This window comes from Cornus florida, unplaced genomic scaffold, assembly GCF_030987335.1.
Source record: "Cornus florida cultivar Cherokee Brave unplaced genomic scaffold, ASM3098733v1 CherokeeBrave_3.0.0_Hap2_Chr11, whole genome shotgun sequence".
Taxonomy (NCBI): Eukaryota; Viridiplantae; Streptophyta; class Magnoliopsida; order Cornales; family Cornaceae; genus Cornus; species Cornus florida.
In genome coordinates this window covers 134,138,884-134,210,718 of record NW_026775581.1, presented here as the reverse complement: position 1 = coordinate 134,210,718, position 71,835 = coordinate 134,138,884, and the positions used below count along the sequence as shown (strand labels likewise).

At 36.3% G+C, this 71,835-nt stretch overlaps 5 protein-coding genes, 1 long non-coding RNA gene and 1 other non-coding gene across 15 annotated transcripts in view; 3 read left to right on the top strand and 4 right to left on the bottom strand.

Moving 5' to 3' along the window:
- LOC132284396 (nuclear transport factor 2-like) overlaps positions 1-2,140 on the bottom strand; it is a 7,127-nt gene extending 4,987 nt beyond the window's left edge. The window contains exons 1-2 of one of the 3 annotated variants that reach the window (XM_059786508.1): positions 1,927-2,140; positions 447-624 (exon numbers count right to left, since the gene is read on the bottom strand). In XM_059786508.1, the coding sequence (XP_059642491.1) occupies positions 447-623 (177 nt within the window). In that variant the 5' untranslated portion in view covers position 624; positions 1,927-2,140. Of the gene's footprint in view, positions 1-446; positions 625-1,303; positions 1,783-1,926 lie in introns of those variants that run through there. The other 2 variants (XM_059786506.1, XM_059786507.1) reach the window with 2 other exon arrangements.
- A 20,590-nt stretch (positions 2,141-22,730) lies between these two features.
- LOC132283412 (transcription factor TCP5-like) lies at positions 22,731-25,127 on the top strand. The gene is made up of 2 exons (XM_059785355.1): positions 22,731-22,979; positions 23,528-25,127. Exon 2 carries the CDS (start codon positions 23,671-23,673, stop codon positions 24,763-24,765), a length of 1,095 nt encoding a protein of 364 aa, XP_059641338.1. The 5' UTR covers positions 22,731-22,979; positions 23,528-23,670; the 3' UTR covers positions 24,766-25,127.
- A 3,652-nt stretch (positions 25,128-28,779) lies between these two features.
- On the bottom strand, positions 28,780-28,851 carry TRNAT-CGU (transfer RNA threonine (anticodon CGU)). The gene has a single exon. It is a non-coding gene; the product is annotated as a tRNA-Thr (tRNA).
- A 309-nt stretch (positions 28,852-29,160) lies between these two features.
- On the top strand, positions 29,161-37,160 carry LOC132282297 (transcription initiation factor TFIID subunit 8-like). Of its 2 annotated transcripts, XR_009471744.1 has the most exons (2): positions 29,161-30,875; positions 37,041-37,160. XR_009471744.1 is itself a non-coding variant. In XM_059783915.1 (1 exon), exon 1 carries the CDS (start codon positions 29,603-29,605, stop codon positions 30,623-30,625), a length of 1,023 nt encoding a protein of 340 aa, XP_059639898.1. In that variant the 5' UTR covers positions 29,161-29,602; the 3' UTR covers positions 30,626-30,950. The 2 variants fall into 2 exon arrangements, 1 of the variants encoding a protein (XP_059639898.1); XM_059783915.1 differs by lacking the exon at positions 37,041-37,160 and having other exon boundaries at positions 29,161-30,950.
- Positions 35,399-41,255, bottom strand: LOC132282295 (protein LONGIFOLIA 1-like). Its single transcript, XM_059783914.1, has 5 exons — positions 40,386-41,255; positions 39,394-39,446; positions 37,292-39,313; positions 37,066-37,216; positions 35,399-36,422 (listed from the first exon to the last, which is right to left on the bottom strand). The coding sequence occupies exons 1-5, from the start codon at positions 40,537-40,539 to the stop codon at positions 35,650-35,652; spliced, it is 3,153 nt and encodes a 1,050-aa protein (XP_059639897.1). The 5' UTR covers positions 40,540-41,255; the 3' UTR covers positions 35,399-35,649.
- On the top strand, positions 39,199-45,666 carry LOC132282298 (uncharacterized). Its single transcript, XR_009471745.1, has 3 exons — positions 39,199-39,325; positions 43,480-43,654; positions 43,732-45,666. It is a non-coding gene; the product is annotated as an uncharacterized LOC132282298 (long non-coding RNA).
- Positions 45,667-49,146: 3,480 nt separating this feature from the next.
- On the bottom strand, positions 49,147-63,039 carry LOC132287079 (uncharacterized). Of its 6 annotated transcripts, XM_059789565.1 has the most exons (8): positions 62,901-63,035; positions 52,159-53,639; positions 51,949-52,030; positions 51,742-51,808; positions 50,579-50,764; positions 50,399-50,459; positions 49,775-49,995; positions 49,147-49,630 (listed from the first exon to the last, which is right to left on the bottom strand). In XM_059789565.1, exons 2-7 carry the CDS (start codon positions 53,618-53,620, stop codon positions 49,823-49,825), a joined length of 2,031 nt encoding a protein of 676 aa, XP_059645548.1. In that variant the 5' UTR covers positions 53,621-53,639; positions 62,901-63,035; the 3' UTR covers positions 49,147-49,630; positions 49,775-49,822. The 6 variants fall into 6 exon arrangements, 5 of the variants coding, with proteins under 5 accessions (XP_059645548.1, XP_059645546.1, XP_059645550.1 ...); XM_059789563.1 differs by having other exon boundaries at positions 49,147-49,995; XM_059789567.1 differs by having other exon boundaries at positions 49,147-49,995; positions 52,159-53,580; positions 62,901-63,030.
- Positions 63,040-71,835: the final 8,796 nt, after the last annotated feature.

Genomic DNA, 71,835 nt, shown 5'->3' with positions numbered 1-71,835 from the left:
CCCACATCTTAACAATAACATTTATAATTTGGGGTTGGCATAATGAAAACTCTGGAACAAGTCAAGGCCAGTTGCATATAGCATATGGTAGTATATAATTTGTGGCTAATTAGTGCCACAAATTTTGGCATGAGCAAAGGACGCAGTACTGTTGAAGCACTTCAATAGCTTTTCAGACAATAATGAATCATCACCATCAAAGGGAACAGCAATAACCCTTAAAGAATTTTAAAAAATAATAATATTATTAATCTTTTGCCTGAGCAGAATGGCAAACCAAATAGTTGGGAAAAGGCTTTGTTGAGTTTAATAGTAAGTTTTTGCCACTTAGATATAATATTATTTGCTCTGATAATGATAAATAACTGGTGGTATTCATCTAAAGATCCCATAAAGGAGAAACCATCAGCAATTGAAAACATTATCTATCGGATTCCCCAACTTACTTTCATGGTTGTAACTGATGTCATTACACCACTGGAATCTGGCCGGCTTAGCACGCTTGCATCTTGATAAAATCTGTAAACCAAATCTGGGGAGCGGTGAAGAATATGGTAATACTGCTCGACAAAAGCATTTCCAACCACCTGGGCAGTAGGAGCACTTGCCGTTTGCATTGCCATTCTACAGAAAATACAAACAAAACCATATTGAATCAAAATTATCTCTTATTTGTTTTAGCAAAGCATACATAAAATATAAATAAAGAATCAAAAACATTTAACAAGTAATTCTAACATAAACAAAACAAGAAACATTAAAGCCAACGAAGTACATTACTATAAGCAGATAAGATGGAGAAATAAGAATAAATTAGTCCTACTTTGAAATATTCTATCTAAATAGAAACACACTTAACAAACTTGAGATCAGATTAACACTAAAAGGACAAACAAATTTGAGATAAGATTAACACTAAAAGGACAATCAATGTGACCCATTAACAACCATAATTTAGTTGATAGGAAATCGAAGTTTGAAGAAGGTGACCTCGTCTACAACAAACTTACATAAATACAATGGATGATGTTTGAAACCCAATCACCTAAAACCCTAACTCTTGAACCGAAAACCTAAACCCAAGGCAAAACGATACCAATCCAAAGGCATTCCTGATTAGCTTCGTGGAAAAATTGCTTTTAGAAGCGAAAAGGATGATGTGTATTACTAACAAACAGGATTTTAGTCAACAGGTAACTGAATGCAAAATCCCCCTATTCATAAACCAAAACCCTAAATATCAATACATAATGGTCAAAATCCATAAGAATATAACATGGGAAATAAAAGCCAGAGAACTAACCCAATCAGAAATGATATTCCAAACCATTGGCTCAGCAGAACAAAAACACAGTTTCAAACAGCAAAGCAAAAATAAACAAAATCAGAGAAAACGGAAAAGAGAAAAAGGGATTGAAACACAAGACACCATACTCTCATAGAAACCCTAAAAGCATCTCTCTTTCATAATACAAATACCAAATCATCAAATTGAAATAAAGTGAGTTTTTTGAGCTAAACCACAACAACATCTCGAAACCTATCACACAAAGCCAGCATTAGATCCCTCGAGCAAACCCCGGATCTACATATTACAGAATTCAAAAATAAAACTAAAAAGTGAAACAAAAATGAATAAATTCGAAAGATACATTAGTGAATCAAGCAATTATTGAGGGCGAATCTACAATAAATATAAAAATAAATAAAAAATCTGAACTGCTACATTAAAAATTCCTATAATGGCTGATCATGAAGAATAAAGATTAAAATATATACATATACATATACAGGTATATATATATATATATAAAGAAAAGCTTAACATAAATACGACAATGAATGAATGGAACAAATAAGCATGATTTTGATAATCTAGGCATGTGCACTTTCTTAAAGTTGGAAACGGATAATACATTTAAGTACCTGCTTTACGGGAATGTTCGAGTGCGACCGAAGAGAGGAAGAGAGAGAAGGACGATAAGAAGCTGGAATCAGTGTTTTCGAAGAAGTACAAAGAGAGGAGTTTTTAGAGAGAGAAAGGAAGGAACTGTAATCGCACGGAAAAGGGCGGATACGAAAGCTACCTGCGACTTTTATGATCCAATTGGGGAAAGGAAAGCTTAGAGGGTAGACTTAAAAAGGGTTAAGTACCCAAACATTGGGGGTATTATCTGCTTTTATATATATATATATAAATCATATCGTCAATAACTGTTGAAAATTAAATGAATTGTGAAAAAAGAAAAAATCTGAGCTATCAAATCTTTTACAAATAACCCCTTTTATTATACTAGTTGGTTTTCATTTTTTTTTTTTTTTTTTAATTTCTATTTCCTTACCGTGGGTATTTATGTAATTTTATGGTCTCTTAATGCATATTGACTGATTGAGGTTGTTTGTCGCAAAAAAAAAAAAAAAAAAACTGAGGAGGCCCAGGACGACATGGGCCGAATCTGACTTGCAAGCACGACATCCGGTCCGTACAGCTGGGTCGGCCCATAAAAAGACACTGCCATATAGGCCGAACGCGAATAAGCCCATCAAAGGTGACCAGAACTTATGGAGGAACAGGCCCAGATCCAGCAATCCGTCAATATTTGTAAATATCTTGTAAATATCTATAAATAAGGGAAGGAATGGAAAGAATAGGAGGATCTTTTGGTTGAAGCGTAAGAATTCTAGAGAGAGAAAGAGGGTATGAATTTCTTGCATCTTCAATTGGCGCCGTCTGTGGGAATCGCATGGAAGTTTGGTTGATCAATGAGGAATATCGAGTGGATTCAGACCAATTCGGTTGATCGAGACTCGATCTTTGGGATTTGGATCCAGATCTGAGCGATTGTGACCTACTTTGGAGGAATTACAATTCTTGAAGCTTTGGCAGAAGTGGCTTCAGATCTACGCAACAACGAGTTGTTCGATTGTGGCAGGATCTGACAGATTTAGAGTTCAGACAATTCAGATCTCGTAAACGGTGAGCATAATTCGGAGAATTCGAAACCAGATCTGAAAAATTCCCACTCACGAAGCTCGGATCTACTCGCGAACTTGAGATTAATGCCTTTACTCCGTTCAGGAATAATGATAGGTGAAAGCTCCAATCCGATGGAGGCTGTCCAGCAAACAAAGCTTGAGGAGTTGATGAACTTGATTGAAGCTCTCAAAAAAGAGAATGCAGAATTGAAAGCTGGAATGCAACATCAGCAAATACCTGCGGTTTCGCATCCACTTCCGGTCGGTGAAGGAGGTGTTCAATCTAATATCGCGCGTCAAGGCGAGCAGGACGAGAACAATCAGTCAGCTCACCACCGTGATAAAAGGATGATGGACAATTTGCCGCCAAATGTTCGTCGAGTTGAGGATCACGAAGGATCGACTCACGTTGATCCGCGACATGAGCAGATTAGACGGAATGAAGCCATAACCTTCGATCCGCATCGGGAAAGGTTCGACCGAGAGGAAGTGATAGAGGTTGATCGCCGTCGAGTAGCGTCGCCTTGGCAAAGAGAGTTCATAGAGGAACGGTCGTTCGATCCGTCTTACCGGCCCTCCATGGCTACTATCACTCATCGCGGTTCGGAGGGCAGAACCGTAACTCACAGAGCTACCGCTGGACTCCAGAGAGAGAATGAAGCTCTCCGATCCGCAGCTCGGACGGTTGATTCACCATTCACCGACGAGATCTTGAATGCCCCGCATCCAAGGAAGTTTGCTATGCCAGTCTTTATTCTGTTTGACGGAACAACCGATCCGATCGATCATGTGTACCATATCCAGTTGAAAATGGCCCTGAATACGGAAAACGACTCTTTAATGTGCAAATGTTTCCCTACAAGCCTAGCCGGACCGGCGCTTAGCTGGTTCAAAAACTTGCCTAGGAGCTCCATTGGTAGCTTCAGAAACCTGTGCGATCGGTTCATAAGCCAGTACTATGGGAACAAGCGCCCGCCGAAGGACATCTCGAGCCTATTCACGATGAGGCAGCACAAGGATGAACGTCTCCAGGCTTTTCTTACCAGGTTTAATCTCACTAAGAGTATGGTGATCGAATGCCACCCTTCTACAGCAGTTCAAGCCTTCAAGTTAGCCATGACACATGGAACTCCGTTTCACACCAGTCTGGTAGTGAACACGCCGACTACTATGGATGAACTCAATGAAAGAGCCGATGGCTTTGTGCGCCTAGAAGAAGAGGAGGCAGCTAATGCTCGGACAGCGTCGCTCGTGTCGACCGAGGAAAAGTCCAAGGCAAAGATCAGGCAGAAGCAGGCTCAGCCGCAACGTCAGACCTCTTGGAAGGCAGAAAAAAGGTCCAGGGAGGAAGAGCTGATTACTCCGCTGAAGGTCACTCTGGCGAGGCTGTATCAGGAGAACAAAGATAAGTTTCATCCACCACTGCCAATTAGGCAACCCCTCGAACAGAGGGATCAAACTAAACATTGTGCTTTCCATTCCGATTTCGGTCATCAGACTAACGAATGCAGGAACCTGAGGAGGCAAGTGGAGATGTTGATAGCTAGAGGGGAGTTCGCGAGTTATGTTCAAGGCTCGGCGATAGAGCAGAATCGACCGGTGGAACAAATAAAAAAGAGTCATAAACAAAGCTCCCACAATTCACAACCAGTTCGTATAATCAATGCTATCCATGGTCGACCCGAGCCCAGTGAAGAGTCAGATGAGCTACTCCAGGCGCGCCTGCGGCAGGCGCAGATGAAGAAAAGGGTCAGCAGTGTGAATACTCTACACCAGCAGAGCCCGTCGATGCAGATAAAGTTCGACTGGACAGACCTGCAGCGTGTTCAACTGCCCCATGAAGACCCGTTGGTAGTCAGTTTGACAGTGGCGGACTGCTTGGTGCGCAGAGTTCTGATCGATCCTGGGAGCAGTGCGAATGTCATGCCGAGGGACACATTTGATAGGCTCGAGATTAAACCAGAGAGGCTCAAGCCCACTGGAAATCCCTTGTTAGGGTTCGATGGGAAGAGGGTGGAGCCCGTCGGGATGGTGGAAGTAGAAGTTCAAGCTGCAGAACGAGCTCTTATGGAAACTTTTGTGGTTGTAGAAATTCACCCCTCGTATAATCTCCTGATGGGAAGAGGATGGATTCACAGAGTCCAAGGTGTACCCTCAACTCTGCATCAGGTCATGAGGTGCCTCGGACCCGATGGAGATAAAGTGATAGACATTCGGGGGGATCAAGTTGCAGCCAAAGAGTGTTATTCCGTCACACTAAAGTATGCTGGGAAAGGGAAGGCGCCCGTCCGTTCGGCAAGCCCCAGATAGCAATTACAGGAACCTCCGCCCGAGCAGAACAGGGTGGAGGAGTCAGTCGACTTGACCGAGGAGCCCCTTCTGGATGTGCAGATCGATCAGTCCAGGCCAGAACGAACTACCAGAGTAGGTATAAGACTGACCAGAGAAGAGCAGCAAGAGCTAGTGGATTTCTTGTCCCACAATGCCGACGTATTTGCATGGAGTCACCTAGACATGCCTGGAATTAGTCCCTCCGTATCCTGTCATTCCCTGAATGTCAATCCCAATTTCAAACCAGTGAAACAGAAGCAGCGAAGATTTGCTCCAGAACGTAATCAAATCATAGCGGAAGAAGTCGATAGGCTGCTTGATGCGGGATTTATCAGAGAAGTGCACTACCCTGATTGGTTGTCCAACGTCGTTGTCGTGCAGAAGAAGAATGGGAAATGGCGAGTATGCATTGATTTCACCAATTTGAACAAAGCCTGTCCGAAGGACAGCTTCCCGCTGCCTAAGATTGATCAAATGGTGGATGCCACCACCGGGTATGAGCGTTTAACCTTTCTGGACGCTTATTCAGGTTATAATCAGATCCCTATGGACCCCGCAGATGAAGAAAAAACTTCTTTTGTGTCACCGAGCGAGGAACATACTGCTACAAAGTTATGCCTTTCGGACTAAAGAATGCGGGAGCAACTTATCAAATACTTGTTAGCAAAATTTTTAAGAATCAAATGGGAAAGATTGTGGAAGCCTATATTGATGATATGGTGGTAAAGAGTAGGAAGAAGGATGATCATCTGAAGCATCTGCAAGATGTATTTGATGTACTGAAGCGATATGGGATGAGGCTCAATCCAACCAAGTGCTCGTTCGGTATGAGTTCCGGACAGTTTCTGGGACACGTGGTCAACCGCAGAGGCATCGAAGTTAGCCCCGCTCAAGCAGAGGCTTTGATTAAGAATGCCGAGCCAAAGACGATCAGAGAGGTGCAAGCCCTCACAGGACGAATAGCTGCATTAAGTCGATTTATTTCAAAATTGTCAGATCACTGCAAGCCGTTCTTTGACACGATTCGGAGCCATGGAAGGCAGGTCTGGGGGGATGAGCAACGACAAGCATTGACTCATTTGAAGGAATATATGCAGAATCCACCAGTCCTGTCAGCCCCAGATCCGGAAGAAAAGTTATTTCTATATCTTGGAGTATCTGGTGTCGCGACAAGTGCCGTTCTGATTCGTTGCAAGGAAGGGGTGCAATACCCGGTATTTTATGTAAGCAAAACAATGACAGAGGCAGAACAAAGATACTCAAAGGCCGAACGGGTGGTACTTGCACTTGTAAATGCAAAAAGAAAGTTGAGGCATTATTTCGAATCCCACCCCATAGCTGTTCTAACAACTTTTCCAATCAGAACGCTTATGCACAAGCCAGAGCTCTCGGGCAGAATGACAAAGTGGGCCATAGAGTTGAGTTCATTTGACATAACGTATGAGCCGAGAACAGCTGTTAAAGGGCAAGCGGTGGCCGATTTCCTGCTAGAATGTGATGCCGAGGATACGGAAGAAGACCTTAGATGCGGCTCTTGGAAACTTTTTGTGGATGGCTCCTCTAACCAGATGGGGGCTGGAATTGGGATCAAACTGCAAACCCCAGAGGGTACTTCCTTGAGTCAAGCACTCAGACTTGAGTTCCGAGCCACCAATAATGAAGCGGAATACGAGGCGTTGCTAAATGGATTAAAGTTGGCCAGAGAGCTACAGATCAAAAGTTTGACTGTGTATAGTGACTCGCAGCTGATTGTTCGGCAGGTAAATGGTGAGTACGCGACCAAGGATGACACGATGGGGGCATATCGTTCTGCCGTTCTGCATAAAGCCAAGGACTTTGCAAAGATTGAATTCATACAGTTACCGAGGGAACAGAATGCAGATGCAGACCGGTTAGCATGTAGTGCTTCGAGTTCCGGTGAAACATTGGCGAGGGTGATTCCAGTAGGAATACTGACCCAGCCATCTATTTTCGAAGAACCCTTGGACTCTGACCCTTGGCAAGTCAACGTCATACCGTATGAACCGAGTTGGATTGACCCCATCATTACCTATATTCGAGATGGCGTTTTGCCTATGCAGAGGGATGAAGCTAGGAGACTCAAAAAGAATGCTGCAAAGTACGCCATCGTGCGTAACCAGCTGTACAGAAGGTCCTACTCTGGCCCATACTTGAAGTGTGTCACCCCCGCGGAGTCGCAGCAGGTATTGCGAGCTATTCATGAGGGTGTGTGTGGCAATCATTCTGGGGGGCGATCGTTAGCGCATAAAGCAATGACACAAGGGTATTTCTGGCCAAACATGTCAAGAGATGCGGAGGAGTTCTCTCGAAGGTGCGATAAATGCCAACGATATGGACCATTGATCCACCAACCACCTGAGGAATTGCACGTAATGGCCTCGCCATGGCCTTTCGCGCAATGGGGGATGGATGTGGTCGGATGTGGTCGGTCCTCTGCCAACTGCAAGAGCTCAGAACAAGTATGTGTTACTGGCCACAGATTACTTCACTAAATGGGTGGAAGCAGAACCATATCCTAGCGTGACTCAGACTCATGTGAGACGATTTATTTGGAACAATATTATCTGCCGTTTCGGCGTTCCCAGATCAATAGTCATGGACAATGGCACAAACCTCGACAGCAGGCAAGTAAGAGAGCTGCTGGAGGAGTATGGAATCAACCAGAAGTTGGCTGCAGTAAGTCATCCTCAGGCCAACGGACAAGCAGAAATCACAAACAGAACCATTTTCGCCTGCATTAAGAAGAAGCTGGAAGACCATAAAGGGAAGTGGTTGGATGAACTCCCGAACGTTCTATGGGCTTACAGAACCACCCCAAGGCGGCCGATTGGGGAGAGCCCGTTTGCAATGGCATATGGTACCGAGGCAGTTATACCGGTTGAGCATTTGGTCCCCACTATCAGAAGCTTAGCATGGAGTCGAGATCAGAACGACAAGATGTTAAGATTGAACCTCGATATGATAGACGAAAGGAGGGACACAGCGGCTATAAGGTTAACATCGTATCAGCAAGTATTGGCGAATAGTCACAACAAAAGAGTAAAACACAGGGATTTTGCCCCTGGCGATCTGGTTCTGAAAAGAAAGGTGGGGATGGTCAAAAAAATGATGCCACCCTGGGAAGGCCCATACAGAATTGCAGAAGTCATAGGCAAGGGGGCATATACGTTGGAAACCATGGCGGGAAGGTTGGTCAGCAAGCCCTGGAACGCCACGTCTCTGAAGAGGTACTACCAATAAAAGCTAAGTTTCGGCTTTAATTGGATGTTGTTTGTTGTCAATCAAATACGTATGAATGTGCAAGTTACTGAAATTTACAAAAAAATAACTTTCTTTTCCAACGGCCTACTAAAAAATGAAAAGCCAAGTGGCAAGTGGCATTCTAGCCGAGCGCCAGGCACTTAAGCAAGATAAGTGGCAGCTGACACCATAAGCCGAACGCCAGACACTTGCTAAAAATTTTAAGCCAAGTGGCAAGTGGCATTCTAGCCGAGCGCCAGGCACTTAAGCAAGATAAGTGGCAGCTGGCACCATGAGCCGAACGCCAGACACTTGCTAAAAATTTAAAGCCAAGTGGCAAGTGGCATTCTAGCCGAGCGCCAGGCACTTAAGCAAGATAAGTGGCAGCTGGCACCATAAGCCGAACGCCAGACACTTGCTGAAAATTTTAAGCCAAGTGGCATTCTAGCCGAGCGCCAGGCACTTAAGCAAGATAAGTGGCAGCTGGCACCATGAGCCGAACGCCAGACACTTGCTAAAAATTTAAAGCCAAGTGGCAAGTGGCATTCTAGCCGAGCGCCAGGCACTTGCCATAAACAAACACACGGCAAAGCTAATATAAAAGAAAAGAGAGAAAAGATATATATGTATTGAAAATAGGTTGAACAGAGTACAACACAAAGGGAAAAAGAGTTCTGTCATTTCATTGATATTAAGCATTGAGTTTACAAAAAGTGAGATGTCCATCGTTACAAAAAGATATGGAATCGAAGAGTCCGAAGGAGCCCTAGCTAGACGCCTCAGTACCAACAGCATCCTGGTTGTGCCGACCCGCCTCCTCGGCCCCATCAGCCGTCTCACCTTCACGAGGTGGGGAATCAAGATGAATGACTGAATCGTTCGGCTGGGGCTCAGCGTCAGCAGTGGCTATGGAAGGTACCACAGTTGACGATTGAGGAGCGGTCAGAGGCAAAGCGGTAGGAGGAGCTGTGATGATCCTTGAGGAAGCAATGTCCTGGCACTCATCGAATATGCGCTCCGCTTCGGTGGGTTCTGGGTCGACATAGACCCCCAGAGGTTCGATCCCTAAATCCTTGTCGACCTCATCTGGAGTGGAACTGGTCTGTCCCTCATCCGGAACTCGGTCGGCGAAACCTTCCCGGAATCCTTGAGCATATCTAAGAGCACCGACCCTTGAGAACCGAGCGTGAAGAGCCAGCATCCCACCACTCACTCTGCTGATCGCATCGATCAGAGCGGTACGCTCGTCCAGAGCTCTCTTCTCAAAAGCCATCCGAGCAGACTGCTCATCAGCTAGAAGGCGCTGGAGTTCTGCCTTTTCGTCTCTGATTGAGTCACGCTCAGTCTGCCAGACGCTCTTTTCAAGCTGGAGGGCATCCTTCTCATCCTGAAGAGAGTCATTCTCCTTCTTCAGGACATCTCTCTCTTGTTCAGTTTTTTCAAGCCGAGCCAGTACCTCGGTATTCTTCATGGCGAGAAGGTCGTTTTCTTTATTAGCCACCTCCAGGCTATCAGAAAACTTACGAGCCCTGGCGTTCCCCATCTCCACCTGCTTCTGCATAGCCATCATTCCGAACAATGTCTGCATAGGTGTACATTAAGAACGGTTAAGCCAATAGTCAGGTCGGGCGAAGGCAAGACCAAATAATATGAGAGAATTCATGAGTTGGAAAATAAAAGTCACCTCCATAGCAGATTGGGGAAAGCGGCTGAACACATCTTTCTGGGATAGGCCCTTTGCCGCCTCAAGGTCTTTCGGAGTCCACATGCTCCTATAGTACGCCATGGCGGTCTGGCCATCCTTCAGCATGGTCTCGTTCGGTTTCACGAACGTCCCATCCGTTCGGGTGTACCGAGGGGCCCATGGCTGTAAGGTGGGGATAGAAGGGGGGCCTGAAGCAGAAGCGGAGCCACCAGCTGCAGTAGGCCCAGAGGGAGCAGGAGCTCTGATCGCACGATGCAAGAGAGCACCCGGCCCGGAGACCCGGGTCCTTCTTATGAGAGGTTCCTCCTCAGGATCGACTTCACTGTCAGGATGAGGCCTTTTGCCTCGTTCTTTATCCCGAACGCCCCCCGCGGCAGCAGGAGCTGTGGTAGTTTGGGGAGACGCGCTCGGGTTGGCAGCAGGGGTACTGACAACGGAGTTAATAGCCACTGTGCTCGGGATAGTGTCAGATATGGTGGCTGAGGAAGAGGCTGATGCTGGAGAGGAGGTCGCCCCAGCAGCAGGAGTGGCTGGGGGAGTATTTTTCTTCCTGCCAAAAGAAGGAATCTGAAGCCTGCTCATGTTGTAGCCGAGTGATGAGAGCGCTAAGAGGTTGTCTGAAGTGAGGAGATCTGAGCAGGAAGGAATATCGTTCAGAACATATTTCTTCAAGTAATTACTCCTATCCCTGCAAACACTGTAGCTCAAGTCATCACAAGGTATTCCTAAGGAACGGCATAAGAAAGTACAAAAACGGGGAACGCATGTTTCGCAGGGGCAATCATGTTTATGAGATTTGAATTTCTTATAGGAGGAAACAGAACAGACACCAAAGGCGCTCGGGATTGGGTAACCCTCTGCAGCCGGCGAAGACCAAGCCCCACTAATGCCCACGATGCTATCCCTCCAACCCTTTTCAGATTTTATTGTGTCCGTACATATGGACATCTTCTCGAACGGGTAGAGGTGGTAGAAGGGTTCGTTAGTACGGATCTTACTGACCTTATAACACAGAAGAAGGTCTATGAGGTCAAGGTCCAGATTTCTGTCACGCATCAACAGGAGCATAACGGATATGATTCTAAAGAAATTGGGGTTTACCTGCAGGGGGGATATCCCCAATCTATTGAAGACATAACTAAAGAAAGGGTGCAGAGGGAACCTAACGACATTCAATTGAAGGTTCGTGAATAAGACTTCGCCGGGCGGGAGGCCGGCACCGGTCATAATGTTAACGTCCTGAGGGCAAACCCTAACTTCGATGTTGTCAGGAAGTCTAAGTCTCATACGAAGAACATCCAGATCTACAACCATGGTGGAAGTGCTTGAAGGATCTAAAAAGGGGGTAAATAGAAGCCTGCCGAAAGTAAAAAGGAACAAAACTAACCTCAGAGGACTGTAAGATCACTGGAAGAATGACTCTTGAAGGATTTCACCAGAAAAAGCTTAGCACTGTTCTAGAAAGAGAGAGATTTGACTGATGATGGAGACGGTAAAAGGACGTGAAGTGGTATTCTAGAGCCTTATAAAGGCGAGGGGGGCCCGAGGGCCGAAGCGTCGGGAAGGCGAGAAATTCATCGAGCCCCGGAACATTGATTCTGGATCTGACCGTCCGTTCCCCCACGTGGTTTTCTCGAGCCGTCAACGTCATGATGAGACGCCATCAATAATTACCCCCTTATTAAATAAGGGGCAATTATGGGGGCAGTTGAGGAGGCCCAGGACGACATGGGCCGGATCTGACTTGCAAGCACGACATCCGGTCCGTACAGCTGGGTCGGCCCATAAAAAGACACTGCCATATGGGCCGAACGCGAATAAGCCCATCAAAGGTGACCAGGACTTATGGAGGAACAGGCCCAGATCCAGCAATCCGTCAATATTTGTAAATATCTTGTAAATATCTATAAATAAGGGAAGGAATGGAAAGAATAGGAGGATCTTTTGGTTGAAGTGTAAGAATTCTAGAGAGAGAAAGAGGGTATGAATTTCTTGCATCTTCACAAACAAAAGTGTAGAATAAGGTATTTTGAGGTATTTTGATAATGTAAGGAGTTTAGTGCAATTTGACCTATAACAAATAATTTATTATATTTTTGTTAAGAATTGTATACTTACCAAAACGTTGCCTTTAGAAACATCCAAATTCATGATTTTTTTTTTTTTTGATACCTAGAACTTCCTTGAGTATGGTTGTTTGGACCCACCCCCAAGATAACAAATTAGGAATACTGCAATCGACCCCACAATTACAGTACCAGATTAGTCGGGCGAAATTCATGATGTTACATCTAGGAACATCTTGAGTTTCAAATTAGAAAAAATATAATATCAAAGTTGAACTAAATATTTTTCAAATCCTAAATCTAAGCAGCCTATTAATCACTCACAAACGTAAGGATTTTTATATTCATTCATTTGATTGGATTGGAAATGAATAACAAAATAACCTATAAGCCTAATTTAAGTAATATTACATTGACAATCTGATAAGTAGAGATCAGAGATTAGAGTCCTTATTAGTGGTTAAAACTTGACTGTTACCATATATATTTTATGAATTTTTTAGTTGAAAGTTTGGTGATTAGATTGCAGAAAATCATATAAATACCACTAAACTCCTATATGTTATATACTTTTTTACTCCATTCATGTTGATATTGCTAAATGTGCAACTCCTATATGTTATATACTTTTTTACTCCATTCATTTATGTTGATATTGCTAAATGTGCAACGTTTTATTATTAGATAGATATTTTTTTTTGCTTTGCACACCCTCCTTATGATTTTCAAAATAATTTTATATACTTAGAAGCATCCATCCATTACTATTATTATTTTTAAGTGCCACGAGCTTCTTTAAATTTTACCCATTTCAATTTTAAGGTGTTGATTTGATGCTCCTAAATATATAATAAGTAACCAAAAGTTTTGTGAAGGAGGAGTATCTCTTCTACTTCAAAGTGAAAACACACATATCATAAGTACTTTTTATTTTATTTTATTTTATTTTATTTTATGTTATATTTGGTTTATAATGAAATGTAATTTAAAATACAACTAGTTTCTAAAGTTATGGATTATTCCAATTGATATTCTAAAGTTATATTTTGTGAATCTAATTTGTGAACACACATATCATAAGTACTTTTTATTTTATTTTATTTTATGTTATATTTGGTTTATAATGAAATGTAATTTAAAATACAACTAATTTCTAAAGTTATGGATTATTCCAATTGATATTCTAAAGTTATATTTTGTGAATCTAATTTGTGAACATTATTGTTTTTTGTGATAGATTTGCATGACTATTCATTATTTGATTTTTATTTTTATTTTTTTTCATTAGATAAATAAATAGTCACACAATCACAAATGTCTGGTATGAGATTAAAATAAATATGTTCGTGAACTAATGTCTCAAACAAAATTTAGGTATCACATAACCAAATTTGGAGAGTGTGCATGGTAAACCCATGAGAAGTTGTCGCCTTGAATATCAAGGATTAATAATGATGTATTATCAAATATTGAGTAAGGATATTTTTCAAATTTTAATAAAAATTATAAATAATTTTGTAAATAAAAAAAATTTCAATGTGGTGGCTGTTCCTATTGAACCCTTACCTGAATAGATCTGTCCCTAGAATTGTGATAATGAAATATGTATTTCCTTTTAACTCCCAGATTAAAAAATAATAATAATAAATTGCTAAGAAAACAACAAAAGATCCTTACCTGGTTTTTCTCTTTTTTTTTTTTTTTTTGTTTGCATTTGGTCGAAAAATAAATTATGATTTTAGATGAAAACCCCTCTCCTTATTGTCCTTTCCTTTGTCATCTGTTTCATAACAAACAAAAAAAATTGTCTTTTGTTCCTCCCAGGATTTCTTCCTTCCACTCTTCTTGTAATCAAGTAAACAATTTATGATAATTAAAATGAGTTGGGATTTTGTGTTCCACCTACATAAAAGCAAGTAGTTTAAGAATTGCTCATTTGTTGACTTGCTTCATAAACGTTCATCCTCTTGGGCTTGGAAGGGCATCCAATCAGTGAAGTATATTATTCTTAAATGCATTGAATGGCGAATTGCTGATGGTGCTAAGGTCAATTGGTGGAAAAACCCATGGCTCCCTGATATATCCAACCCATGCATTACTTCTCCTCCTCCTCCTCTGAATTCACAGGTTGTTATGGTGGCTAACCTTATTAACCATGCTACATTTAGTTGGAAAACATATACTATGAAGCGCCTCTTTAATTCAAGGGATAGTGAACTTATCCTTCATATTTCGCTCAGAATCACTCAAGGTTCTGACTCTCTTATGTGGAATGCTTCCTTATCTGGCAACTTCACCGTCAAAAGTGCTTATAGAGTGGCATATGCCTTAAAGCACAATTCTCCCTTGTCTGAAAAGTTTTTTTGGTCCATTCCAACAAAGAGGAAAGTCCAACTCTTTTTATGACAGTGGGCTCATGAAAGAATCACAGTTCTCTTAAACCTCAAAGTTAGAGGTATTGTCAAGAATGATATCTGTAAGCGCTGTGGCCTTGAGCCTGAATCTACATTCCATCTTCTTTGTAGATGCCCCTCATCTCATATGGTTTGGCGTATTAGTCCTTTGCAGCTGTGTTTTGATCCTATTTGCATTCCTTGGGCCACTAAATGGAATCTCCTTCTTGATTCCTTGGGCCACTTCCATGAATTCTTTAATATCTCCACCTTGGACACTTGCCTCCATGCTCATCTCTCTCCCCTCCTCCTCCTCACTGGGTCCCTCCCGTTGAAGGAAAACTAAAGCTTAACGTTGATGCTGCATTCTCCTTCCCTTCCAAATCAGCAGGCCGCGGTCTTATCCTTTGAGACCACAAAGGAAGAGCGATCAAAGTTGCTTCAGTTTTCTCATCTTTTATTCCCAACCCTGAAGTGGCTGAATTCCATGTTCTCAGAGAAGGTCTTTCTCTCGTTATCCACTGGGGCTATTTTGAAGTCATCATTGAAGGGGACTGCCTTAATTTGTTTCAGCTCTCTCCCTCTAACCACTTGTCCAGAGTTCTTATGGAAGACATTGTCATTCTCCTTAGAGATCTCTCTCTTTCCTGGACCCAAGGATTTGTAACTCCATTGCCCACTCTATCTGCAAATGGGCTCTCAGTTCCTGCCGAACTGATGTTCACTGGCCTGTGTGGCCTTGTTCGCTTATTTCAGCCTGAAGCCTCTTCCTTTTCTGTTCCTCAGTTTCCCTTCTTGTTGCTTTGTGAAAAAAACAAAAAAAGAGAAAAAGAAAAAGCCGAATAGTACCTCAAATAAAATTACAAGTTCTCGCATTATCAATTTTGAATATTTATCATCAGCCCAAGTCCAACACAACCTAATCGTGTCTAATACAGCCCAAATCACCCAACAAATGGGCCTTACCTTCGGGTTCAAAAAAAAAATTGTTCGTATGAACCTCATCGGTACAAGAGAGTAAGACACTTGGGTTTAGTTATTGGGCCTCAATGAGAAATAGGTGTCTGTGTCAGAACTAAAACGATACTGGATACGAATAAATGGGCCTCAAAAGGGAGTAAATCAAATTGGTACCCCACTATGGAGCATACACCAAGTCTAAATTTTTTCCTTCCTCCTCCTCTTTTCTTTTTTCTTTTTTTTTAAATTTTTTTTATACATATATATGTATAAACATTACAAGCCCAGTTACTGGCCAAATCAACAATCCTGTGATGAACATGGAAATCATATCCTCAATTCCTCTGGTCAGGTGGCTCGGCTGGTGGCTCAAGATAGATGATGGAAGTTCCTATTCTTCAATTAATCTCCGAGTAGATGAGGAGTCTGGAATGGATGAAGATATCAGTTTCAACCTGATTGTTTCCAAAAGCAAGATGTAAGATGGAGTTTTGAGATAGAATTTTCTTCTTGAAGATCCTGCTCGCTCCAAATATTGTAAACCAGGGATACCAAAGATCTCAGTTATCCATATTCTTAACTTTAAAAAAAAAAAACAGAAGACTTAAATTTGAATAATGATTGTAATTAGCAACATAAAAATTATGGGCATTTGAGGACTTGTTAGGTGAGTTATAGGTGGGTAAAAGGATGTTCCTCACCCAATAATACACAGACACTAGTGCACCTTGATGACGATGATGATGAAGGAATCGACAATGATGGGATTGATCACGTTCCTGAAGGGCCTAAATCAATAACGGAAGAGAAAAAGACTTCTGATTTCAAGCAAAATCTAGTACTCTCTGTGTCCTCCCACAGGTCACATGAATATTATTTCCACTTTTGGTTTACTGTTCTCAATATGTACACACACAGGATATAGAGAGAGAGACAGAGAGAGTAATCAGCTGTAAGCTATATTGCATATTGTTTTTTTGGGTAATTAAGTTCCGCCCGAGGTTACGATTTGCCCTCCATGAGGTTAATCTAGCCATTTTACTAAATCATATAAGGAATATACTTCCTAGTTACAAATTTGAAACATGAAAATAACCTCTCCGCTTATGAAAGTAAAATTGCGTAACCTCGCTTCCACAATCCTTAATAAATGAGATTTATGAGAATTCCCACCCTACTGTAGCCAATAACAAAGACACACGCATGCTTTGCATCTAATGATTAATTTACTTTAGAGCACATGCACTAGCTACCTGCCTGTGTACATTGGATCATGCACGCGGTCCTTTTTTTTTTATATGTTACAATCCTTTTAGTGGTGTGCATGCGAATACCTCGTGCTGGTAATGTCATGTCTTTCATATTTCCATTTTCTTTCATGGTTTTGTAAAAAGTCCAACACTTTGCTCTCACATTATGTCTGTACCAAATTAAGTAATTTTGTTACTGGTGCATGAATTATATATCAAAATGCTTTGATAGAACACTGTAATTAACTAATTATTACTGTAAATAGAAATGTACATGCTTCAGAATTACTAAGATTAAATTGATTGATATCCACCAAAGGGACTCTTTATTAATTGGCTCCATCTTAAAGCTTACTATCACCATCATTCACTCCATTATAATTAGCTTCTCTGCCATGCATCATTATAACCAATTTCATGACAAACAGATAGAGAGTAAATATATGTGTTTGTGTGTGTTTATATATTTCTGAAATATATAAATATTTGAATATATATAGAAATATATATATATATAGAGAGAGAGAGAGATTATAGGATTACAGTAGCTATCCATAGGGAACAAAATACTTGTATATATGAAGGAAAGAATCATATATGGAATATGGATTCCATTTTTATTTTTTAATTTTTTTTAGGTTAAATTATTTCAACAAAACCCTAATTGAGAAGTATTCAATATATATATATATATATATATATATATATATATATATATATATATATTTTGAAAAATTAGTTGAACAAAACCCTAATTGAGAAGTATTGCATTTTTTTTTTTTTTATTAGTTCAACAAAAACCCTAATTGAGAAAGTATTCCAAATATATTTTTTTAATACATTATTTGAAAAAAAAAAAAAAAAAAAAAAAAAATATCCTAATTGAGAAGTATCTAGCTAAGAGGTTGTTATATTTATTGAATTGTCTCTTCTGTTGTGTAGTTATTTCGTTTGCTAGCCATGAAAAGGACACGAAAACCCTATCTAGAAAAAAAGAAAAAGGTGAAAGGGAGTAGAGTGTTAAAGCAAAGATAAATGCGTCCAGTGAATAATGCAAAGAGATGGCAGTGGAAGTGAACTGCTCGATCATCCAAACTTAAAGACAAATGAAACAATTAATATATATGAAAGAGCCTTCTTTCGATCCGTATTTTTTTTAATTTAATTTTTTTTTTTTCCTGCTATTTTCCATAAAGCTGCATGTGGAGAGAGAGAGAAGAGAGAAGAGAGAGAGAACAGATCCCAATGAATTCTGATTTTTTGAGAGAGTACGTACTCTAGCTCTTCTAATTCCTGGGGAGTCTCAATGAAGGATTAATGTGCAACATTAATTTCTTGACAACTTCTGTTTCATATTATTGTACTCTACTCTCTTTCAAGTTTTAGAAACCATAATATGATTAAAGTTTCATAAGTTATTATATGTGTGTGTATATATATATATATAGTGAATTTATTGGACATTTGTACTTTATAATATCTTGGAGCTTCTATAATAGGCCTCATTGTCTAGAAATTATATTAAATACAATACAGTAAATATTTCAATTTTAAGGAAGATGTTCTTTAACGAAGGCTGCATTCTATTCTTTTCCTCATGTGAGTTAATTTAGGTCTAGTAGGCTGAAGCTTTGGCAGCCAATCAAGCCCTTAAAATGGGCTATTGAATGGGGATTAACTCAACTGATACTATTTTATGTTGTGGGTGATTTTGTGCCTCGTAACTCGATGTGATTTGGGAAGATAGCCAATTCTTGTTGCAGCAGAAGACATTTTTTTCCTTTCAGTGGGTGAATCTATAAAGAACAATTTGTGATTAACTTATCAAAAATAAAATAAAAAAAATTGTAATTATAAATTCACTCTTATGGTAAAATAGGAAGATGTCCTTAAGCTTTACTTCCCTTCAATCCTGCCTCTCTGAACTACATGATTTTGAGAAAAGAAAATGACATTGTCTAGCTTGTGAAACGGAGAAATTATTTATAAAATTGTAATCGAATAAGAAAAAGATCTATGAAAGCCTCATGATTTGAAGTAGTCTCATTGATTTTAATTTTCTTTATTTGGCCTCTCGAATGACGATTAATTATTCAATATTTTTTTCTTAAACCCACATCTAAATCCATTAAATGTTGTACCATGACCTTAATGTTTTTGATTGGATGAACATTAATACGTTATAATAAATGCAATTGATTGGATGAATAATAATACATTATACTAAATGCAATTTATACTAAAAATGTGCATTTATATCGTAATTTGGAAGAGCATATGTCTTTCCATTTTACCAATATTTAGACACCTCTATGCTGCACTAACCATTTTTTTTTCCCACTCTTTTCTTTTTTTCTTTCTTTTCAGTTTTATCTTTTCCCCAAAGTCCCAATTAAATGTAATAAATTCAGTTTTATATTCCAACTTTGAGATGTCACTCGTAAAGGAATTTTTTCTATACAACCTTGAGTCCTCATTAACATAAAATATAAGACAAACATGTGCATAATCATAATTTAACACTGCTAATTGATAAATCAATTCTTTAATAAATAAAGATAGGGAGATCGATGAATTAAGCCCGAATAAGTATCAAATCTGACGTGTTTTTGTCTACCTTATCTACTTAAACAGTTTTCAAAAATAATTGTTTAACAATAAGAATGACCAACCACGTCAAATTCGATACTAATTCAGTGATTCCTTTTCGATTCCCCTATCATTACTCTTCTTTAATTGAGTATTTCAAATTGAAAATGTCAACTGAATAAACTCGGTGAGAACCTTTTAAAAATGAATTTTTAACAAAACTGGACAAATATTACATTTTTAAAAAATAAAAATAAATTAGCGATCAAAACTCAATTCTTAAAACTTTGAGCATTTGGTCAACATGAACATTACCCAATCCCGTCTGAGATTGTACTGTATTAATACTTTCCCATCTTCTAGAACATTGAGGTTCAAGTTTTCATGAGTGTATATATTATGAGTTCTTATAAGTAGTTTCTCATAGAAATATATATATATATATATATTTATTTATTTATTTTAAGAGAACTATAAAAGATAATTTTTTCAGAACATTGTAATTGAAGGAGTTTATAGATAATTTTTAAATTTTCTAATTTTTTGAAAAAAATAAAACTATTTTTACATAATCAAATCGAACCGAACTGATGAGATAATAGAATTGCTGGAGGACTTGTATGGTTCACCGTCTTAAAACGTGACTTTTTAATTTGTTTGCTCCATTCAACTCGATTTATCTGATGTATGAAAGTCTCACTCACGTTTGCAGCCTAGAATAATATTTTCTTGCGATTCCATGAGATAGATAGAGCTTTCGGTTTAGCTGAAGAAAGCAAACTACAACCACATGATAAAGTTAGGCGCATGCATATATAGAAAGAGTGCATGGGTCGGTGCAAGTGTGCGGCTGTAGTATTCAAAGAATGACGGCGACTAAACGTGGCCGGTCTGACCAAAGACTCATGTCAGCCTCTTTTGGTCCCCAATCTAACACCATTAATTACCCAATAATATTAATATTAAATAACAACATCAATAATTCAAATATTTACCAACTACTTGTTTTACAAATTAATGTCTGTCATACCATACCAATCAATCATTTTTCTAATAATATACTATTTTATTAAAGAAACTGTTAAGTGGTTAAAAAAAAAACTTCTAAACTTTTGTCTCTCTCGCACTTTTTTGTTTTTTTATTGGGAGGTTACAATCCCTAACACCCTTTGATTTGCAATAAAAAAATAAATTAGAATTCACAACCTGCAAAATAAAATAAATTATAACCAAAATTGGGTTACAACGCGATTTGGGCAAAAATAAAATTTTGATTATATACACACTTTCACATAAACCCTAGTCAGATGACTTGGGGTACAACCGCTTAATTGCTAGGGGTGAGTAAGCAGAGCGCACCTGGCTTAAATAGCAAAACGCTAACCAGCTATTATTATTAATAGTACCCTTTTATTTCTTGTACAATTTATATCTGTGGTCTATCAGAGCAGTGTCAGTGAACCCTGTGCGCCCTTTCTTGTTGAGATTCCCGCCACTGTTTGTTTGCAGAGAAAAGTTAGGTTTCTGGAACTCCCATAAGATGAAAAGAGAAGAAAAACAAAAAATTTCCCCATCAAAGTACTGCCATGCACCCTTCTCTCAGTTATGTATATTTTGTCTCCATTTACATTTTCTTGAATAAAGGAATATATGAGGATGGTAAAAACAATAATCAGAAAAGTAGATGAACTATAAATATACTATAGTCCTTTGCTTCCTTTAAACAACAAGTTGAAGTTTTTTTCCGGGGTTCTTGTTGAGTAACTTTCTAGAAATTTTACTCCAAGGATACTTATTAGTGTTCAGATACAAAAACTTTTCCCAAAACTAATTATTTAGTTTTGAAGTCAAAACCTACAATTCCCTTTTTAAATTCAAAGATAGACAAGGATGGTTAATTTCTTGTCTCAATCTTTCTGATGCTCAAAATGAGTGCTGGTTTTTAGGGCAATCTAGTGAGTCATTAATATATATATATATCAATAGTAATTTAATTCACTTTGTCATTGCCTTGTTAGCTAGATTGGTGCTAGATATTTGGAGCTGATGAGATCCACCTCTTCTCAATTGGAGAAGGCCTAATCATTAGAGAAGGTGAAAAAGCATATTTGAAATCCTTTTCAAAGTTGAGAAAGAAACTTCCACACGTCTATATATTTACACACACACACACACACATATATATATATATTTTTCTTTTCATATGTTTTTGATGCATGACTGAACATAGCATCTTGATTTTGTGGAGTATGATCAGCTGTTAGGTTCAACACTTCAACTTGCCCCATGCAAATCTCTCTGCAAAGAAAGTTGTGTGGTCCTCTCTCTCTCTTCAGTGGGTGTTTTAAAGAAGATATCCTGGTCCCTCACCCATGAGGTAGCCTTTCAATGTCCCAAGTACCTGTCACACACACATCAAGATGACAATGCTCTTAGAGCACACACCACAACTTTTCAAGCCCTTGAATGGACCTATATATCCCACTGGATGATAATTTCTCTATAGTTATCTACTAAATATATTTCTCCTCCAATTGAATATTAAATGCCCTTACTGTTTTTGTATTTGGTGATAATTTCTCTATAGCTTGTATAATTAACTAAATATGGATTCAATTTAACTTATATCATATCAAATTGTTCAATAATATTCATGCAGCTTACAAAAAATATCACAAATGAATTGATGAAAATTACTAATTAACCAAGGTTGTTAGCTAGTTCTATATGCCATGTTAAGTTGATATTACAGGAAAAAATTTGTGGTAACAGATGAATTGATGTAAACTTCAGCTGTTGAATCTGTATGAAAGGTTTTAATCACACAATTAAAACATTTCCCCTTAATTGATACTTCAGGCATGCAATTGCATGCCTACCCATGTGATTGAAATTCAGTCACAAAACCTTTTGTAATTGTCGATAAAGCATTAGGCGCAGCTTTTCAAAATGTGCAGAATGGTCCCCAGCTGAAATTATGTAGCTAGTTTGTTTTTGTTGAACATTATTATCTTACCAAAACATTTGCTTCCTACAAACTAACACATCATAAACATTGTGACTGGCAGAATAAGATTAGCACAACTAATTCATCATACAATGATAGTTCAACATGCGTGACAAGAAAATGATAAGATTTGGCCTAGCTAGCATATACATTTGACAGATGCCAAGATACGCCACGTGGACGCGTATTCACCATTGCTTTCTCTTTAATTTTTCCATGGAGCATGGTCGGTTGAATTCCGGCATCTTCTCTTTCTCAATCTGTAGAATTTCTTCAATAAATTTATTCTCAGTACTGGAAAGTGGATTTCCCCCTTGGAACCTAAATACAGCTTGAGAGAGTCGAATATATAGCGAATTCAGGAAGGCACAATCAACAGCAGTTGCCACTCTTTCCAACTAAATCAAGGACCAAAATTCGATACACCACAAGAAGTGTCATGTAAGTTTTCCTGATTATCCTAGCTAGCCCTAAAAATTTGCATAGGTTTATCTAGAGTTTTTTTCCGCCAATAATATGATACATCTTTTGCTATATGTAACTAGATCAAGCTAAGTTGATAGAATTGGTATTCATTTGTTAATCTGGACTATTTCATTGACTAGCATCAAAGAGTTGTATGATATTAGTTTTCTGTTCACTGCACTAGTTATCCAAAAGAAAATTGTTATACAGTTTAGAATCGTGGATACTACTTTGAGGTTATCAAGCGATTATCAATCTATCTAGAATACTATATATCCTATGATTTGTGTAATCGTAATTGTTGGATCTTCTTTCTATTTGTGTATGTGAAACTCATCATTTTGTGTCCAGTGTTGCAGAGAATTATAATTTTTTTTATTGGGGGGAAGGGTTGCTGACCAACCTTCTATATTTGTTTTGGACAATTATAAAGTTGACTATTTATGATTTGCAGTGGCAGAAATTTTTTGATTGTATGTTTTCTCTCCTTTTTATATTTTCCTTTCCCCTTCATCATGAAGCAGAAAGTCATAAGGAACTACCTGAAGAAGCTTTATGCACGCGCAGTAAGCCAATTTCAGGATTGAAAAGTTTTCGGAGTTAAGCTACTACCAAGGAAATTGAATTGGTTCACAGTTGGTTTTGCACCAATAATGAGAGGCATAAGATGATTACAAATTCAAGAGAATCAGGCTTTACAACAAAACAGGAAGGAAACACTAGTAATGAGAAGATCTCAAAGGTTTCATCTAGTTCAACACCATGGTCAAGGTTGAAGGATCCACGAATTGTGCGTGTGTCACGCGCTTTTGGTGGCAAAGACAGGCACAGCAAAGTTTGCACTGTGAGAGGATTGAGAGACAGGCGCGTAAGGCTTTCAGTACCCACTGCTATTCAATTGTATGATCTTCAAGATAGGCTTGGGCTTAATCAGCCTAGCAAGGTGATTGATTGGCTGCTGAACGCGGCTAAGCATGAAATCGATGAGCTCCCTCCTCTCCAAATGCCACCAGGAAACTTCAGCCAAATTCCTCAATCAATGCTAACCTCTCATGGTGCTGGTGCTTCACAATCCAACAAAGATGGACTTAAAATGAACAGCATCAACTGGGATGATCCACTGGGACTACCCAAGTCAAATTTTTGGAGTTCAGATGCTACTGTGAGGGACAAGTCTAAGGAGGTTGCAATAGAAACAGCAGATGATCAGAAAGAAGTTTGGAATAGAAGAAATGAGGAAGAAAAACAAGGTACTATTGAAGGTCATGCTTCATGTGTTTCATCTAATGACCTTTTCCCAAGACCTAACCATTCTTCATTGCCTGGCCTGCCTAATCATTCCATGCCATATAATTCGTTCTATCGTTGGGATCCATCGAATTTTTCCTTATCTAATATAGGAAGTCATGGATTTACAGTACCTCGAACCGAAGATCTTCAAAACCTTAATGTTTTGCCATTGGCATCAACATTGTCTCTTCCATCTGGATCTCAAGTTTTTGTGTGTCCACCTGGAACAACACAATCTTATTTCCCTTCACATGTTAGTACTTCAGCCGAGTTCGATCCAAAACAAATCAACCATTTCCAGATGTTAAGCTCAAGTTCACAAAATCCCATGTCAAGTTCTCTTACACCACCTCTTTACTCTATAAGCCAATCCGTGAGACCCTTCCAATTGAGCATGAATTCTAAGCTTTTCTCTTCTCAAAACAATAGCGAAAGTCAGTCAAACAAAGACATTGAATTTCCTACAAAATGATCTGAAAGCATTCTGTATCTTTCGAAGGCTTAGATCATAAGTTCTTATATATGATGAAAGGGGAAAATAATATTCCATTTCTGCCATATCTGGAGTGGAAGACCTTTGATTGTTATAATGATCAGAGTGTTCATGTTTCATTTCATAAGACTTCATCAAGAGGAATATTGGTGTCAAATTCAGAACTTTTGCTGTCTGATGAATAGCTGATACTGTAAGATTACAACATATATAGGTTGTTCTTATGTTCACAAGTATTTATTATGAATTTATAATAACTCAATGATAGTATTTGAACAGGAAGATGCTTAAAGCTATGATTTACTATTTGTTACATATATATATATATATTTCAGTGTGCATCTTGCATTCATTTGTCCCACGCTTTTGTTTGTCAATTATATATATATTTAAAAAACAAGAATGATCATTCGTTAATAAATCAACGAGCTCCCCAATGATGGGAACGAGTTCATTTCATGGGCAGCATCTAACTGGAACTACCAGCCTAAATTCAACACACACAAACACTATGTTCAAGTTATATCTTGTTGGGCGTGTTATACTGTGTTTGGAAGGAGTAGATCATGACTATGCAGGAAGTTTTCTGTTTACTGGAGAAAGTTAGTCAGTCCATCTGGGAGACTAACCTTTTGTTTCAACTCTTTTCCGCGAAGACTAGAGACTCGAGGTGGGTGAGATCCTTAGTCGCAACATGGCAGCTTAGTTCTGTTGGTTCTCTGTTGCAGATGAGTGTGAGTTCTTGGCGACAACCATCTTTCTGTGTCGTAGCTTTTGTAGCATCTGGTCTCGATCTGTGGCTTTTGGTTTGTGTAGTACTCGTCTTGACTCCATATTGCCTGCCTTATACATTCTTATTCTTTAATAAATTGCCTGCCTTGTACACAACATTATTAGAACTGTTAAACTGGACCACCCAACTATGTGGAATGGTACTGCTTAGTTTGGTATTTTTGAGTAAGTTCTGTACTTGTTAAGTTGCCCTAATGCTATGGATTTTATTCATTCTGAATTCTAGCTCCACAGTAAACCCTAGTTTTTGGTGAATCCTGCTTAATTTCTCAACATACATATATAGCAAATTATGATTTTCATTTGATTAATATGTGAATAGGTATATATATACAAAATCATAGAATCGAACTGAACTAAACCAATCCGATCGTTTACGATTCAATTTGGGTTTCAATAGTTCTAATAGTTTCGATTCTGCAATAAGATTTCTATAATTGTCGGGATAAGTTTAGTTCTAGTTCATCTTAAAACTGGATCTAACCAAATCGTGCACCCGTAGACCATTAATGTGAGTAAGATGTTTTTATCTACATATATGTTTGTTTCTTTTTTCTTTTTTTTATTTATTTTATGAGTTGTAAATTATAGAAATGCGGCTCCGTTTATTTGGATGTAAATTTTTTTTAAAAAAATACATTTTTATTTGTTTGGTGTTTAGTTATAAAAAGTTTTTACATGGACTCGACCTTAACCTTTGTCAAACATTGAGAAATAAAAAATATATATATATAAAATAAAAAATAAATATATTTTAGCTGAAAAAAAAATAATAAAAAATAATAATAATTTGAGGAAGATAATTATGTGGAAACAAATGTAGCCGTAATGTTAGTATAATGTACTCCATATTCTTGCAACCTCTTGAAATAATCCAAAGCTCTCTCTCTCTGAGTCAGCAGTAGTACTGTTGTTCAAAACCTTGGAAAGAAACCCATTGTGGATAGAATAGTCAACATTCATTAATTTGCCTTTCAGAAACTATACACACAATTAGGATATATAGAAGGAATCACATATAGAAAAGAGGTGGAAGATGCAGAGAAGAAAATGAAGGATGAAGAGAGAAATTGCTTTATTGAGTAAGACAGATGAAGAATTGTAGCAGTGTCGACTTTTCACAAGATCCAACAACGTACCTAACATATATTGGAAGGAACAGCAGCAGGCTAGCTAGCTAGTTTAGAGTAAACCTTCCAAAGTGGCATCAAATGAAAAGTTTATTATTGTGGTCCTCATCAACTACTGATCAAAAAAGGAGAAGAAGAAATACTATATATATATATATATATATATATATATAATTAGGGTTTTGGAGGCAGCTAGCTATGACCCTTTTTCTTTGTGTAAGAAAAGGGACCACGGAGGCTCTATATATATGAGGTCCCCCATTCGTTGTTCGGTTTTCTATACCATAATCAGTTGGCCTAATTACCAAGTTACTTCTACATTTGGCTCTTTGATTCTTTTCCTTGCAATCCTAGGGTTTGAATTAAGTTTCTTGAGGTACACACTCAAATATTTTTTTATTGACTAGGAAACCCATCGGTGCTTAGGCTTCTTGACAAGGAGACTGTGATTGCAACTTATGAGATTGAAACGTACAACAAATTCAGTATTTGGGAATGACAAATCCCCGTTTGCTGAGGTGGTGTTTGAGAGTTGAATATAAAACATTAATGTCCAATGTAATCCAGAAAAAAAAAAAAAAAAAAAAAAAAAAAAAAAAAAAAAAAAAAAGAAAAAAGAAAAAACCAACAACAACAATTGAGTAGAAGAGTGAGAAAGTGATGGAGGGAAAGCATTAATTTTCTGATATAAATTTTATGTTTAACTACCAGGGGAAAAAATAAGGAAATAATGTCCAAACTATATATAAAGTTCATCAGATTATTCTGTCATTTTTCTTTCTTTATTTCATGTAGTGAAGATCATTCTCTAATTAATGATTCTAATATATTCATGTTTTATTCTCTTGGTAAAGAATATAAAGACAACAATATAAATGTACGGATAACAACCAGAGAATATTGTTATAATGATACGGAGAAAACCATTATATATGTTGGCATGCTTCAGTCTCACTTTGCCTCTCTTTTTGTGGGTAAAATTGATATGGAAAAAGAAATTAGTTCGAATTAAGTACAAATCGGAGTATAATATTATTACAAAATTAGCATCATGCAATACTGGTTGTGTATAATGTATATTCCCTTTTTCCTTTAATTAATCTAAACTTACAGGAAAAAGAAAATCCATTCAGTATTATATAAATGACATTCAAACTAATTTGTAGAACGGATTCATCATAATTCATGAAATGACATAATCACATGTAAAATTCAAGATTTAACCCAATCACGTATTGTTTCAAATTTTACAGTTGTTATGAGGATGCTTTATTATAAATAAAAATGAAATTTAAATTAAAAAAAAAAAAAAAAAAACCACCAGAACTGGGAAAACCAAGGTGAAATGGTGGTTGGACTAAGCCTTAACTTGGGGTTTTGTTTCATCATTACGCTAGATCTGGGAAGTAATTAATTAAAGAAAGGCCTCTTCTTGGCCTGGATTAAAGAATTTAGGAATGTTTTTTGTTAATTGAGTCTAGTCTTACATGAAAACCCTTTATAAATAAATAAATAAATAATCGAACACTTCCCATAAATAAATTTAAAAAAAAAAAACCGAATGTGCTTGAGCTTTCAGAGTCAATCACAACTCATTTTTGACTAAAAAATAAAATAAAATTCACAACTCATTTAATAATCTCAGGTGAATATATGTACATACATTACAGACCTTGATAAATTAGGCGACACCAATATACATTCGGAGAAGAAAACTTAATACAAGCATAAGCCATGCAAGTAGGGAGGTGAATTAGTGTCGTAAAAAATGAAATCAACAAAGCATCCACAGGAATTATTACCAACCCACATATGCCAATAAAAATATATATGTCATGGAGCGTGTAAGTACTGATCCCTATAAATAGAGTTAACTGTTTTTGTGTGAGACGTGACGTTTGTTGGTCTTAGCGGGCTGGCGGGATTCTTTTTGTCCATGATTTTGTAAAAGGTTGCCACCCAATGTGGCCCACAGAGTAAAGCCCCGGCCCACACTCAACCCGAAATTTGTAGACGGCCCTGGCCCACATCATACGAAATGATGTAAGCTAAAAAAAAAACAAAGAGAGAGAGCTCCCGGCGAGGATCGAACTCGCGACCTTTCGCTTACGAAGCGAACGCACTACCACTATGCTACGGAAGCCGTTGCATTTGCAAATTTCCAGAATAAAATAATTGAAGCAAATCAAACCAAGTTCTCTCTCTACAGTCAATGTGATTATTTTTGTTTTGTCAAGAATTTAATAACAACTAGTTATGGTGATTAGTGTAAAACAACGTGCAAAGATGTTGTAGGAAGAACCCAAACATTGGGAACCTATAATTTAGGGAATTTAATTATGATCACTGTTGAGGTCAAATTGTCGTTAATTGTCTACGGACATAATTTATTTATAAAAATAAAAAAAAAATTATTTTGTTTGTTGTGTGATTAGCATTTTGATTTTTCCAACAATCATCTTCCCTAAGCTTGGCACTTGGCACTTGGCACTTGGCACTCTATAATTAACAGACGTGAACCCATCTTGAACTCAGCTTCCCTCTCTCTCTCTCTCTCTTTCTGTCTCTGGCTTATCCTCCTCCCGATCCAGGGGTTTTACTAGGGCTTAACGTTAATTCACCAATCCTATCGAACCCTTATCTTTCACTAGCACAGCTAATGCTATCCAATTTCTGATTAGGGTTTCCTTTTCCACATAATCCATTCAATCTTGAATCAAAATTCGGCTGAACTCCAGATTCAATCGCAGAAACCCTATAAATAAATCAGTCTAGGTTTTGCTGGATTCTTTCTGTACTGAAGTGTTGTTAATTCTAACGATGATCAGTCGCTGAAAGATGCGAATGGTCTTTTTGGGGATTTTGCTTATTTGAAGTGACATGAAGTGTCGAGTATGAGCGATGGAGGTGCGGAGAGTGGAAGAGACTACCAACACAACACTATCAAGAAGAATTCAGGAGGAACTGACGATTTTGCCCAATCGATTGCAAAAATTGCTGTAGCGCAGGTTTGCGGGAGTGTAGGGTTTCAGAGTTTTCAGCACTCAGCTCTCAACACGCTCGCTGACGTCGCCGTCCGATATATTTCCCACTTAGGGAAGACTGCAATTCTCTATGCGAATTTGGCCGGTAGGAATGAGTGTAACGTGTTCGACATAATTCAGGGATTGGAAGATTTGGGATCGCAACAGGGATTTTTGGGTGCTTCAGATATTAATAGCTGCCTTGCAGTTTCTGGCATTGTTCAGGAGATTATTCGGTATGTTGGTGAAGCTGAGGAAATCCCATTTGCGCATTCGATTCCACGTTTTCCGATTGTTAAAGACTCGAAGCCAATGTCAAGCTATATGCAAATCGGAGAAACGCCACCGGCCGAGCACGTACCGGCATGGTTACCTGCCTTTCCTGATCGCATGACTTACGTAAACTCGCCCTTGCAGCATGAGAGAGAAGCAGATACTCAGTCGGATAAGATTGCGGAGGCTAAAGAGCAGAAGGTAGAACGGCCGTTGATGAATTTGCAGCAGGAGTTGGCTTCTAATGGGTCTGAGGTGCCAACAGCAGTTGACCCAGGAGATGCTGCTAAGGCAAAACGAGCTGCGGATTGCAACCCGTTTCTTGCAGCACCAATGCAATTTGGGGAGAAGGTAGTGTCTTCAGTTCTTCTTCCGCCTAAGCTTTTGGATGAAGCTGTCATGCAAAATCGTGCAGTTATTGAAAATCATGTTTCAGTATTGGATACGTTTGCCCCCGCTTTTGAAGCGGTGAAGGACAGGTTATGTGATCCTGAAGAGGGTGGGAAGCAGGTTCTTTTGAAGAAGAGGCCAACTGTGCAATTTAAGTTTGGGACTGGTAAGAAGTCCTTCATTACAGCAATGAGCCTCCAAAATGAAGGTAATGAGAAAACTGCCTCTTGATTTGGGAATGAAAATTTGAAAGATGACAAGAAAAGGAGGGCCGGGCAAATTATAAAGGAATCCATGGAAATCTCGCAGGAACTGACTCAATTGTAAATTAGGTCTGTTTGATTAGAATTTGTATACTTATTAAGGAACCAGCATCAGATGCTGCTTCCACTGTAGTCAAAGTCGGGGAGCATAGATTTGTCTATATACAGGCATTAGAGACTGCTAGAGGAAAATGTCCCCATTTTTACACGTTTCCAAGGTATGTGCTTGTGAGTTGCCATAATAGACTTTTGTCATTAATGATTTTTTCAAATTGCAATTCTTGTTTTTATAATTTAGTAGTGGATAGATACTTTAATATGCCTTTTAGCAGTTGTGACCATTATTTCTACTTATAAAATGAATCTACGTAAAATTTGGCGACAATGAGCCATCTAAGGTGGCCTTTGAGCGTTGAAGCAGCACTGGAAGGATTTTCTGGTTCATTATGTTAATAGGGTAAGTTCCTCTAAAATTGGTGTTGCCATGTGCAAGGTAGCAAGAGTAACAGTTTACTATTTCCTCTGAAATTGGAGGATATGGACTTTTGATAAAATATAATGGTGGGGAAGGGGTTCTAATTGACTTGAATTTGGGATCTAATGCCCTGTTGACTTCTGTTTCGGTTGAACAATGTCAGACAAAATTTACATATAGCAACATACTGTATGAGTCTCTAAAAATGTTTTTATTCCTAAATTTTCTTATTGGATTATGATATCAATGAATATTTTGCAATCTTATATGGGTGCAGTCTTAATTTGTGTTCACGTACCAATTTCAAGAGGTGCTTTTCTCAAGGCCTGCGAAAGAGTGAAAAACTGGTGTAAAGTGTTGTCTGCCTTTTAGGGGCGTCATATTGCAAATTTGCAATATCCATAATTAAGTGCAATCACTATACACTAGGTGGTTGCAGCTAAATTTAATTAGACTTTGTATCTTCATTGATGTTACTCAGATTCATTCTTGGATCTTATTCTGAATTTTAGAAGGTTTATATGAATTGATGTTCTGTGGTTCAGTTGATTTCCCTGTGGTGCACCATCTTGTCTCATATGCACACTCTTAGAGTTTCAGATTGCGATGGGGGTTAAAGATCTCCAGTTTTAGCTTCAATTAACTTTGTACATTACATAATTTATTTGTGGAAAGTTGCTGTCTTTACCTTGGTTGCACTCAGGTGTGTTCCTTGGCTGTATTGGGTGGAGGTGTCATTGATTCTCGAGTCAGTAGCTGTATTAGAAGTTAGAACTTAGGGTTGATTTTCATATATATATATATATGTAGATGGCAGGTTGAAAAATTTTCATTGAAACAAGAGAAATGGAAGTTGTTCCTTTTTTTTTTTTTTTTTGGCGGGGGGGGGGGGGGGGGTTTAGTCCCAAGACCATTAGCTCTATCATAAGGGCGTTGATCTATCTTTTGGTGCGACAGTTACTCCCACTCTTAATTGTGGTTTTGGTGAAATGCATGATTTGATGATCATAAATTATAATCTAATCTGTCTCTCTTATCGGAGGAGGAGGAGGGTTGGTAGTTGAAAATTCTGATGAGTACTTGGGTTGCCCAGAGGATGATTTTATATTTTCCTTGTTTATTTGTGGGTCATCTGATATGTTCCATTATTTTTCCTTTTCTACTTATCGCTAAAGTTATTATCTCTGATCAGAAACGGTTATTTATTTATTTTTTAAAATTTTAAAATTTTTATCAATTCAAGGAAGATCCAATATAATGTTGAACCATTGTTTTCTGGATAACTTCACTAATAGGTGTTTGGCGCTGTTTTCCTAGTTTGAGTTAGAACGTGACTTGAGTCAACTATGGAAATAGTATGGTTTTACAGGTTACTACACTGACAAACACTAATTTCACTTTGTATTTTCCCTCATATATTTGTTTGCTTTAATTAATTTTGCTGCTTAATTAATTTTAGTTGTTTGTTCTAGCCTTTGAGTGCTCGAGAACTATTTGTATGATTCATAACACGCGTGTTCGCTGGCAACTAAGTACAAAAAAGTCTACCAAAATTAATATAGAAATTACTTTAAAAATTACTAATATAGTAAGAAGTGATAACTAATAATTTTAAAATATTAAATTTAGTAGGAGATAAATTTAATTAGAAGACAAAAATGCTTGACTTGAAGCATATACTTGATGTGGCAATGAACTTTAATCTGAGAAAAAAAAAATCTATCACGTATATTAATTGAAATTTGTCCAAAAAAATTATGGTTTGCAAATTTCTTTTCGATGTTTTAGTTTGTAGATTGATGCTATTAAGAGAGAGCTCTCTATTTAACTACTGGATTTGAGGAAAAATGACAATCAGTTACAGCTAAGAGGGAGACTAAAGTTAACGGATAAAATAACATGTGGTTTGACTAAGGCAATGATCTTTATTGAAGATTTAATGGAGAAATCAGTGGAGAAAAATCCTCCTTATTTCCTATTTTCTATCTCTTTCCATTCTCATAATTTCTTCTCCTATATAAAGGAGCTTCCACCATTGTATTGTATATGAATTGAGAGAGTATTATAAAAGTGATGTAGCCCTTTGGGCTCTTTGTGCCGTGGATGTAGGCCCTAGTGGCTGAACCGTGTAATATCTGTGTGTTGTTCTACTTGTTTTATTTATCTCTTTGCTTCCGTTTTATGCTTTACAACATAGTATCAGAGCATAATTTCTCTTCCTAAATTCGGACCCTTATTTTGGGGTATTCCCTTAGCATTTGAAATGCTGCTAAGGGTTTCTCGGTGTTATTTGTGACTTATTTGGGCTGCCGGTTTGTTCGGCAATAATGTTCTTCGCCTTTGCCGTGTCTCCGGCAGTTTTTATTGACTTATTTGGACTGCTGGTGTGTTCGGTAGCATTATCCTCGCCTTTGTCGTGTCTCCAATAGTTTTTTGTTCACTTGTTTGGGTTGTCGGTGTGTTCGGTAGCATTGTTCTTCATCTTCTCTCTTCATCATTCACACTTGTTGCTCATCATCTCAATGGCAAGTTGGGCATTCATGCTCCAACTTAATGCCCAACTTGAGGGGGAGTATTGAAAATTTAATGGAGAAATCGGTAGAGGAAAATCTTTCACTAATTGATGTTGTTTCTTATTATTGAAGAAAAATCCTCCTTGTTTCCTATTTTCTATCTCTTTCCATTCCCATAATTTCTTCTCCTATATAAAGGAGCTTCCACCATTGTATTGTATATGAATTGAGAGAGTATTATAAAAGTGATGTAGCCCTTTTGGCTCTTTGTGCCGTGGATGTAGGCCCTAGTGGCTGAACCACGTAATATCTATGTGTTGTTCTACTTGTTTTATTTATCTCTTCGCTTTCGTTTTATGCTTTACAACAATCTTAGATAGTGGAATGAAAAAATAGATTCATGTAGCTGACCCCAAATAGTTGGCTTTGATTGTTGTTGTTGTAGTTACAACTAAAATAGCTATTATAGGTGTCATCTTCTTTTTTATCCTCCTCCCACCTTTAATTTGTTTGTAAGAGTATTTAAAAGTGATACTTCTTTACTTAATTGGAACATCTAAATATACCTTTACATTTTTGTACAAAGATCAATTGGTGCACTTTTTCATTTTCCCCCATTTTTTGCTTTCAACGAGTTTCCGGAATATAATCTTCTATTGATTTACTCACTAGGCCATGCTCAACAATCTCTAATGGCCATTCAAAGCAATCTTCTTTGAAGTAGCTTCCAAATACCCCCCTTTGTGAAAACTAATGACTGGAATCAGGAATTTTTCAGCTCTGGATTAATGCAAGTCTGGGGTTAAAAAGAGTCTTATAAGGAATAATATTTAGAATCCATAATGAAAATCAAAAGCAAAGCAAAGATTGATTTTAAGGAAAGAAGAATTGCTACTATTTTGAATTGTTCAGATAATTCTAGAAATTTTACCTATGGCTCAGGAGTTTACTTTTATGATAATAACAGCCTTAAATAATATGGTTATGTGGTCTGTATATGGAATTTTTTGATGGGAATTCTGGTATTTAGTCATGACTATTTGACAATGTCGCCAACTGCTGTCAGCTTGAAACCCGATCACATTATATACTTCTTGCAGTCTTGCAGATCTGTTTGGACAGCCTCCGTATTCTTTTCTAGATTCTACATTCTAAATTATCCAACCTCTTGCAGGTGTGGTAGTTGGAAGTTGATTATTCAAGCATAGATTAACTGGGAAAGTCTTGCTTGATTGATGTACCAAATAATATTCCATGTTGATTTAATTAGTTGGTATTCTTAAGATGCGGTCGTTTCTTGCTATAGTTGTGAATTCATTGATGAGTTGTTTCTTGCTATAGTTGTGAATTCATTGATGAGTGGACTGCTATGTGCTCCTTTGATGCTAGCCACCGCATAGAATAAATCAGAGTTGTTTTTCTGGATTGGGGATGGGGGAATGGTTCAAATGAGATTAAATATTTATCACTTGAGTGTAGATCCTGTGAAATGGCCGACATATTCTTATAGGTGCTTGCCATCAGGAAACATGGAGGATAAAGATGTAGGGGCAGTAGAAAATACCGCGTGAAATATGTGGTATGTGAACTGGGAAGGCAAAATTGGAATTAACTTAATTGTATAAACTACTTTATGTGGGTGCGTGTTGAGAAAATATATACCTTTTGAGGGTTTCAGCCTTTGAGGAATATTAGCATTCTAGATGTATTATGATTTTGTTAACGTACTAATGTATTGCCATATTGTTAAAAATAAACAAAAGCAAAAGGTTTCTTATATGTACATTGATTGTAATGAAGATATATGTTACATACTCGAGGAGAGATTTTCCCTACAACTAGGAAAGAGATGCTGTTCTTATCCATGATTATTGATCTTTTACGTCCAAAAAAAAAAAAAAAATGAAATGAGAGAATTGGGTGGGTGTGTGTGAGTGTTGGGGGGGGGGGGGGGGGAGAGAGAATACTAAGATGCTAACTGGAAAACAGATGCCTGTAATGCCTTCATGGCTGGCCTTGAAGACCGGCTACCTCACAACTCACTACCTCGTTAATCAAGTCTTTAAATATCAAGCGTTCTATGTCTAGCACTGCCTGAGGAACCTCACTACTGTAGTCAGTCCAATTTTCTATTTTATCCTCACTTGAGAAGCTTATCAAGCATTCATCATCTGAGCTGCAGTTTCTGTTGGCTTGGAGACGGTCTATCTCTGAACACAATTCTTCCAGAAGCTTCTGTCCATTGGAGCGTCTTCCTTTTAATCTATTTGGAGAGATCCATACCTCAGAAGAAGCTGGAGAAGCTAATTTATGGACAAGAATCTCATTGACGGTATCAAATACAAGTTTTCTTTGGATTCTCTCTTTGGATTTTGACTGGGTAACCTTTTTATGGCTGTGTTCATTGTTTTGGAGCTCGGTGCTTCCCTTGGTTTGTTCCAAGACAAGGAACAAATTGGGGTTGATCAAATGGCCTGATGGGTGGAGCTGAATGGTTGTTAGACTAGAGCCTAGATTTTTTAGAAAACCTGATGCTAACAGCATCTCAGTGATGTATCTGTGGTCTGAATTCGTGTTTTCACTAATAGATGCAATGCAACCTGTGGTAGCTTCATCATGATTAAAGTTCAGTCGTTTAAGCTTATGCACCAAGTGCTTGACGTCCTCTAATTTTTTATGGTTGACCTCAGTGCTGAGATTGGGTCTTGTGCTGTTCAGTAAGTGATCTTGATCCACTGGATTCCATTCTGCTCCATTGGAATTGAGATTCTCATCATCTGTAGAGTAAAGAGAAAATGAGGTTCAAGAAATATAGTGAAGTTCCATTAATCATTCCATACATCAGGTCGTAAAGATAAAATTAAGAGTAACTCTCTCACTATTTTACCATTTCTGAACTACCACTGTTCTGCATATTTTGGAAGTTGAACTAATGTCTTACTATTTCTTGCTTAGTAAGGTTTTGTGTTGGACTACCAACACAATCGGGTCAAGAAGCCATGACCAAGGAAGCTTACATCTAATGTATCAAATATAAAAAAAAAAAATTAACACTTTGTAAATGGCCATGCTGAAGTTGAAACTGTTGCTCTTTCCATGGAAGAATGCATTTGTTGGATTTGTAAAAAGAATATGACATGAGTTTAAGCTATGTCTTTGTACAATTTATGTTTTCCTTATTCATCTTTACTTTATAGCAAGCGGTATATTGATAAAGCCATGTCTTTGTACAATTTATGTTTTCCTTATTCATCTTTACTTTTTACCAAGCAGTGTACTGATATTTATCTGTTTGTTAAATATAGCAACTGTTGCACCCTCCTGCACTAGAAATAAGACAATTTCAAGTTTGAACATACTGGCAGTGTACTGATATTTTCAAGTTTGCATGGCAGATGCTTAACAAAACAAGAACCTTACCTTTGAAAGCATTTGATATCTTCTTCACAGGAGATGGCAAGTCTTCTATGTAGAATGTAGCATCAAGAACGGAAACAGGACTTGGTTGGTCCAAGTTAGCTGTTGTAAGTTCAGCCACTGACTTGTCTTCGCTTAACCTTGCCGCTAGATTCTGATCAGGAAATATGAAACCTGTTAGCCAGTAAATTAGAATGATAATACGAAAACCAAATGTAGGAACACTTACTTGATTTCTCTGGTCTTTCTGCTGGTATATGCCACTGACTTGGTTGCAACAACTGGAGCTTTCTGTGTCAATCTGTGAGGCCAAGCTAATGTTGCTTTCTGATTGCAAAGAAACCGCATCACTTTCGCAACTCAAGTTTTGCATTTCATAACTGATCTCACTAAATTTTTCACTGCCTTGCCTTAGACTGGGAGATTTTGGTTTGAGTCTTCTACTCTCTGAGCCCGATTCTGTTGGTTGCTTTCTGTTTTGCTGCCTGGCCCTGTTCCGAACGGATGACGAGGTGGTGGGACGAGATTGCTTCTCCACTACATGCTTCTTTTGTTGCAGTCTTGGGCTTATCGCATCTGAACTCCTTCCAGAGATGGTAGGATTTTCTATCATCATATGCTGAGTAGCCTTTGAAATTGGCATTGATCTCAAAGTTCTGGCACTTGTGCTTTTCTTCATGGAATGAAGAGGCTGACCAGAAGGGTCTGTAAGATGATTGCTTCTCGGAGTTAGATCTTTAGCTGTTTGCTTGTCATTCAGACCCTTTCTGCTATTTGCAGAGTCACCAGTCCGGAGTTTCCGGAGACATGATATTCCATCATTTGGGATTGTAGAGCAACCAGAGTTTCTGGGCCTTTCGATAAGTTTGGCTGGTTTTATGATCACAATTGGGGATTCAGATCTTCTTGGAGAACTCGGCCCCCTGATGGTGGGAGAAATTGGAAAGTTACTATTCTGGCTCCGCTGGGTTGTTATTTTAGAACTCTGATCGAGGCTGCAGTGTCCTGGGCTGTAATTGCTTTTCGGAGACTCAACATTCGAGACATGCTCTTCTCTTTTGCTCTCTGACCTCTTTCTTGTCTTTTCCATTGCTTCAATAATCTGTTTAAGAGCTCTGAGATCCTTGCCAGATTTCTTGAACTCAAGTTCAGTCAATCTTTTCTCAATTTCACCATAAACTGTAGGAGACGGATTGTGAGCCTTTGTTTGAGCTTCCCGATAGATGAAAGCTGGTTTTTGAGAGAATTGACTCCCTTCTGGCTTCCTCCGTGGAACTGGTTCAAGTGGAGATCTTGAATTTGAGTTTGGTTTAATGATCGAGTTCACATGTCTCAATCGAGGTGAGATAGGGTCCCTTTGGGAAATCCTTGGGGACCCAGAAACCTGACTCTGCTTGCTGTCATCAGCTATTCTTGACAATCTTGAAATTCCATTGGAATCTTCATATGTGCAGGATTTAATCTCCTTGATCTGACCCTCATTAGTTGGCATGGAATCTGGAAATGCTTCCAATCCCATCAACTTTGCCACTATGATAGATGATCGTTTATTACTTCCTGGCTCTTGCTGTGGGTGCAGGATTTTGTTGCAGTTCCGATTTGCCCGCTCTAGATCCCCTAATAGAAAATTTGCTCTTGATTCAGAGGAGCAACTCCTTGTGGAACCTGCTCTACTATCCAATGAAAGCCTTGGGAGCTCTTTGATCTTTATATTGGATTTCAATATATCTCGTGATTCCCTTTCATCATAAGAGAACCGCGTAGCATCCTTCACTGTCAAGGACAGAGGACCATCCTTCTCTTTACTGGAATTCCTTGGTGCTTCCCGAATCTTAGCAAGAACTTGAAATGATTCATCTAGACCGAAAACTTTATCCTTATCAGATTTGGAAAGCTGTGATGGCCTTGGAGAATCTATGTGCTTCTTGACATGGCCAATTCTTTCCTCTTTGCTTATTGTTTTAACTGATAACCCATGGGGTTCTCTGTAGATTGAGTCCTTCACAACGTCACGGAGATTGGGGGACTGCCGGGCTGACTGCAAAGACGAATTTTGCTGTTTCATTGGTAAGGTCTGAGATAGGGTTTTGGGGGATATGCTGTGGCCGAAGGAGAACGTATCTGGCTGAGCTGTTCTATTGCGATCAATTGATGAGAACGTAGATGAGCAAGAAGAGGATGAAAAAGAAGTGGTGGATGAGTCGACAGAGACTCTTTGTTTCTCTTTCACGGCGTCCTTCAGATCTTTCTCCTGCAATTTCAAGTAATGCATACTTAAAAGAATCTACTGGTCATATAATATTGACTGTTTCTGCTGTTTTAAAATCTTACTGTAGCTTTCTGTGTTGTCCTGTTGGGCTCCAATCCATGATTGGCACTTTGACCTACAGAAAATCTTGAAATTTTAGATGCTGAAACTGGCAATGCTAATAGATTTACATATACAGAAATTCTTGAACTAATAGTGCTACATCTACAGAAAAAGAAAGGTTAGATGCTGAAACTAGCAGTGCTAATTGTTTTAGGTTAGATGCTGAAACTAGCAGTGCTAATTGTTTTACATACTCAAGGTTATAATTAGGAAAAAGAAATATATATTCAAGCTTGCTAAAAATAAATAAATGAAAGCTAAGTAAAAAATTATTATAACAAAGCATAGCAAATCAAAAATAAGGACAAAGCATTGTTAATACAGAGGCAAGAACTGATTCTCACACTAAACTTTTAGGGTACATCATTGGAAGATACTGGTGAATTGGTGATGTTATAGTGGAGAATGACTCAACTTTTTTAATGCAAAATTCATCCAAATATGAAGAAATTGTCGGAAGAAATTTACAACCATAAAAATTACTTTAATATCATTTTTAAGCATTTATCAATCTATAGCTAGTTCTTAGTCTTAGAGTCAAAGCATCCGTTTCTACTTTCTATCTTTTTTCATCATTCTATTTGATCAGGAGCCTGCTAGGCTGAATATAGGTTATTTGAATATTAAGAATAAGAACTGTTGATGGACAAATAATAAATCATTTATTAATTTATATGCCTTTAGACTGGGAAAATGAAAGAAAAAGAAGCCCATGACAGAATCATTGACAAGATGTTAATTAACGATTTTTGAAAGAATAAAAGATATTGATGAGGTTAGTACAATTAGAACGTGTGCATGCTTGGATCCATTAAAGTTAATCATATACCAATAATAGACAAATTCATGAAATATAACTTTCTTATAAATCAAGTTGAAGATGCACATATTGAAGCAACTAAGGTAGCATAAAGCCTTAAAATTGAAGCCTAACCATGATAGATGAAAATACCTGGTGGTAGTCTCTTGTGGTTGTGGCCACTGACCCGCCGCCTGGCAAGAAAATGGTGGCGGTCGAAGATTTGAAAAATTCCATTCATACACCCAATATGCTTCTGCATATCTGGGTTTTCTTCTGTTAAAGAATATATAAACTTCGCAGACATCTCCACCTCTTTCCTTCAAATTCCAGAAACCGAAAAACTCACTATCAGCTGTTTTCCTTCCCTTGATTGTCTTTCAGTGATTTTCAGACTCAATCTTCAAGAATTTATGGAAAATTTAGAGGAATCCCAAGAAGAGAGATTCAGTGCATGCATTAACTTGTAACAAAGTGGGCATGAGCTATACCAATTATAGTTTTTCTTAGCATGTGCTTTACATGAAAAAATTGCACGCTTAGACTTCAAGTGACTTTTTCTATGTGCAACTGAAATAAATTTTTTCTTGAGTCATGCTTTTGGGGTTCTATAAAGAACTAAAAGAATAACATAAGAGAATGAAAGAATGGACTTGAAGGGAGACAGACAAGTCACAGAACCCAATCATTTCTGTGGCGACTGAGTATTGAAGTTCTTTTTCTAGATTTTGCAGAACAAGACAGATAATATCTATTGTGAAACCCAAAAGGATTAGCAAAGAAATTGAAGGGACCCAATACCAAACAATTACCACTATCGCGCACCTTCTGTGCTTCAAGATATATCAATGCAGATTGTAGGGAAGATCTGCAGACCCAAGAAGAGATGTTTTTTTGGGTTTCCTCGCAGAACAAAAGAAAACAAGTTATGCTTTGTCTTTTGGCTCTCTCTAGGGAAGGCTGCTGGGGGGTAGAATTTAGAGGGGATGTGTTGTAAATTTATAGAGGTAGTGAGTTATTAATTTGAGGACACAGCGCTGGCAATTTTTGAGAGAGAGAGAGAGGTGTTTGTGGAATGTGTGGGTTCAGATCTGCAATGGTCATTTTCTTCCACTTCCATGTTGACAAAATAATGTGATTGGCTCTGGAGTCTGGACCTCTTTCTTTACGTGGGGCCATGGGTATGTGGAGCCTTATAGGGAAAGAAAGATACAGGAAAGCAGATTTATGAACTGGCATAGTCTTATGAAGCTCCTTTGCAAGCAATCCAAATCAAATTTATCATAATGCGCTTCAATGGGTTCTCATCTTATGACCTGGTAATAGAGAAAACACTGTACATAACGTGCATCTGACATTTCGGCTCAACTTAATTTAACTTGATAAGAGTTTCTTTTCATCAGGTTAGTTACATGATTTTTCTTTTCCCCACTCTAATCATAGTATTAAATTATCAATCAAACCACATGCTATCTTAATACATATTATATATATTTATTTAACTATCTCCACATACCAATGTTTCAATTGTGTATTCCTTTTATTTTTAAGGGTTGGTTGTGATTTTTTTTTTTTTGCAACTTGCCCCTTTAAATTAATGATATAGCATTTCACCCCCCATATACTATACCGATATAAAATAGTTGTTAAAGCACTCGTGTGCACATCACAAGATGTTAATTTTTTTCTTAATTCTCATTTTACCGTTATAAATACCTATAAAATCTCTCAGCCCTCTTAGTCTCTTCCCTCTCCCACAACGTCCTTCATTGGAGATGAAAAAGGTCTCAATTGATTGAATCTCTGTCTCGACTATGAAGTTCTAATTCCAATTTTAGTGTTCATATGATTTATTTATACCCATATGGCCTTATAACAAAACAAGTCGCATAGTGTGGACGCCGTCTGATAGGAATATAAATTAACGTTATAACTTTCTTTTATAATTTATGAAGGGGTAACATGGTAATTTTACTATGCGCTTAACGGCAACCAAACAGAAGTTACACAATTGGTCTTCTTTGCAAGTTTTTAATAGTTCAAGGAGACAAAGTCTTTCAGGAAGAGAAGTTGCAAAGTTGTACAGGACAAGGGAATTTCTCCCTATTTTAATGTTTTTATACTTTTCATTTGCTTAACAGTATAAATGTTATCATAGGTCCATCTTATCATTCGTCAAATGAATTGCAATGAATATTATTTGGTTTCTAAAATGTCAATGTTGCCAGTTTTAGTAACTTTTCATGCATATTACTTATTTGACATCCTCCAATTTAACCCTTTTGTCCAGTTTAGGTTAGGTGATACAAGTTGCTGATATTTACTTTCCTACTGTGAGGTTTTCAATGCTTGCTATTATTGAGGTTGCAGAAATCATAAATTTCTAGTTCAAGGAATCCTTGGTAATTGTCTTCACCATGCAGAATGGTATCATTGTGGAGGATTTGATTTGTAGCAAAACAATGATGGGATTTTTTTCTGACATGTATTTTATTTAACCAAAAAAAAAAGGAGAGAAGAGAAGAAGAAGAAGAAGAAGAAGAAGAAGGAGAGAGAGAGAAGTAGATTCTCACTCTAGCCATATTGACTATTTTCATGTTATATGATGAATATGTTTGATGATAAATAATATTACGTATATGCATTGAAGTTCTATTATGAGATTGTAAATGTTTTTATCCTTAAATCCATCTTTCTAAATGCTTTTTAAGGTATGCTATTTTCATCCTAAAAACCATACCTTCTCAATTCAAGGAAAAATATGCAATGATACGAATGCATTTATCTTTTGACAGTAGGATCTTTTACCAGTGCACAGGGCATACTGACCATTGTACCTAACTTTGTACACTTGGACAAATTGTGGTCTAATAATATATAGACCATGTTTACCACAATTTAATGTGATGACATCATGTTGAAGCTGGCATTTGAAATTACTGTACCCCTTAGGGTTTCCCAAACCCCCCTTGAGCGTGGTAGTATGTATCATTTTAAATATATGGTTTAGAGGTCATTGATTGGTGGGTGCAATGATAAATGATAAAAGTTTGAATGGACAAATGTAATGGAGTTGAGTCTCCGAATAGTTTATTATATGTAAAATAATGTTGAACTTTAGATTTTTTTTTTTTCCGATCTTTTCCTCTCAGCATCTGTATGGAATGTGACTTACCTTCATCCACTAAGCATATTCTTTTTTGTTTAGTCTCTGTATATTATTCTCACAGTTGAATGAGAATAGCAGGATTAAGGGAAAGCCAAATAGAAATTAGAAGAATCACAGATCTTATATGATGAAGGAAAGGAACAAACATGTGCACCCTCCTAAAATTGGGAAGTTAATGCTTGTTTTGGTGCCAAATTGTGCCCAAGAATTTGCTTGAGACGCCGCCTAAACGGGTAACAGCCCAACAACACAGGTTAATGTTCACATCCCACATGACATGGTTATGGTTGTGATGTAATTTATTTGGATTCATGCACAAAGTCATTACAGGTCATTGCAGGTGGGACTACTCAAAACACCTATGTTCAATATGACTAGTGCTCACAGCTGTGGCAGTTTTTTATTGTCCAGAAGTTGGTGTGAAGTGTGAAAAAGAAAGAAATGTATGAACTCACAGGTAGCATTCCAATTCCATACCCTTTACTAATTTTGCCTTGTCTTTTAAGTATTACTTTGAGGATTTTTCTTGTGTTTCCTGGGAAATTGATCCCACTAAGGAACTCTTATTTTATTAAGTAGTCAAAAGTTTATTATTTTCAGGTTAACACATGTTATTAACTTATTGTACACTCTCAATTGGGGAATAGAATGGAGTTCAAATTAGAAAGCGGGTTGCGCGCTGTTTTATCATGATACAGGGAAGAGGAATATACAAGGCAATTTACTGAATTGAAACATAGAAGTTTCTAGTATGGCTGCTGTATTTGAAGGGGCTTTAGGTTGTAATTATTGGAAAATGATATATATTTAAAAAAAAAAAGAAAAAAAAAAAAAAACAGCTGTTATGGTTGCTGTTTCAAAGACATATGGCTCCCCACCACATCATGCGTTGTTGAAAATTGCTTTCCTCCCACAGGTCATGATTTCATGCTTTGTCGGTTATATTTTGCTTCTCATAATCCATGATATATAAAACAATAATTTTGAGGATCCTTTGGACATGATATATTTGCATAATTTAGAACTTAATGTGTCTTCTTGTTAATCAGCAGTAGATACAATACCCACATGATTAACAAGTTGTTGCTGATGATATGTAATAATATGAAATAATGAGCTTCACTTATTCCCCGCATCCACTTCCCTAGTCTATGTGTGACCGTGTGTCAAAATCTAGAAATATGATATTATGACATGAAATATAATTTAACACGAGTGTCTCAACCAGAGAATGTGTATAGTATTCTCATGCATATATGTTGATTGCAATCTAGTGATGTGAACTTATAGCTAATACCTGCCAATATTGAATCCAAATGAAAAGAACAAACTTAGTGCACGAGGCTGTCTTGTCTCATACGGGTGAAATTATTTACAGAGTAATGCTATACAGGCTGGTTCTACTTTTATACTATCTTCTTATTTATGACCAAGGTATTGTAGTACAATTATTTCTTCAAATAACTGTAGCATTCAATGCATTAAGAGAATAATGCCTACGATGGCATATTGGAAATGAAAAGATATATATATATATATTCCTTGCATGCATGGGAAGGTATCTGTGTACGTATATTGTACATTTTGCATACATTTTATGTATGCGAGTGTATATATTGGGTAAGTTATATATGTGGCTAATTTAACTAATATCCCATAATACATTAAAAATTTGTGGGGTTGATTGTGATGGTTGAGATTGTGATTATACAGGGGGGGTGCATGGGCACGTGATAAAGTAAAGAGATTGCATGAGGGATGACTTAGTTGTTGCACTAGGCAAGGACCAACCTTAGCTATAACCTATAATCCTATACTATGTATCAACCCACCACCCACCCAATCCCCATTATTCACACATCATTGTCCCCACTTTCCTCCCACCAAATTACCATGTGCATTAACACACAGTATAATAATTGGTACTTGTGCAAGTCAATTCTAAACGGTATTATCCCAAATTGTTTACTTAATCATATGAAGAATAGTATTAATATTATCCATAAACTATTCACATTCGCAAGTTCCAAAAAGGATTCAACATTGTGTGGCCATCAAACAAAGACTAGATTGGGGGGATGGACCTTTCAATTCTAGTAGACTAGTAGATCTAAAGTTTGAGAGAAATTTTTACATGGTGTTGATAAATCACATGTAAAAAAAATATGTCAATTTTATTTACGTGTTAGGTTATAATTAATTATAATTATGTAGTATCGAGAGATGTAATAATTTCTCTTAAATTTTGGTTGCTGGAAAACCGATTTTTGAAGATAAATATCTTTTTAATGAAGCACAATAATTGAGGAAGGCATAGCTCTTTAGATTGTTATTGCTAATTCAAGGCAGAACATGTTGAGGAAGGCTTGAAACCCACATAACTCCACTTGGTGGATAATTGCCTTCAATTACCATTAGTGCCGCAATCTAAGAAGCATTAATTCTCTTACACATATTCATAGTTTAGAAAGTAATTAACTCAATTAAAAATTTAAATTCCAAAAAGATGAAATTAATTAATGAAGATTGAAGAGCAATTCATACAATCAAGTTGACAGGTCATTGGGATCTAAAAAGTCTTTTAATGCACATGACATGTTATTAATGACCAAGTACTAATTGGGTAGTTTATAAAAAAAAGTCCAAATATCAATCAATCTAGTTATGATTACGTGTGACGATTTGGCACGCATTTTCCTTAGATTTTTATCTTCTTCAAGTACCAACTAGGATCCCCACCAGCCACATTAGTAGGTAGGAAACATGAAATCGTACATTTGTGAATTATATATATATATATATATATATGGGCGAGTTGCAAAAAAATTTCTTCAACTATTAGACAATTATAAAAAAAATTTCTTATGAATATTTTTGACAAAAAAACTTTCTTAAATTATTTCAAAGGGTGTTTTTAATTAATGTCTATTTAAGTGATTGTTTAAGTAAATTTTTCAAACGAAATTACCTTTAACATATTATTATTCAGATAATTTATTTATTTCTTTTCTCTTTTTTCTCTCTTTGTCAAGCAAGGTATGTGAAGTAGTAAAGAAAAATTCCAAAATAATAATAATAATAATGAAAAGTCAATAAAATCATATTTAAGTTGTGTATAATTAATAAAATAAAATTAAGTTCAATCGCACAAGAAATAGAAAATCAAGAACTCCTTCAGTATAGGGGCGGAGTCAAGATTTTATTTCAGAGGGGGCACAATACACTTGTTAAAAAAAAAAAAATTTAATTAATATAACCATATAATTTTTATAAATCAAAAAGGCAAATAAGAAAAAAAATAGTTATAAAATAGTATGCTAAATAAATACAGTAAAAAAAAATATAGTTACAAATATAAGAATTAAAATATTAATTAATAATATTTTAATTAAATACAGTCACAAATGTCATCGATAAAAAGAAATAAGTTTAAAAAAAATAAAAAAATACATAATTATACATAAGTGAAAAAAGAAATTTTTTGAAAAAGGAAACAAAAATTAGAAAAGGAAAAATATATTGTATACTTGAAGAAGGGATATATGTAATTTTTTTATTTTTTTTTCAAAAGAAAATTAAAAGAATTTGAAAATTTGAGGAGGGCACTATTTAAAATTATCATGTAAGTATATATATATATATATACCAAAAATATGTACCTATATATAGTAGGTTGGAGCAAAGTGAGGGCCTCTAGGCCTTAATTGGTTCCGCCCTGTGTACTTGTTCTTTAGCGGCCATTATAATAGTTAATTATTTTAAAGAAAATAATAAGAAAATAATTAATAATTTGCTATGTTTCTTTAGTCCAATTTCTTTCTTTTCCTTAATTAAATTATACTATTACAAGGTAAGTGGACTAAAATTGGTAATTAAAAAACAATATAATTTCTTTTTCAAATATGAATTTTTTTTTTTTTTTTTTTTTTTTTTTTTTTTTTAACTTACGTCCAGAACACAAAATACTCCAAATTCCACCACCTACTACTAGAAAATTACATACCATGTGAACGAAGTATAGGGAGTAATTTTTGGAAAGAAACAAAGGAAACATAACATTTTTTACATTCAAATGATTTGTTCAATTACATGGATGAAATCATGACCAAAAATAATAATAATAATAAAAGTAAATAAATAAAAATAAGTCATAGATTAAGTGAGTATAGATGAGTATTCTTGGGATTCAACTATTATTTACATGTGCTATATCATATTGTCTAATCAGTGTTAAAAGATAAATTTTCAATAATTAGGTTCCTGGATCTGTTGTTAGTTTTGTATTTGAAGAAATGAAAAAGTTTGCTTGGCACGGAGAGAGAAGAGAGAAAAAATAAATAAATTGTTTGAAGAATAATTTATTAATGGGTAATTTTGTTAAAAAAATTTATGAGACAACCACTTAACAGATATCAGTTTAAAATATCCTTTAAAATAATTGAGGGAAATCTTTTACCAAAAATATTGAGAGATTTTTCGGGTAATTAATAAAAGAAATTTTTTGCAATTCGTCCTGTAATATAAATTTTGGGGAAGTCGTTTTATATTTACCGTAAGTAACACAACATACATGAGATTCATCCAATCATCTAAAGGTGGGGTTACAAGGATAGGTGATTGCATGTTTAAGGTCAACACCTACTCTCTGTGCAGTGAAGAAAAATTGGAGACACGATGATGGTTAGCCAAAGTCATGGGTAGGTCCACTGCAACAGACTGAGAGTCTGAGACTTACAGTGGTGCTTCATTATCTGTAACGACATATGGCACATATGATTTTGGGCCTGTCTTTTCTTTCAAACTGGCCGTGCGATCCAAATGCTTGTGTGTCATTTGAATGTGATTGGAAAGCTTGGTCATAACTTTAAGAAATTAGTTTACCAATCAAAAATTTTCATTAAGGATGACCATAAGTGAGTTGGATGGGATCAAAGCCCTAATTAAAATTTAAATGGGCTGGGCCAGAATGGCCCATTCTTGGCTGGCTAAAGTGGCCACATTCGGTGGTAATTATTGAATTAATTATCAAAACCCTTTATTTAGAAGTAACAGACTAAAGAATTTTGAAGAATGATTCTGAAAATTGAGAGACTGCCATATTGACAATTGGTTCAATACATGAAAAATAAACTTCCATAAATAAATCCATTGATGGCCTTGAGGGATTACATAATTAACAATTTGATTTGTCACCGCGTTACTCTTCTTGTAAGCCCACAAAAATCTGAAGGGACAGATAGATATACAGAATTTGCATCCATCTGTTTTAGTTGACTTTTGACCTTTGACCTTAAAATCTGATCAAGGTATCAAGAGCATGTGCCAAGTTCATGACCAAATAAATAACACTGTTACCATTGAATTTCGATGATGCTAATGATTTATAAATAATGTTTGACTTTCTACTATCTTTATGATAGCAGATCAAGTACTTTGATTTTTATTTTCTGGTACCATGCCCTTGATCATGTGGACTCCCGTTAGATCAAGGGTTGAGCTTGAGCAATCATAATCATGAAAATTTGAAGGTCCTAGATAATTGTCAGCTTTTGAAAATGTCAAAAAATTTAAGCTGCATCACGTTTCAAGTGAAGCCCATGTAGCACCGGCATTAAGTGACCTTAAAAGGAAAAAACAAGTCAGGCTTCAATTCTAACATGGTACAATTTATGCACTACATTAAAATTGCACAAGCCATCTACACTAAAACCTCCGGATATAATATATGAACCAAAACTCAGAAGCTATGGAAAATAATTGCTTGCATTGATGGTAAGTCAATCTGATCAAATCATATACAATTATATTATTACAAAATCAATATCTCCCACTGCAACCTAGAAAGAAAAACTTATTATTCATCCCTACATGGTATGTCTCATATTCTGTTGTGGGGTGTGTGACAAAATTACTATTAAAAGAATGGGCAGAAAAAAAAAATCACAACAAAACAACAAAATGCAGCTTGACTTTCAACCTTGGTATTCTGGTTCTTACAAATAGACGCGATGGATGCCCATCAACAATAAGGCTCAACATCAGTAAAGGTCTCTAACCACCGACTACCCTCTACCATAGCCACGCAGTATCAATTGGAACTTAAAATCAGTCCTCAGCATATAGGAGTTCCCCAAGAAGTAAGCAGCTCCTCTGTATCGTCTTGTGACCACCAGCATGTCTCTAGACACTGCATCAATACTATAGTATAGAAGCGTGCGTATTTTCCCTCCTATTAAAGGCGGATATCGTATTATGCTCAATACAGTGATGTGACAAGGTGGCAAATATACGAGAGTGATCCCCTCCCCAGAGAAAAAAGTAGGAAGGGTGAAAAAAGGAGGAACAAAATAGTGAAAAGCTAAGTAACTCGTACATGGCATAAACAAGCAGAAGATAGACCTAAGATATGCCGAAAATCACACTATCTTCTGGTTGGTACCAACAACTGACTAGAGATAACTGTGTTATAGAAACCCCAAGATGGACTTCTATCATTGATGGCATTTTTACCAAATGGATGGTGCTCCACATATTTCTGTATATTTTCAGCGGCCACTAAATTTTCCAGATATACTCGAAGATCGCCTCCAGGACCTGTAGTGAAGTCATTTAACATCATAAATATTTGACCTTTAATGATCCCTCCCCACCCACACCCCCCCAACACACACACACCAACCAAAAAAAAAAAGCATTTTGTTGTACCAAGTAATAAATGAGACACAATGAGCAGCAAATTATAAAAAATAAAAAAAATTAGAAGAAAAAAATAGAGAAAAGATCAACTTAGATGTAACCACACTTGAGAGATTCAACACCCATATAGCAGATTTAATCCATCCAAGGCTCAAACCATATTGCATTTGTCACGAGTACAAAAGGAAGGAATTAGTGAATATATCTAAGGCATCATACTATTTATAAAGAAACATAAGATGAAGACACACCCAAAAATTAAAAAATAAAAACAGAGAGATTATATTGCAAGACGCCTTACCTAATGAATTGTCGCTCCTGTCTATGAAGTAGTATGAATAAGGGAAGATTGCAGTGTGCATCTAAATAATAATATTTACACAATAAAAAATAAGAATCAGGGCACGAATCAAAATATGAAAACTGAACTTAGAAATGAGGCTTGATGTAAAGAAAGTGAAAATAGAAGCAACAAGCTTACAGGATTGAGCAAGGCTTTGTATGGAGAATCATCCAACAACAATGTGTTTGACTCGTTATAATCTCCCTTCTTCCATGGAAGATTAGAATCATATTTTTCCCATACTTTTCTCAGCTCTTTAAAGACCAAGGGCTTGTGCCTGTTTTCAAGAGTTTTGAACTGTGTCACAGTGCTGTGGGATAGATCCTGCAAATTCCGATAGTAAATACATATCACCTGTTCTCCATTGTTATGTGAAATTGAGAGGAAAAAATGAACAAAGTTGATAAGAAATGCATTGACTGAAGTTTGAAGTCTTGATAAGAAATGCATTGACTGAAGTTTGAAGTCTTGATAGATTTTAGATTTTATATATTTTTAAAAAGAAAAGAAAAGAGAGGGGAGAGAGAGAGAGGAGAAGAAGAAGAAGAAGAAGAAGAAGAAGAAGAAGAAAAAGAAAGAAGAAGAATTTGTACAGATGTTTTGATAATCTGTACCACAAAACCTTTTGCTCAGGTGGTATCTCCTCCTTCCAAATGGAAGGTTGAGTGTTCAAGTCCCATTGGGGGCATTAGTGAGTTTGTGTAACTTACCTAGAAAAAGAGTTCCATAATAAGTAGCATTGATTTGTTTCATGTATATTAATTTCCCAGCAACTATACAATATGACCTACAGGAATAACATACGATAGTATTCATGTAGCCATAATACTCTATCTGATGGAGTAACATTGGCTGATTTCGCTTTCTGATATATATTTTCAAATCTGCTTTCATATTACAATCCAAAATGGACATCACTCAGATATTCCCAGCCATCTAACTTATGAACCTCTATATCAATAACTGATCTTTATCACCGTTAATAACAATATTTAATCATTAGATGATGAGGAAGGTCTACTTTGTGAAATTTTTTAGGGCTATGGTCCAGCAAAGTGGCTCAAATCTTATCTGCCTAAACTGATAGAAGCACGCTAAGCATCAACTGATGCAACACCTTTGCTACCATACATGCACCAGAGGATAGAGGTTGAAAAGAAACTGATATTTCCCCTCTCGCATGAATAAAAACTTGAGATAAAAAAAAAAAAAATGAGATGGGAACAATTCAAACATTTTTCTGTTCATAAATTTTTAATACAGAATTTGAAAAAATTAAACAGACACCTTTGAAGGCTTACCCAACAAAAAAGCAATTTGTGCTTCAAATCTCCCAACAAATAATCAACCACTCTATCGATGACTTTCCTGTATACACTATATGGTTAGAACTTAAGAAATTAATAGAAAAAGTAGGCAGCTACTGAAACAAGAGAATAATTATTTCTAGGAGTTCAATCAATATGCAAGAGAAGTCAATGAAATAACCAGCATAGGTTGAAGAGTACTTAGTTCTCGAAGACCAAATACCGACATCAAATTTCTCAAAGCAGAACTTCAGAAAATCATAGCAAAAGGGTCTCTTGAAAACTGAAACAGAAAATCAATCAATGCATTAAGTTTAAAAAGTTCATGCACAGTAAATGCCTCCAACTTTATCAACAATATAAGCTTTAATCGTCAGTGTTTCCAAATAACAAGTAAGAAAGCATTCTCACCTGCCCGTCCCAGGATGTTTATGTCTGATTTACACACCTTTGGCGGGGGAAAAACGATATCAGCAAGCAGCCCATTTAAATCAAGAATGAGAAGTTTTCTCCTTGAATAATTAACAAGTGATCTTTCTGGTAAAGGATGTGAAACCTCCAATAAGTTATCCCTTTTACTAATAATAGCTAAAGGAACATGCTTGGTTACAATCGTATCAAAGGAACGATTTTTCCTTTCGATCTTGCTTTCAGTTGCAGATACCTCAGGTTTTTTTTCACCAGAAATAGAAGATCCTTCTACTGCTTGCAGAATATCTTTTTGATCGGTGCTTCCAAGGCTATCTTTATCCATAGACATCCTCAGACTTCTGGTTCTCCTTTTCCGTCTCTTCTTTTCTAGAGGTGCACTCTCTTTCTTTCCATTGTTGGTTAAATCTGTATCAATCTTTGGAGCTTCATGAACCAGATATTGTGGAGCTGAGTGCATATCTTGCACATTGCTCATAGCCACTGAAATATTACTGTTGTTCTCTGGAGTTTCAATAGACTTCATTTTTTCTCTCATTTTCCTGTTCTTTATTTGAGCTGGACACTCTTTGATTGCATTGTTGGTTAAAGCTGTATCAATCTTTGGAGCTTGATGAACTGGATATTGTGTAGCTGAGTCTACTCCTAACGGCATATCTTGCACATTGCTCTTTGCCACTGAAATAATGTCACTGTTGTTAAAGACCTCTGGATTTTCAACAGACCCAATCGCTCTTTCTCTAATCTTCCTATTTTTTTTTTGGGCTGCACTCTCCCTGACAGGATTGTCTGCTGAATCTGTATCAATCTTTGGAGGTTCGAGAACTGGACTTTTTGAAGTTGACTTTGCTTCTGGGAGCATATCTCGCACATCACCCTTGGCCACTGAAACAATATCAATGTTGTTAGAGACTTCTAAATTTTCAACAGACCCAATCGCACTTTCTCTAATCTTCCATTTTCTTCTCCTCCTGTTCTTTTTTTGAGCAGCACTCTCTTTGACAGGATTGCTGGCTGAAGCTGTATCAATCTTTGGAGGTTCAAGAACTGGACTTTTTGGAGCTGAGTTTGCTTCAGGGAGCATATCTCGCAAATCACTCTTGGCCGCTAAAACAATATCACTGTTGTTAGAAACCTCTGAATTTTCAACAGACCCAATCGCTCTTTCTCTAATCTTCCAGTTCTTTCTTCTTCTCCCGTTCTTTTTTTGAGTTGTACTCTCTTTGACAGGATTGTTGGTTGAATCTGTATCCATCTTTGGATGTTCATGAACCAAAGCTTGTGGGGTTGAGTCAACTTCTACAAGCATATCTTGAGCATCACTTTTGGCCGTTGAAATAGTATTACTGTTCTTAAAGGACTCTGAATTTTCAATGGAGGTTCGTTTCCTTTTTCTCACCTTACCTGGATTAGTCTTCACATGAGTTAAGGTCACCTTTGTCATTTATTGTGTCTAATGTGTCCTGCAATGATAAGCATCATGGGTCAAGTACAGAAAACACCCTTAATGTATACTTTGCGTAGCGCTTTCACCTCCTATTTGAAAAAGTGTGCTAAAAACACCCCTATTCTTTTAAAATTGTGCTAAAACACCCCTTAATCAAAAATCTAACATAAAGTAATACTGTAATACCCGTTTTGCCCTTTTACTCTTTTGAAAATGCCCAAGGGGGTGTATGCAAATAATCTCATAGTATAGGGATGTTATGTGCACATTAACTATATTTAACCCACTTTTAAGGATTTTCTTTCGCCTTTTCGAAAAAAGTTTCTCTCTATATATTTCCACTTACAGTGAATTCTCTCCTAAAAAAAAAAAAAAAAAAAAATTGTTGTCACAATTGTCAGATTAATATACAATACATCATATGTAATGAAAACTTCAATTCCTTTTATAATTATAAAAAAGAAAAAACTTATTTCCAATTAAATTTTAATATAGTTATCAGTTTTCATTAAATATATAATTAAATTAAGACACTTATTCATTATATATAAACAATATACATTTAATTTTTTAAACTTTAAAATTTGCAATAAATTTTCACAAATATATATATATATATATATATATATATATATATAATTCTTTACAAATGGGTATTCAATCTTTATTGAAAAAAAAAAAAAGGCCCAAACAAATGGGTGTTCAATCACCTACTGTCATCATACTATTCATATTGCGATAAAACTACATTCTCAATTAAATCTAACCCTTAAGATCAAAAGATTCAAAACAACAATAGTTTATAAAGTGTAAAACGCACCCCTATAATATGCTCATAGTGCGTATCACACCCACCATGTACTAAATGACCATTTTTGTCATTTCATAAAATGATGCATTTTTAAATAATATGTAGTGTGTAAATAAGAATAATTTAGTCAAAATATAACTTAAATGTGTCAGGAGGGACCTATTTGCATCAAATTGAAACTTAAGGGGTGTTTTCTGCACATGAGGAGTGTAATACGCACTTTAAGCATACTATAGGGGTGTTTTCTGCACTTGACCCTAAGCAACATATACTGAACATAAGCTTCAATATTATGAGCCTGAGCTTAATTTGATTGTAGTAGGTTACTAAAACGTCATACAGCTAACACTTACATATCATACAAACAATCAGACAAATAGTTTAAGATCTCCCACGGAAAAGAAAAAGTAAAGTAGAATGTTGAGGAAAGAGGAAGCATTCATCTTAGTGCCCCGACAAATTTTTATGAACCGTCTCTCAAATAGAGCTACTCTCTAAAACAATTTCCATAATGATTCTTCTTGTTGAAAAAGTAAGTACCAACAATCAGCAAAATTTCAAGTACAAGTCACAGAATACTTCCGAACGACCATATTTATAATAATGTTTTCCAACACTTCAAGTGCACATGCATAGACATAGATAACCAATTTGGTGCTTCTACTTTGTGCTCGAGACAGTTTTAGGGACACATATTTTTACAAGAAATTTAATAAAGAACTGTTGGAGGAATTTTTGATGCTTATCCACATTCAGGAGGTGGGGTAAGAAAAGAATTTTTGGTGCTTATGGTTTGAGAAAAAAGTCAGAAGATGGAGGGACAAAGAATTTAGGCCAAAGTTTTGAAAAAGACAAAACTGCCTATGATATAACAAATGTTATGGCACCTAATGAAATTGAATTAACAGCAAAAAAAGCAGAGTAAGATATTATGTGATTCTGGCATTCTGTGCTTTAAACTTGCTACTTCAGGATTTAAGTTTTCTATCACTAATTGATTACCCAAATTGGGCCAGAAGAGGTCTGGCAAACACAACTGCTAGTTTGCTGTTCTCCCTACTCATACTAGGCTTGACATCAGTTTAATGTTTTAACTATATTCTTGCCACAAGTTAAGGCTCTGTTTGGGGGAGCTTCCTAAAATCAAAAGTCCTTCATTGATAAGGCCTTCATAAAAGGAATTTTGTTAGAAGGAATTCACGAGAAAAAAGACGTTCGGCGAGTGCATTTCTTAAATGTACTTTAACTTCTAGATTATTTTTTCTTGACAATATTATCCCTCTATCCTTGACAATTATTGCAAGCCTCCAATATAAAGAGCAAAGGCAGTGGCAGTGGCAGTGGCAGAAGGTGGTGGTGGCGGTAGAGGTAGAAAGTCGCAGTGGAAGTGGCTATGGTGGTGGTGGTCGCAGTGCTAGAAAGACCAAGTCACCAAGAGAGAATATAGAACAATCTTATCAATCTATGAAAAGTATGGGGACAAATTAGTAAAATAACAAATTTATGTTAAAAAATAAATAAAAAGGGGTATCAAAAAGTAACATTTCACTTCTCTAAAATAGACTTCCTGACCGTTTGGCTTCTTGAAAAAGGCCTTTACATAACTTTTGAAGCTTGGAAAGACTTTTTGAGGACTCAGGAAGCTCCCTAAAACAGGGCATAATTTTCTACCCTATATACCTCCAGGTTGGACAGGTAATAGTTGAAAGGCTAGATGTCTAAAGGCGACCGCCTTTAAGGGGGAAATAAAAAAAGGAATTTGTAGGGGAGACGCAAAAAAAAAATAAAAATAAAAATAAAAATAAAAATAAAAAAAATTCTACATAGAGATAAAACTCAAAAAGGTAAATCATATAAATTAAGAGATGTAACTTAGGATGGACTAGCCTAAGGTCGCCCCTTTGGCCTAAGCTTAAGTTCTTCACTACAATGGTAATGGCCTCCTATATTTGCAAATCAAAGAGCTGTGACACTAGAGTCTTCTTGCAACAGAACCTACTCTTCCTGCCACAAAATTGTTCTTATTGACTTCAATTGTCTGATCTGCACTGCAACATAATCTTAATCTGCCATTTTTCTGCCATTGTTCTTATTGACTTCAATTGTCTGATCAGCACTGCTTACCGTGCGTATCACACCCCGCATGTACTAAATGACCATTTTCGTCATTTCATAAAATGATGCATTTTTAAATAATATGTGTATATAAGAACAATTTACTCAAAATATAACTTCAATGTGTCAAGAGGGACCTATTTGCACCAAATTGAAACTCAAGGGGGGTGTTTTCTGCACATGAGGGGTGTAATACGCACTATAAACATACTAGCACTTGACCCTAAGCAACATATACTGAACATAAGCTTCAATATTATGAGCCTGAGCTTAATTTGATTGTAGTAGGTTACTAAAACGTCATACAGCTAATACTTACATATCATACAAACAATCAGACAAATAGTTTAAGATCTCCCACGAAAAAGAAAAAGTAAAGTAGAATGTTGAGGAAAGAGGAAGCAATCATATTAGTGCCCGACAAATTTTTATGAACTGTTCTCTCAAATAGAGCTACTCTCTAAAACAATTTTCATAATGATTCTTCTTGTTGAAAAAGTAAGTACCAACAATCAGCAAAATTTCAAGTACAAGTCACAGAATACTTCTGAACGACCATATTTATAATAATGTTTTCCAACACTTCAAGTGCACATGAACAGACATAGACAACCAATTTGGTGCTTCTACTTTGTGCTCCAGACAGTTTTAGGGACACATATTTTTACAAGAAATTTAATAAAGAACTGTTGGAGGAATTTTTGGTGCTTATCCACATTCAGGAGGTGGGGGAAGAAAAAAAAATTTGGTGCTTATGGTTTGAGAAAAAAGTCAAAAGATGAAGGACAAAGAAGAATCATACTAGGCTCGACATCAGTTTAATGTTTTAACTACATTCTTGCCACAAGTTAAGGCTCTGTTTGGGGGAGCTTCCTAATATCAAAAGTCCTTCCTTCATTGATAAGGCCTTCATAAAAGGAATTCACGAGAAAAAAGACGTTCGGTGAGTGCATTTCTTAAATGTACTTTAACTTCTAGATTATTTTTTCTTGACAATATTATCCCTTTATCCTTGACAATTATTGCAAGCCTCCAATATAAAGAGCAAAGGCAGTGGCAGTGGTGGAAGGTGGCAGTGGCAGAAGGTGGTGGTGGTGGTAGAGGTAGAAGATGGTAGTGGAAGTGGCTATGGTGGTGGTGGTGGTCACAATGGTAGAAAGACCAACTCACCAAGAGAGAATATAGAACAATCGTATCAATCTATGAAAAGTACGGGGACAAATTAGTAAAATAACAAATTTATGTTAAAAAATAAATAAAAGGGGTATCAAAAAGTAACATTTTTTTCACTTCTCTAAAATAGACTTCCTGACCGTTTGGCTTCTTGAAAAAGGCCTTTACATAACTTTTGAAGCTTGGAAGGACTTTTTGAGGACTCAGGAAGCTCCCTAAAACAGGGCATAATTTTCTACTCTATATACCTCCAGGTTGGACAGGTAATAGTTGAAAGGCTAGATGTCCTAAAGGCGACCGCCTTTAAGGGGGAAATAAAAAAGGAATTTGTAGGGGAGAAGGAGAAAAAAAAAAAACATAGAGATAAAACTCAAAAAGGTAAATCATATAAATTAAGAGATGCAACTTAGGATGGACTAGCCCAAGGTCGCCCCTTTGGCCTAAGCTTAAGTTCTTCACTACAATGGTAATGGCCTCCTATATTTGCAAATCAAAGAGCTGTGACACTAGAGTCTTCTTGCAACAGAACCTACTCTTCCTGCCACAAAATTGTTCTTATTGACTTCAATTGTCTGATCTGCACTGCAACATAAGGAGGGTGTGGGGGGGTTGGTGTTGTAAAGAAGAAGAGTAAACCTTTTGTGGCATTAAGGATTTCTGAGATAGTATTGGAAAGAACTAAATAGATTAGGCATGCATACAGCTATTTCTACGAAAGTGGATCGTTCCAGCATGCAAAAATTGGAACAGAGAAGAAAGAAATAATTTTCATTGCTAATATTAGTTTTATAGAACAAAATCAAACCAAGAGCTGTGACAGTAGATTTCTTGCACCAGAAACTACTCTTCCTGCCACAAAATTGTTGATAGACTTCAATTGTCTGATCCACAAAGCAACATAAACTTCATTTGCCCTTTTTTTCTGCTGTTTCGTTGTTGTTATATTGACCAATATTTGTCACACAAAAATAGAAAAAAGAAGGGGGGAAAAAGAATGTGAGTGAACTTTTTGGGACACTACGGACAAAGAACATAAGGGAGTATGAAACTATACACGGATCCAAGTCTTCCTATGAAAGTGGACCACTCCAACATGCAAAAGTGGAAGAAAATAAGAAACAAATATCTGTTAATTTCTGATATTTGTTTCAAACAAAATCAAGATAGCCTATGATAGAAACTTCAAGTTATGGTATTTTCTAGTAAGAAATAGGTAACAGACTGAGGCAAGAGGAGAAAAAAGTTCATTGGGTGGGTCTGACCCCATGCAACTCAGAGACAATTCCAACACTATGGATTAGCAAATTGATTCTAAGTTCAGATGCCACATGAAGATGCCAAAAGGAGAGTAAGGATTACTGCTTAATGCATTCATGATTAACAAAAGATACAACAATAGCGTTTTGTGGCGAGAAACTAGTGATTTTTCATAAAAGCAGGATTACATCCAAGATTCGTGTAAAGTCCATATCTATTTACGATAGTGTCCAAGAAGACACTCCATGGTGTTTGTTGTTTGCAGATGACATAGTTTTCCAAGAAGACACACCATGCAAAAATGCTAACAAGATATATTATTATTGTGACATAGTGAAAATTGTATTGTTTCTCTGTATCATTGTTTGGTCAATTTGTCAAGATAAAGGAAAATACAAGACCCATAACAGCCTAAATTCTCTAAGTTTGTGCAAACATGAGAATGAGGGGCAACTGATACGGAATCTTCACTCAATAAGAAGTTTGACCGTCACCAAAGTTAAGAGACTGGATGAATTACAATACTTAAATGGATGAGGATAAAAAATAGCTTCCCCATCCATATTGGAGAAGCAAAGGCAATAACTACTTGAATGCTATGTACCTCTATAAAGAAGGGGTTAGGGCCAACCAAAAAGGTACGACACAATTCCCCATCAAGTGCCTTTTCTTTTTTTCATTTATTGTCAAGTACTAATTTGACCGTCAGAGTGCACCTGGCCGACACCGCAACGGTCGTTACTTCTTTTGTCTTGCAGGAAACGCCCCCAGCTCCAGATCACGCCGATTTTTGCATCAACATAAACAATGACCAATTTGAGTTTTATTTATATCATTCTTAATTCTTAAACATTATTAATTGTCCTTTTTTTCTAAAAAAATATTTGTTATAGCTAAATCGTATGCGTTTGAGAATTCTAAGAGTGTTTATCTTTCTCATTTCTTTTCCCAAAACTGTATGTCTCGTGAATTTATGCATATAATGTTCACTCAACACCGACATGACCCTTAAAGTCACCTCCTATAAAAGTACTATCATGACTTGGAATATTCTATATTATTAAATCTAGCAAGTACTAATATATCCATTTCAGTGTTATCATCTAATGCTTCTTATGGTGCAAAGGCGCTTATTATATTTAACAATGAAATATAAAAAATGTAATAGAATTTCACCTTGTCTTCTAACTTCTACAATGTTTTATCTCATGTAATAATCCGCTACTACATCTATTCCATTTCTATGATTATCTCTATCCCCTAAATACAAAAGTTTGGTATCCATGTAATAATCAACATAGCTTTTTTTTTCTTTTCTTTTCTTAACTGGATTGGTATCCATTAAAACCGGCTTGAGTATTCGGTATATCGCCAGCATAAACTAGAGGGTACTGACAGTTGACATCAAAAGTGTGTATAGAGACTCCCTACATGTCAAAAGCGTTTACAAAGCACATTTAAAAGTCACATTCATTGGATGGCATAAATCAAACAGATGTTCCTATAATGGGTAGGTGATGAGTTGTGACTCATTCATTATTTATTGTTGAGGAGGGTTCTGGAGAGGAGGTTGATGTGATCGGAAAGGGTGGTTTGGCACACTGAAATGCATCCAGATGGGGGCTAAGTTTGGTATTTTACATTTCCGGAAAAAATATTTAAATGGATTATATTTTTAATGACTCACTAATAACCGTAGGTCAGCTAGAACAATCAGTAGTATACTTGAGGGAGGTTTTAGGTCATATTTTTAGTTAAAGGGAGTATATGTAATAAGCATACTTGCTCACCGTATAAAACATATTGTTCCCCAACTGAAACCTTGTCTCAAACTTTCTGTCTATGGTGCTAGCAGCCACTGAGAGAGACCATGGTGAGTAATTTCTGTTTCTTTCAGAAAAAGGACCTGAATGGTAGGTAGAATTGGATGTGAGTATTCTGTTCTTCATAGAATGGAAAGCTCCAATGGCAATGGAATCTTCAAAGTAATTCAAGGGGGATATGTCCCTGCCACGTCCAACAGAAAGTGATACTATATCAACTCCATCAGCAATTGCATTATCAAATGCTGCAAGGATATCCGCATCTGAACACCCATCAGTCCAACATATCTTGTATACAGCAATCCGAGCCGAGGGAACCCCTCCTAGGGGTGCACAAAAATCCGGTCAAACCGAAAATCCAAACCAGACCGGACAGTTTGGTTCAGTTTGCTAACGATTTGGTTCGGTCACAGTTCTAAATTTGTGAAACCGTAAAAATACAATCCTTTAGGACCGAACTAGACCGGACCAAACCATTTGGTTATATATATATTTATATATATGTTAAATTATATATATACAATATAATATAATCCTATAATCTAAATCACTTAGAAGTTTGTAACAACTATCAATCCTACAATCCACTATTAATTCTCTTAGGTCTTATCAATTTATTAAATTATTCTTATTTTTTATTGATTTAGAATGGTTGAATTTTGTTAGTTTTCTGAATTGTGGTAGAATGTTTGTTGTGAAATTAGTAATTTTAAATGTGTTGGGTTATTAACAATACTGAATGTATGCATTTCAGTTCCAGAATTGACAGAGAAGAATGAATTAAAAGCTTAGCAATTCTAAATGTGTTGATTAATTTAGTTTATTATTGTGCATTTGGATTTTGAAATATCAATATTTCTGTAGCAGGGATAAGAAAAAAAATCGTGGAACCGAACCGAACCGATCCGAACCAAACCGGTTTCTCACAGTTTGGTTTGGTTCGGTTTCTTTGATCAAATGGTTAGGCTTGGCTCTAGATTTTCTGGAACCGTTAGAATCGGTTTGGTTTCAAAAAACTCTCAAAACGGTCCAAACCAAACCGTGTGCACCCCTAACAACTCCCATTGCTGTACCCTTGCCAAACCCTAATAAGCTTAGGTCGTTCACTAAGTGCCCTACTGCTATAGATGCAGTGTAATAATCGTTCTCTAATCTCTACGACCTTTTCTCCTTTTCATTTAGTTTCCTATAAACAAGCTATGTTGATTTTCGTCCTTTTCAATGAATCCATACATTTATTTTTTATTTTTTATTTTTTTCAAAAGGAAATCCATAAATTCCTTACCGTTGATGTCCCTATATTTCATGTTGCCCTTTTCTTTTCTTTTTTTACTTTTGTTTTCACTATTATAACGATAATTTATCGTGAAGATTTGAGATAATTTATGATCAACTGTCACGTTGAGAGAACCATATAATAAAGTATGAAACCTAAATAACATAATATCAGACAACATTGGGAGGTGGGTGGGGTGACATTCAGTTGGAACATTACATACAAACATAAATCAAACTTTTCACAATAATGTCTCTTCCTTTCCATAACAGGAATCAATAAATTAGAAACACAAACGCACGCATATATATAAATTGAGGGGAAAACAAGTAGAAAACAGAAAACACGATACTGATCAATACAGCAAATGCCAACATGAAGGACAAACAAATAAGCTCGTATTCAGATTTTAAGGAAAAAAAAAAAAAGAAAACAACCAATCCGCCACTTAAGTCTCCAATAACATTAACAAATGCAAAATAATAATAATTGAAAAATAATATATAAAAAAAAAAGAAACAAAAATTAGGTATACATACAAAAAAAAATTGCTGAAGAGTATAAAGATCGGAGTAAGAAAAATCAAACGAATAAACGTACTATTAATCTCTTGTCCATGATATTCAGCCAGACGCATTTATGTTTTAAACCAAATGATTCTCCGATTTTATCAGATTTGAAAAACGAGAGGATAGTCGAAGAATCTGTTCAACAACATACTAGTCCTAGTCGCTGCCCATCTGGGATGAGTCAACCATATTGCATATGTGTGTGTATATATATACTATATATCTATCATAAAGAGAGAGATGACCCTCACACCTTAGCCGCCTTCAGTCGTCGCTGTTGGGGGAAGGTCGTTTTGTCTAAGCCAGTGAGAGAGCACGAGCGCCGCAGGGGCCTGATGTGATGTCGTGAACTTTTATGTACCCTAAGTGTTTCGCTCGTGTAACTATTATCCGATTTGGTAGTTCACACGAAAATAACCACAATATTTATTAGGCTAAAATCTGAAAATCCTCTTGTTTATCGAAACTACCTACTAACTCTATCTCCTTCGACTGTTAAAAAACTCTTCCATATAACATAAACTATTACATTACCATTAAGTTCCTTAAAAATGACAAAAATACCTTTGATAGTATATTAATATTTATTTAAAAGTTAAATGTATTTTTATAAAATGACCAGAATATCATTAATAGTATTAATATTTATTTTTTCCTTTAGATAGGAAATTGATAGCAACAAACTAAAAATCGTGGATGAGCGCACTGTGGTGGTCAAAGATTTACAACACCGTGGTGACGATCTAAGGTGGTGGTTGTGGGTGTCACATGTCTCTTCACACTACCCCTTCTCCATCTTCTAATTCTACAACCAATTTCAAGACAAAACCCTAACATACACGGTCAATGCCTCTACTAATTTCCTCAATGCCATCGACGAATTGCTCGCCACCATTCATGATTGGACTCCCATGGCAGCTAAAAAGCCCGTTGAAGTGTGTCATCGTGGGGGACCATCAATAATATGCACGAAATCACAAAGTGGATGGTGGCATGTACATAATTGTATTGAATTAAATATGACCCAATTTAACAACACACTTGAAAATCCTTAATTTTTTTGGGTAAGAAAAAATCTATAAATTTTATTTTTGTCACGTGATTTGCTCCGTTAGTTTTAGACGGTCAACTAACGGCCTTATTGTTTATTGAAACCATCTACTAACCCCTTCGAGTATTAAAAAAAATCCCTGATATAACATAAATTATCACATTGTCCCGGACCGTTAAGTTTGTTTAAAATGACAAGAATACCCTTAATAGTATATTAATATTTATTTAAATATAATTATAGTAATTATATATAATTATAATTATTATAGTAATTATATAATTATAGGAGCGTGTTGTATCGCTTTCTATAACCCTGCCTTCCCTATTGTTATAGCCACTTTTGGGTGCAGTGGGGTTCAAGAATGAAGTCAAAACAGGTATGGTAGATAGCGAACATCTGTATCTGTGATAAAAAAAAAAAAACAAGCTACCTTCGAGTAGGAACAAGACCAAGCAAGCATTTCTTATTCAGACTGCCTGTTCTAATAGCCTGTCTCTTTTCCAATCTTCATGGCAAGAATGATTTATGAATGAGTTGAGCACCCTATTGAAGGGTCGCGCTGTTGGAATAGCTCTTCCCTTTATGATATATTGAACTCTTTTTTCATTCAAGGTTATGGAACTTTAGTAAAGTCTTCTGTCAGAGTCTCATTTGCCTTCCCGGCGATCAATCCCCTTTGGAATCAAGCAAGGCTCCCACTATTCACTGGCAAGGGTCCAAGTCCAATAATGTTTCCTGTCTTTAATATGGCCAATTAGAGTGATGGTAGGGATGCTCAGAGGCAGCAACGCCTAAAAATTCCTACGCCGTGGAACATGAACGCTGAATTGGGCCTTCTTCCTGCCTATCTTCATCGGCTCCATTAGGGCTTCCTTCCCAGAGCGTGAAACGGTGCCAGTGAGGTATGGTGGTCCTGGAGAAGACGAGCGATAGGGACGCGGCAGTGGCAATGAGCAATGCCACCACCGCCGCAACGACGGTGCCGGCAGTGGCGCAGTCACACAGGGACAAATGGGGCAATCGCCCCTTTTAAATTTTTAATATATATATATATATATATATATAATCAAAAATTCATTCACACTTTTACACCAAAAAAATAAAAAATAAAAAGGCACAAATCAAAGGAATATAACCATCACATAATTGTAAATATTCTATCAATTTATTACTTCTTCTAAAATATGATTTTTTTTTCTACTTTCTTAAAATATTATATTCTTTTCTAATATTGTATCACACTTTTAACTTTACCACAAACAAAATGGATTGTTTCCATCGTATCTTCAATCTTCAACATTTTTCACAATCCAAACAAAGCAAGAGTCATATTGCAGTGCGGCTGGTAATCTGATTTTTTATTTATTTATTTTATCATATAAATTTATGATTATTATTTCAAATTATAATTTTAATTAGAAAATTTATTAGTTATTACTATCAAAAAAAAATTCGGGCTTGTTTGTTCTTTCAAAATTTAATTTGTGTAATCGTGTTACTAATTATTATTCTCTAAATAACACTTAGAATTTGTTTTCATTTGTAGCCCAAATCAATGAAATCACAAATTAAATGTTATCATTAATTTTTATTTTTATTTTTTTTACATATGTGATATATTAGAACCGGTAATGTGTTATTTTCTTTTTCATATTTTATTGATTCATTGAATATGATTTTTTTTAGTATATTTAATTAAATGAACTCAATTTTGAAATAACAATGAATAATCTGAAAAAATCGTTATGAATGTACTGAATAGAATATAATGAATCAATGTTTTAATTTTTAATCATTATAATGTAATATAAGGTACATGTGATACTCACGTGATCAGATTCGTTAATTTTAGACGGTCAACTAACTGGGAGGGGGTGTTGTGATAGTTTATGTAGTTGAGGGGGTTAATAGATAGTTTTTGTAAACAACATGGAGGTTTTCTGATTTTAGCCCTATATTTTTAAAAACATAAAGGAATAATATGATAGTTTATGTAATTGAAGAGGTTAATAAATAGTTTTTGCAAATAACCGGGGTTTTCATATTTTAGCCCATATTTATTTAACTATTGGTGTAGGTTTTGTGTCTGGTAGACACGAAAACAAAATTATAATTATAAATACCCAAAATACATAAAATAATAATAAAAAACTAATAAGAAATGTATTTTAAAATTAAAGTAATGATCTCTCTTGTTCATAGAATAAAAAATTCATCAACAATAGTAATTCCTGGATGTAAAAAGGGCAGTTACAAAAAATAAAAAAACAAGTGAAAATTCATCTACACCATCCATAAATTCATCAACACCACCCATTGCAATAGTTGGATGTAAAAAAATAATAATAAATAAATAAATAAGAGATAGAGACCTAGCAATCAAATTCTATTATTATTATTATTATGGGTGGATGAATTTCTTACTCACTGCAAAATATTATTACTCGATAAAATATAACATTTGTGAGAATGTTCACAATCACAATATATTTACTTTAAATTAGTTGACTGTCCAAAGTTATTTAATCAATGTTTCAGAGTGAAAGGTTAAATCGTGAGAGTTCAAAGTTTACAAAAACAAAGAGTGTATGAATTTCTTGTAAAAGCAACAAAAATAATCAAATTACGTAGTTCATTGTCTATGATTCAAAATCTCTCAGACAGTAGGTTTAAATTTTTTATTTTTTATTTATGTTAGCCCTGTAAAATTTTATTTCAAATGCGACTTATTGATTTTGAATTACAAAAATCTCCTTGAAAATTCAAGTCCTCGTATTTAAAACAAATAAAAATAGAGATATGATATCTATGGAAGTTAAAAAAAGTAGGTTTACTTGTTTCCATTCCTCATTAATTTATTTATTTTTATTAAAAATCTATAATGTAGTATTTAATAATTATACGCCGGATAAGTAGAGCTATTACATCCCGAAAATAGCAAGGTCTTGTTGAAGGCCCAACTAAAGGATGTTAATGTAGACCCAAGCCTAACCCATGTATTTATCCTTACTATTTGGAGCGGACAAGCAAGTCCTAAATTAGTCTTTTTATATTTGGGCCAGAGCCCAAAACATTTTACATATTCTTTTTCATAGTAAGATTTTGAGCCCAGGGCCATGCAAGGTTTATCAAGTTACGGCCAATCAGTGTACCATGGATTTAATCAGTGTACCATGGATTTATCAGGCCTAAATGTGGGCCACAAAACCCAATTTTGCTGATTTTTTAAAAACAAACTTAATACTAAATTTTGCCTTTAGAAAATTTGAAAAAACAAATATTTTCGGTAAAGAAAAAAAAAAAGAAAAAAAGTACAATGGGTATTCATTTTATGTCTTTAGTAAAACGCCAACATTCATAGGGGAAATTTATATTTTTTAGGCATTCAACAGAGACCCTTTGGGTCTGTTTGGCAACACCGTTTTGGAGTCTTAGAATTGGAGTATCCAATTCCAAATCGTGTGTCTGGCTACCATAAACTAACATGGGTTCGGGATTACATTACAATCTCAAATACTTCAAATCAGCGATTTCAATATCATGGTAGAACCACGGATTTGTAATCCCAAAACCAACACAATCTTTCTCTGGCTCTCTCTCCCCGTCCTCGACCTCAATTTTATTTTAAACAACTCCATGTAGTGATAGTAAGAAGTGGAATTCACCCGTTACTCTACTCTATTTTTTCTTATTGCATTAGATATTTGCAAAAATTAAATTGCTGTAGTGTTGAAATGAACTAATATTCAGCTATTAATTATATATAGTACTAATATTACATAAGATATTAATTTTGCTTCTATTAATCGCATTTGAATTGCCAAGGGTACAAATTTTTTAGACCACTTCATTGCAAAGCAAAGGTGCCCCCTAAGTATTGCACATCCATCCCCCCCGAAAAAGAAGTACTATGATCATTAGTGAATAGTACTTGTGAGGTTGTGACCAATCTTTCTAGCTAGCTAGCTCACTAATTATATATGCATATATATATATATACACACACACACTAAATGGCGCCTTAAAAGCCTAATCTACTAAATTATTTATAGCCTATCCACTGGTAGTCCACTTCTGAGTCAACATGAGAGACAATTATTGCCACTAGATGCATCAAACACACAGTGGTCCAACCTTTGGACCACTTGATCAGATGGTTCGGTCCAAAGCAGATTGATGATACATAAGTTGGTGCGCACCTGCAGTTTAGAATTATGTATCTATATATAATTATATATAGATTGATCAGTAAACAATGTGGCCAAAACCAGCTTTAGAACATGCCAAATTGCAAGTATATACACTTTTTATGAACTTACTATGTTACTTCTAGAGTATATTAATGTATCAATAATAGGAGATTTTTAGCAGTATCAATGAAATTAATGATCAAATCTGTGATCAGATGCATGTGCAGGATATCTTCAAAGCAAAGGTTATATGCCACGTGTTGCTTTGCAGGAATATCCACTAGGATCATGTGCATATCTTGCATGACATAATTATATCTCAACATGCTCTTATATATATATATATATATATGCATATTCTCTCAAATCTATATATGCTCGTCTAGTAATAGAAGATGACACCACATGATCTGTTATAATGCCTCAAGGTCTCTCTTCAGTTGCAAAAGCAGACCACAACAAGAAGTGGTCCTTTCCTCATTTATGTATGTTGCACAAAACTTTGCCAATATTGCAACATTTTGTTCCTCCTGCAGCGAATAATCATCTAAAACAAAACCATATATGTGTAAATGTGTCTATATATATGGAAAAAGATAATTTTGTATATGTGTCTCTGTATATGGAAAAAGATTATCTTGACCTAACGATAGAAGCAATTAAGTGTTAACTAAATGCCAAATCTGAAGTACTTTCGAAAGATAATATTTGGTTATCAAAGATAACGATTTTCATTTGATAAATTTCATAGGATAATGACAAATCTTATCAAGAATAAGATTTCCATGGGATAAGTTCTATGGGATAAGGATTATGATATTCCCTTATCAAGAATAAGGGAAGTGATGATAAAAGGGAAGACGACTCAGGAATAAGGTACGACGAAAAAACTATTATTAAATCCCTGCCTTCCTTTTAAACCTCCGGTGACTAACTTGATCATCGGAGAACTCTTGGTAGGCACCACACCGGTACCGTTAAGGTTCATCGATCTTCTCTTCTCTTCCTTGTAGAAAAATGGTGTCGTATCGGACCGCGTGGATTTCACCCTCAACAGTTGGCGCCGTCTGTGGGAAACGACGATTTCCTTATATATTGTTCAGTTGGGTATATGCATTTGCGGTCCGGTATGGTTACCGAAGGAATACCGTTGCAGGGATCTGGTCAAAGGGAAGAATCGGGTGAGAACCTAAACGTCCCAAATGACCAGAAACGGCTTACAGCGTTGGAATTACAGGTCCAAACTTTGAGTCAGGGTATGGACCAGTTGATCCAGCAAAATGCAGCGCTCCTGCAACATCTTGTTCCACCAGTTCAACAAAGCTTGCCACGACAAGATCTCTTAAATCCAAACGGAGGTAATGGGAATCTTAAAGAACAGGATAATCATCCTCCCCAAAATGAGACCGAAGTGGAACAAAGCTAGGTGGGAAACCGACATAGAGAGGTGGTCCACCCATCTCTCCCACGGAGTTCCCGACCTCATGAAGGCACAGTTTTCTGTTTTAAGGAAAAGACAAAAAAAGTTACCTATTTCGACCTGCAGATCGAGGATCTCAAGGGGAAAATGGAAGATGTAATGTAGGCTATGAAAGGGAAAGGTCCTGCCGCCATAGATAACCTAGTACAAAGGACCAACTTGCCGTTCAGCCCCATCGTTATGAAATGTCCACTGCCTAGCAAGTTCAGGATGCCCTCGTTCGAAAGCTTCGATGGGACCAAAGATCCTCTGGATCACCTGGAAACCTTTCAAACTCTTATGCATTTACACGCTGTAATACCCCTAATTTGAAAATGATAGTCTCGGCATTTGAAGTTTTATTTTATTGCATTTTTATTTGTTTATGTGTTTGGTTGCCTGGTTATTTTAATTAATTGATTGATTATTTATTTTAATTGAATTGTTTGTATCATTGTTAATTTAATTGTATTGTATTTTTCTTTACTTGTTTTAATTAAATTGTTTATTATTGTTAATTTAATTGTATTTTTATTTTCTTTAATTGGATCAAATTAGTTTTAATTATTTAAATGGTTTATTAGTTTATTTAAATGAATTAATTGAATTAAAATAGGGTTATTAATTATAATATGAAATTAGGGTTTTAGTCTTTTATGGATCGTATTGGCCAACTAGGGTTTAGTTGGGTTTCCGTCTCTAATTACATCTCTAATTACAAGTAGGCTTAGGTTTTATATTTGCCTATATATATACTGTTATAAGTCTGCAAAGGGTTTTTTGAGAACCCTGTTCACGTACAGAGACATAGAGAGAAACAGAGAGAGAATTGTGAGAAAAAATAAAGAGAGTTCAGTTAGGGTTTTTGGCTGTGGATTAAAAGACCGACCTAGGAGGAGGGAAGGGTGAGCAGAAGGAGGTTGACAGTGAACGGACGTCGTCGGAAAACTTAGGAAGACGGCGACGAAGTTATGATTCAAAATCTCAGGCAAGTTCTATTCTGTCTTTCTCCCCTTGACTTGCGTTCTGTGCATGCCTAAATGATCTCTAGGGTTTTAATCATACATTAAATAAATCTCGTATGTTTTTAAATCAGTCTTGTATGTTTTTAAATCAAGATTAAATAGTCTATGTGCTGAAAAATTAATTCGTTTCTTCGTATCAATTGTTGTTTCATATGTGTTCTAAGTTTCTGTCGATGATGCATACTGGAGTTTGGATGCCTTATGAGGAATTTTGGGACATGAATTGAACCCTAGGAATTATATTAGATATCACAGAACCTTCTGTAACAGCGTCGGAAGTGAAGAAGACGAACCAGAAGAGGAAAAGGAGGAAACAACTCTCTGTGAGAGAGAGCGCTGACTCCATGGATTGAGGGAGCCGGCTCCCTAGACCACAGAGCCTACTCCCAAGGTATGGGAGCCAGTTCCCAATGGTTGAGAGCAGGCTCTCAACTTGTTAAAGCATGCTCTCATGCCAAACTTGCTACATGACGTGGTTTAAGGGTCTGTTTTGGGTTTTTGAAGTTCCTGGACTGTTTTGGGTGATTTGTAGGGACTCTAAACATTGTATTATACTATATTAGAACCCACATTGTATAATTAAAGTCTTTATGCTAACGGATTTAACAGAAAGGAAGTTTAAACAATCTTTCGTACTATTAACGGATATAAAGGATTAAATTGTGCATTTTTGTTTTAACAATTTAATGGACTGTAGCATGGACTCTAAACATGCTATTAGGCTGTATTAGAACCCATACGGCAGAATTAATATTTTTATGCTAATGGATTTAATAGTAGGGAAGTTTAAACAATCTTGCACGTTGTTAACGGATAGGAAGAATTAAATTGTGTAATTTTGTTTTAACAATTTAACAGAGTGTAAAATGATTTATAAATCTTGTTTTGGATGCATAATAGGGTCATTTAATTATCAGAATTGTTTTATGCTTACTCTGGATTTTAATTGCTGAGATATTAAACTATGTTATGCAATTACATGGATAAATGTTTTGGATTCTAGTTGTTGAACTATTAAACTTTGTTCTGTCAATTACATGGATTACTGTTGTAGATTTTAATTGGTGAACTGATTTACCGGTTCTATCAATTATGTGGATTTTATGGATTATATGCACCGGTATGGGACGGTGGCATATTAGGTTTAGATTAGATCAAAATGCTAACTCCTACCTATTCTGGATTTAGGAAATGGATTTAATATTAACATTTAAATCCTAATTAAATGTCGTGTCTTGGCAACGAACAGTTGAGCGGCACTTCATTGGTTTTGGATGGAATTTATATATATATTTATGGTACCATGATATGAGCTTGAGTCTCAAGATCGTTGGTTAGGGAGCATATATGCATTGGGATGCATAGCTGATTATGATAGTTGAGGTATACCTTGTTAGGTCTAGGTACTCATGCCCACTTTTGGATGCATTTTTGCATGTTGCCTTATATTCAGGTTAAGA

What these genes read in the sequence shown, in the direction of transcription:
- LOC132282297 (XM_059783915.1), top strand. Translation starts at nt 29,603, where the DNA reads ATGAGCGATGGAGGTGCGGAGAGTGGAAGAGACTACCAACACAACACT.
- LOC132283412 (XM_059785355.1), top strand. Translation starts at nt 23,671, where the DNA reads ATGATTACAAATTCAAGAGAATCAGGCTTTACAACAAAACAGGAAGGA.
- LOC132287079 (XM_059789563.1), bottom strand. Translation starts at nt 53,620, where the DNA reads ATGACAAAGGTGACCTTAACTCATGTGAAGACTAATCCAGGTAAGGTG. An exon ending in ACAAATTGCTTTTTTGTTGG is followed by an intron (nt 50,765 to 51,741) that starts GTAAGCCTTCAA and finishes CGGAATTTGCAG; the next exon opens with GATCTATCCCACAGCACTGT. An exon ending in CAGGAGCGACAATTCATTAG is followed by an intron (nt 49,996 to 50,398) that starts GTAAGGCGTCTT and finishes ACTTCACTACAG; the next exon opens with GTCCTGGAGGCGATCTTCGA.
- LOC132282295 (XM_059783914.1), bottom strand. Translation starts at nt 40,539, where the DNA reads ATGTCTGCGAAGTTTATATATTCTTTAACAGAAGAAAACCCAGATATG. An exon ending in AGAAAGACCAGAGAAATCAA is followed by an intron (nt 37,217 to 37,291) that starts GTAAGTGTTCCT and finishes TTTCCTGATCAG; the next exon opens with AATCTAGCGGCAAGGTTAAG. An exon ending in GATATCAAATGCTTTCAAAG is followed by an intron (nt 36,423 to 37,065) that starts GTAAGGTTCTTG and finishes TTTACTCTACAG; the next exon opens with ATGATGAGAATCTCAATTCC.